This window comes from Mytilus galloprovincialis, chromosome 1 (assembly GCF_965363235.1).
Source record: "Mytilus galloprovincialis chromosome 1, xbMytGall1.hap1.1, whole genome shotgun sequence".
In the NCBI taxonomy this organism is placed as follows: Eukaryota; Metazoa; Mollusca; class Bivalvia; order Mytilida; family Mytilidae; genus Mytilus; species Mytilus galloprovincialis.
The window spans coordinates 106,172,207-106,244,295 of record NC_134838.1 but is presented as its reverse complement, the minus strand read 5'-3'; the positions used below and the strand labels follow the sequence as shown (position 1 = coordinate 106,244,295).

At 32.7% G+C, this 72,089-nt stretch overlaps 1 protein-coding gene and 3 long non-coding RNA genes across 8 annotated transcripts in view; 2 read left to right on the top strand and 2 right to left on the bottom strand.

The window, feature by feature from the left end:
• Window positions 1-8,288, bottom strand: part of LOC143049117 (uncharacterized) — a 15,897-nt gene extending 7,609 nt beyond the window's left edge. The window contains exon 1 of the long non-coding RNA XR_012970073.1: window positions 8,142-8,288. This is a non-coding gene — a long non-coding RNA (uncharacterized LOC143049117). The remainder of the gene's footprint in view (window positions 1-8,141) is intronic.
• A 215-nt stretch (window positions 8,289-8,503) lies between these two features.
• LOC143049136 (uncharacterized) lies at window positions 8,504-15,833 on the top strand. Its single transcript, XR_012970082.1, has 2 exons — window positions 8,504-9,600; window positions 10,301-15,833. It is a non-coding gene; the product is annotated as an uncharacterized LOC143049136 (long non-coding RNA).
• A 16,551-nt stretch (window positions 15,834-32,384) lies between these two features.
• On the top strand, window positions 32,385-49,779 carry LOC143049127 (uncharacterized). Its single transcript, XR_012970079.1, has 2 exons — window positions 32,385-32,816; window positions 48,506-49,779. It is a non-coding gene; the product is annotated as an uncharacterized LOC143049127 (long non-coding RNA).
• Window positions 49,780-61,577: 11,798 nt separating this feature from the next.
• LOC143049053 (uncharacterized) overlaps window positions 61,578-72,089 on the bottom strand; it is a 124,805-nt gene continuing 114,293 nt past the window's right edge. For all 5 annotated transcript variants that reach the window (XM_076222852.1, XM_076222849.1, XM_076222860.1 and 2 more), the window contains 5 exons: window positions 72,035-72,089; window positions 70,288-70,416; window positions 69,898-69,972; window positions 64,570-64,708; window positions 61,578-62,189 (listed from right to left, as the gene is read on the bottom strand). The exon at window positions 72,035-72,089 is cut by the window's right edge and continues 28 nt beyond it. In XM_076222852.1, coding sequence (XP_076078967.1) covers window positions 61,911-62,189; window positions 64,570-64,708; window positions 69,898-69,972; window positions 70,288-70,416; window positions 72,035-72,089 — 677 coding nt within the window. In that variant the 3' untranslated portion in view covers window positions 61,578-61,910. The remainder of the gene's footprint in view (window positions 62,190-64,569; window positions 64,709-69,897; window positions 69,973-70,287; window positions 70,417-72,034) is intronic.

Genomic DNA, 72,089 nt, shown 5'->3' with positions numbered 1-72,089 from the left:
CTGCCAGCTAGACATGTACACCTTACAATCATTCCATACAACAAATATAGTAGACCTATTGCATATAGTATGAGAAAAACAGACCAAAACACAAAAACTTAACTATAACCACTGAACCATGAAAATGAGGTCAAGGTCAGATGACACCTGCCAGTTGGACATGTACACCTTACAGTCCTTCCATACACCGAATATACTAGCCCTATTGCTTATAGTATCTGAGATATGGACCTGACCACCAAAACTTAACCTTGTTCACTGATCCATGAAATGAGGTCGAGGTCAAGTGAAAACTGTGTGACAGACATGAGGACCTTGCAAGGTACGCACATATCAAATATTTTCATCCTATTACTTATAATAAGAGAGAATTCAACATTACAAAAAAATGAACTTTTGGTGGTCACTGAACCATGAAAATGAGGTCAAGGACATTGGACATGTGACTGACGGAAACTTTGTAACATGAAGCATCTATATACAAAGTATGAAGCATCCAGGTCTTCCACTTTCTAAAATATAAAGCTTTTAAGAAGTGAGCTAACGCCGCCGCTGCCGCCGCCGGATCACTATCCCTATGTCGAGCTTTCTGCAACAAAAGTTGCAGGCTCGACAAAAATTTGAACAAATTTGAACCAACCGTTTTATCTGAAAAATTACACAGGTTATATAGCAGTTTGACAAACACTTATTTTGATCACTGAGAAGCTTAATATTCCTTTAACAACACAACGTAATTAAAACGTTTAGCTGATTTTACAGAGTTATCTCCCTGTAGTGTTAGGTAACACCTTAAATGGAATAGCATCCCAGTTAGGGCAACCAGTCCGGTACCCACGAATGTAGTTCTTAAAAAAATATATATAACTTTTGTTATAAATTGTGTAGTGTTATTATTTCACTAGTTCTGTTACTGAATGTAGATTTATTTGAAAGGGTAGGCTTTCTAGTTTGAAGTTCTGTAAAATTTTTGATTGATTTAAATGTAATCTCTCGTCAGTACATAGAGTAAATTGCCTGAATTCTAGCCTTTATTTTTCGCCGGAAGTAGACAGACTGACCCTGTTGTCAATGAAAACAAATTTTTGCAACGGAATGCCGGTCATGAGGCACTGAGATTGTGCTTAGACACTTCAAAATGAATGCCTAACATGAACCAGAAGTCCCAAGGTGGCTATCAAAATTATTTATTAAACAGGACCCTATGTATTCACTATGATTTTCAATGCGTTCCAATGGGGCAAATAATTGGGTCCCCGTTCCAAATGTCATATAATATTTATCAACTTCAATAGAAAATCATAGGAAAAGTACATGACCCCCCCCCCCCCCCCCCCCCCCCCCCGGAAAAAAACAACAACAACAACAACCACAAACAACAACATTAAACAACAGCAACAACAAAAAAAAAAACGATTTATAGGTTGATTAGGTTGGACAATAATATTGAAATATAATATTACTAGAGTATATCTTTTTGTCCTAGCTAAAGAACGAAATAATCGTTTCAATTATAATTATTTATCTATGAGATGAACTTCCCCCAAAAATATATGGTTCCAAACAATATATGGTTCACAATAAATCAATTACAAACCAACTAACCGTTCTTAGATTTTGCATAATTTGTTCCAAAAAGCAACATAGGAAATCCAAGTAATATTCTTTCCATTATTTTTTTTAATAGAATTAATTGCATAACAGTGTGGTCGACAGTAAAAAGTTTGTAGGTTGTAACTTGTTTGTCAACGGCTATGATTTTATGCTCACCCAGTCTGTCAGAGGCCTTCCAGTGGGGATTGAAATATTCACTTGTTACACATTCCGATACATAAAATGAAACTTTCTTTTTACAAAGCTTGAAAGGAATTTGTTTTAAATATTTATTATAATCATCACATACAACCGTGTCATTTATAAGAATAATAATGTTCAGAGATGATATTATTTAATAATAATAAAAAAAATAGGTTTATCCATTGTAAAAAAAACTATTAAGTTGATGGGGTTAATTCACAAAATATCTCATTGATTAAGAGCACAACTACTTCTACGGTGTGATCATTTAAGAATGGCCTACTTTTTATTCAATGCGTATACATGTGGGTTTTGTTTGTGAAGAGTTCTGGATAATTAAAAAATCATTTGATTTCTTTGTTTAATACCATAAAACGATTCATTCTTTCAGATATTTGTCACTTTGCCTTATTTTCAAGTCCAACACAATTTCTCACGTTTCTTACAAAACTTATATTCTTGAGATGTATTCTTTTGTTGAAAAAAAAATGTATAGATATAGATAGATATAGGAAGATGTGGTATGAGTGCCAATGAGACAACTCTCCTCCCAAGTAATAATTCATAAAAGTAAACCATTATAGGTCAAGGTACGACATGCAACACGGAGCCTTGGCTCACACCGAACAGCAAGTTATAGAGGGCCCCAAAACTACTAGTGTAAAACCATTCAAACGGGAAAACCAACGAGAAACGAAAAACACATATGAACTACATAAACAGACGACATCATGCATTGTAACTTTCAAAGCCAATTAAGTAAAAAAAATAATCTGAAAGAACGTGCGATATCATATTAGGAAAATTGATGGTCAAACCATAACAAAAAAATCAAGTAAAGAATTTTAAGTATTCAACCTTTATAGCTTGCTGTTCGGTGTGAGCCAAGACTCCGTGTTGAAGGCCATTTTTATTTATTTTCAAATTACAAAGGTTATTCCTGATTAGTATTTTTAATTATTTTATTTAGGCGTTTAGAACCTTTGGTGACCTCACAGTTTAAATTTCTATGATAAGTACGTCGTGAGCAGTGGGCATTACAGACGAACGTTCACCTAATTTCCCCCAGTCAATGAATGGTCATAGCTACACTGTTATGAATTTCATTCTATATCAGTTGAGGTTTGATCGCTTACAAGCTTGATATAAGGTTTTGTTTTAATATAATTTTATCGGATAAAACAGAATTTTCGCGTGTCATAAATTATTTATCAGGCCAATTAGAATCAATATAAATATATATGATACTGAGGGAAACTGAACGTGGTATCAAAATGTAGATATATGTATATATGTTTATTTACGTGGTAAATTTTCTTTTGTCTCATGTATTGAAGTACACAGCATGCTTTAATGTTGTCTTAAAACTAATAAAGAAAGGTAAAATTACCTGAATTACAATATTTCTGGAAAACAGGTGATAACGATGTCTGAGCTCTATTACTGGTTATCATGGTTGGGGTGATAACGATGTCTTAGCTCTATTTAATAAATACTGGTAATTGTATCCCTCTATAGAAGGATGATCCTTCTATAAAGGTATAAACACCATGCAAAGGGTTTGTTCCCAACCTGAAAATGCACATCAAATTCCAGGTAAGTTTTCATGTTCTGTTCATGTCCGTGACATTGGACAATAGGTATTTTCACAACTATAGGTGAGTTAAACATTTTATCTGACTGGACAGTATCAAAGTAATGCAGGTGTTTGTTTATTTTTACACCTTCTGCAGAAAGGGAAAAAAATGCCCATCAAAAAACAAAAAAGATTTTATCTTTCTTAAACACAAAATCCATTAAACTTTGATGTATCTAGTGGATGCTAGGACTTAAAACTCTCCAAACAGCACAGGTAAGTCTGTACACAAGTAGTTTTTGAGGTGAAAATACGGCCATCAGTGGCGGATCCAGAAATTTTCATAAGTGGAGGCCCACTGACTGACCTAAGAGGGGACCCGCTCCAGTCATGCTTCAATGATTCCCTATATAAGCAACCAAATTTTTTCCCAAAAAGGGGGGGCCGGGCCCCCTGGGCCCCCCTCTAAATTCGCCTCTGGCCATATTTGTCCATTGGTTATGATGAACCTATGGCGGAGAGCCAGTTTTTAAAACAACATTACTTCCCTTGAAAATGGACTGTTGTGAAATTAACATTTAAATATTACTGTTGATATAAATTATTAGTAAAAATGATTGTTTTACATGTCATAATATCTATTTACTTTATTGTGCTTTAATTTGTTGAAGATATTCACAGATTTTGATAATTTACAACTTATCATTTACTTATAGAGCTTTTCTATTGAACTCGCTCTTGTAAAATTAGTCCTGAGATTAATATTTGTTAAATAGCCAGTCAAGGTCGTTAATAATTTCCATTTTGATGTTGATAAAGTGCTTAATCATTTAGAGAGCCACAGTCTCCCTATAGAGACTTTATACGGTAGGATGTTTTATGAAAGAAAAGCTACCCAACACTGCTTGTTGACACTAGTCACTCTGCAGCAGAGCTTTACTTATAGAAAGCTTGATGGTCTTGCACAGACCTTACCACTAACTGTAAGATGACATTGTTATATATAGAACAAAATGTCAACCTTCAGTCTTGCTGGTCTTGCACAGACCTCACCATATTTTGTCACTTTTATGTGAGTTTTAACTTATTTACATTTGAATACTTTTATCTTTATAGTATTGTTGATATTTGCTAAATTGTAATTTATTATAATAAACTATAAAAACTTGCCAGTGTTAAGTCATACAAAAGCCAAATATGAAGGATCAGAGACTCAGGATTCCGATACCTACTCTTTACACGGTCTGGGGTAAAATATGTAAAAGTTGACACAAAAAATACGCAATGTAAAAACCCCTCCGGTTACAAACCTTAAGGTTCATCTATACACTTTAACAAAAATGGCCGTGTTTACACCATGAGATTTTCTCTCAGTGCAGACAAAAATGTGAAATTTTAAAAGATTTAAAGCATGGCAGCACCTAGAGAAATACATGTTACATCCAATTAATGTTTTAAAAGATTTAAATCCTGGCAGCACCTAGAGAAATACATGGTACATCCAATTAATGTTTTAAAAGATTTAAAGCCTGGCAGCACCTAGAGAAATACATGTTACATCCAATTAATGTTTTAAGAGATTTAAATCCTGGCAGCACCTAGAAAAATACATATTACATCCAATTAATGTTTTAAAAGATTTAAATCCTGGCAGCACCTAGAGAAATACATGTTACATTCAATTAATGTTTTAAAAGATTTAAAGCCTGGCAGCACCTAGAGAAATACATGTTACATCCAATTAATGTTTTAAAAGATTTAAAGCCTGGCAGCACCTAGAGAAATACATGTTACATCCAATTAATGTTTTAAAAGATTTAAAGCCTGGCAGCACCTAGAGAAATACATATTACATCCAATTAATGTTTTAAAAGATTTACAGCCTGGCAGCACCTAGAGAAATACATGTTACATCCAATTAATGTTTTAAAAGATTTAAAGCCTGGCAGCACCTTGAGAAATACATATTACATCCAATCAATGTTTTAAAAGATTTAAAGCCTGGCAGCACCTTGAGAAATACATATTACATCCAATCAATGTTTTAAAAGATTTAAAGCCTGGCAGCACCTAGAGAAATACATGTTACATCCAATTAATGTTTTAAAAAATTTAAAGCCTGGCAGCACCTAGAGAAGTACATGTTACATCCAATTAATGTTTTAAAAAGTCAAAACACTATAGATTTCGATGAACATTTTCTTTCCTTGCCACAGAAAATGGTGAAATAAACAAACACCTGAGTTTTCTTTGAAACAATTCACTCATTTACACTATTTAAATCACCTTTGTTGTGAGTAGATTTCTATTGTCCATTTCAATTAATATGATACAATACAATCATTACCTGAGAGGACCATCTCAAAGATTTTACGTGACTGTTTATTTTTACACTACCTGTGGCAAGGAAAGAAAATGTTTAGCAAAATCCACAAAAGTTTTTTTCATTTTAAAATAGAAAATGAATACAACTTCTATGTATCAAGGTGTGACAGAATATAAGTTCCCCATAATATTTGTTCTTTATATATATCATTTTATTCTGGTATCACCTAAGTTGGACAAAGGTATACAGAAAAACACATTAGTTTACATTACATTGAATATATGTACATTTGTTGAGGAAGCATTAAATATGAGTTTTTTTTTTACAACGGTATGATCAGTATAGCCGACAGGTTAACATCAGAGAGAATCCACTTTGTCATTTATAATTCTAATAATTGGCACAATTTTCGAAGTTTAGATTTCTGTTTTTGGTTCATAATAGCATTAAATTTTAAAACATTACAGTTCGTTAGGTATTTCTTGTCAATAAGTATTGTTCTATCTGTCAAGTGACTGCTACATTCCATTACATAGTGGTATTCGTCACCTATAGCAACTCTGCACAACGGACACTTTCTCTGTTCTCAGGGAATGTTTTGCCATCTACCATTTTCAATCGGCAGTTTATGGTTCTAAAGAACTTTTAGCATATAACAAAAGTTCCATTGGGAACTTTCCTTATATGATATTTTATCCAATGCTATAAGAAAATTTCCTTCTCAAAGGATAAAATATTACATAAGAAAAGTTCCCAATGGAACTTTTGTCATATGCTAAAAGTTCTTTGGAATATTAGCATGATTAGTATGGGCAATGTTTTATATAATAAAAGTTCCAGAAATATTTGCTATATTATAAAAGTTCCAGGAATATTTGTTATATTATAAAAGTTCCAGGAATATTTGTTATATTATAAAAGTTCTAGGAATATTTGTTACATTAAAAAAGTTCCAGGCATATTGGAATATTGGCTATATTATAAATGTTCCAGGAATAGTTATCATGGTTATTAGATAATTAAAGTTCTAGAAATATTTATTATATGGTCAAAGTTCTAGGAATGTATACTATAATATCCAAAATTATTTCTAGCTACAAATTTATGGAAGTAAATTTCCAATAATAAAGTACAGGCATTTTCATACCTTATCTAGAATAAGAGCCATCGTTTAAATATGTAAACAAAATGTATTCCTCAGACTCCATTCTTTGTATGTACTACATGTACAGGTAAATGTCATGTGAAGTGAACATTAATTAAGATGTAATCAGGTGTAAAAAATCAAATGACACTCTTTCTTTAAAGGGTCAAATATTATGAAACCATATGATGTTTTAGTTCCAAGAAAATATCTTATTAAGGTTCATATGGCTAAAATGGCCGTATTTTCACCTCAAAATTTACTCTGTGTACAGACAAACCTGTGCATCTGGAAAAGTTTTAAGGCATAGCATGAATTCAAATGCATTGTATGATTTATAAAATTCATAACTTAACTGGATTTTGCCGTGCACTTTTTTTCGTCCCTACAGAAGATAATGAAATTAACAAACAGTTGAGTTTCCCTTGATATGGTCCACTCAGGTACACAGTTTAAATCACCAATTATTGTCAGGTATCTATTGTCCATCTAATGTCCATGTCAATTAAAACGCTCACTTTAATTATTACCTGTGGGGAATTTCTCAAACCTGTTTCCCAACTTAGTTTATTTTGGCACACTCTTGAGAATTTTTTTTTTATCTTTATTCTAAAAAGTGCACTGCAAAAACTTGGTAAGTTTTTATTTTTCTTAAACATAAAACATATTTGAAATTTATTTATCTAGGGCATGCTATGCCTGATTTTTTTTTACAGATGCACAGGTTTGTCTGTACTCAGAGTAAATTTTGAGGTAAAAATACGGCCATTTTAGCCAAAGGGTCCACATGCATGAACTTTAAGGTAGAATTAATATTATGTAATTTTTGTTCCAAAGAACTTTTGTTTTCCATCATTTGTTCAAGGGGGAACAAGTATTATGCGGGACAAATATATGTTCACATCTGCACTCAGAGAAAATTTCATGGTGTAAACACAACAATTTTTGTTAAAGTGTATAGATCAGTGAACCTTAAAGGAAGCTTATCAAACCTGTTTCCCCAACTAAGTTTATTTTCGCACCTTCTGCAGGAACGAAAAAAAAAATAAACAACAAAATCCAGTTAGGTTTTAATATTCTGAATTTCAAATAAAATGTATGTTAAATTTTATTTATCTAGGTTCAGCCATGCTATAAAACTTTTCCCGATGCAAAGGTTTGTCTGTACACAGAGTGAAATTTGTAGTGAAAATACGGCCATATATTTGGGAAAAGTTTATGATGAACCTTAAAAATAATTCCATTTCTTTTGATTAATTTCAACTGGATATCAGCCTGCCTAATAAATAACAACTTACCCTTTCTGTCGTTATGTTTTTCATTGCTGTATTCTAAGTGTATATCCGATTCGCCTTTAATTGTTTATACATACATACATGTATTTGTTCCTACAGAGAATACAAAATCGATCAACCGTGAAATGGTCATTAACATTTATTTGTTGACAACAAACCACCCACGGACATGTCACGTGGACACATGTAATCTTGGGGATTAATAATTAAAAATATATGTAGAATGTATTCATACGAAATCCGGTTAGTGTCAACTTGGAGTTTTATTTTTTTAAAAGTCGTTATAACGACTTAGTATAAACACGTTGTTGCAGGTATTACTCGATTTATTTCACTTAACTTGGCGGGGTTTAACCGGTTCGCTTATCATAGACCAGTCCATCTATAAAGATTTTCCTCAAAATATTTACATGATGTATTTTAAGTGTAATCAAATCAATGAATTGTATATTTAAACTTAAATATACAATTCCTTGATGTAACAAAAGGATATTAAAAGTTTTAAGTCATACATATTATTTTATATATAAATTATATATAAATATACTAATAATTAAATGATTTGGAAAATACGTTGAAGGTATAAACAGTCGGCATGAGAATTCCGAATGCAATAAGGTTCTATCCGGGCACTCTGGTTCTAAACCTTGGTTCCATCTGGGCTGTCTGGTTCTGAACCTTGGTTCTATCCGTGTTCTTTTGTTCGAAACCATGGTAACTGGTTCAACATCCGGGTTGTTTGGTTATAGCAACCCGACTTCTTGGTTCAATCTGGGTTCTATTATAGATTATTCAAATGTTCCCGTTGAACTTGTAGAAGATAACCACAAGTATCCAAATAAAAAGATTAAGTAGGCCAAAGACGCTAAAATTGTTTTATAACATCAAACATTTCAGTATCGTCGGTAAAAAAAAGCTGTAGAGTTGGGTGCTCACTTTCGCCATATCTTTCCATGTTTTCTTCAGTTTAGATTTTAAAAACAAAACGAAATATACATTATATCAAACATCCTTTTATTTAATTCAGTCGTTGTGTTTTTATTTATTTCTCTTAACTCATTCCTTATTTCCGTTAATATTTCTAGAAGTTTTAAAACAACAAAATTAGGACCTGTCGTTCAATTGGCCAACGATATATGCATCTACCCACTTGACCAGTTGACGACTTTCATATATATTTGATTGCACATTTAAAGTTCGAATAAATTTTATTTATAATAGCTGCTTTGTAATAAAAGGATTTAAAATCTACAATTTTAAAGCCCGTTATCCATTGGGTACAAACTCGAAGATTTTAATTTGGGCAGGTGGTGGTTCACTGTTGGGTATTTAACATTTGTGTTTATTAGTTTGATCGCAACCTCGCTTTGGTCTTTTCGAAATACGTCGGCAAGATTGCAGCAGACGAAAATTGGACGAGAAAATAATCTTCTTAAAAAAGTTGAAATAACACCTGAAATAGGTTTGATAAAGGGCTATAAGTTTATTTTGATATACGATAAAGACGGATTGATATCGATTTAATCCCGATGTCTTGAAATTTTAGTTAAAAACGACATTTAAAAACATACAAAAATTTAATGTGCAAATGAATGTCGAATTTAAGTAAACGGTCACAGCCAAAAATAAATCAAACCAAGATTGTGTTAGACATTATATTTTTATGCAATTTGAAAATGTGAAGGAATTTATAACTGTTATTGCCGTACTTTAGTGATATAAGGGGTTTTCAAATCAACCAAATATTTTCACAATGAAATTTTGAAATAGCTTATTGTCAGCATATAAATTGATGCAGTCGATAACTTAGTTCATCGAAATACAGGACAAAAATGAGCAAAAAGTTGAGTGTTTCGACTCTATTTATTGACAAACTTGTAATGACAAACTTCCGGTTAACGGTGGGCATAAAAACCGGAACCGGCTTTGATAAACTCGTATGTTTCGGATTTGCACAAATGGCAAAACAATCATTTTAGTAAGTAGTAATTGATTCTTAGTTTATATATCCTGAGAATAACACGAAAGAGCAAACTATAGGCATATAATCGGAGAGAGATTTGTGAAATACGTATGTTTTTGGATATTCACTTTTAATATTTTATATATATATATAAGGTAAAGCACATGTATTTGAATGAAGATAACACATACACTTTAAGTTTCAGATCATGTATAGGAGGTCCGGCAGAAAAAGGGTGCCGACAAGCAGGGCCAATAATGGAGGCGCAGCGGCTGCTGCAAAGAAGTCGAAACAGCAACAGGAAGAGGCGACTGCTAATATTGCAGATAGATTACCTAGAACAAGTGGAACACCACCTGTACAGCTCGGCTCAAACACAGTGACAACTAATGTACTACCACACAGTCCAATAATGATCCCAGCAACACTGCCAGCAGAAACAATTTACCCTGCTCCAGGTAATACAACATTACACCAACCCCTAATTAACACAGGTTATGCCTTACCCATTGAAACGGTTAAGGCGTCAGATGACATAGCGCGAAACGTATCGCAAAATGTCAAACAAAAAGTAATAAATGGGGAATATGTAGATATGGGCAGTTTGTTAAATAATTCACAAAACATAACAGGAGTGAATCAAACACTTACATTTAATCAGGGACAGATTATATTACAACCTAAGCAACAGGATACAAGAATTAACACAATAGGTATATGGACGGATGCCTTTTTAATATATATCAGTATTTATTGTACTATACATACATCTCAGTTCCAAGAACTGTTGAAGTATATGCAAACTGTCAGGTTAGGGGCTAAACGCTATGCAGGTTTAGGATGGAAATTGTATGATGAACAGTTTAGACTACGTAGATCACAGGAGCCTGCTGGATCCTGGTCTGTCATAGACACTGAGCTATGGTTATTGTATATGCAACCAGCAGGTCCAATTAATGGGCCAGAGTTCAATATTGCACAAAAACCAACAAACAATTTTCTTAAATGCTATGCATATAATTATAATGGGACGTGCACCCAACAATATTGCACATACAAACATGCTTGTTTAAAATGCAGTGGGGTACATCCGGTTATATATTGCACTAATAGCAAAGTGACTAACTCTAATAATCCTCAGTCACCTGGGATTGTTCAGAGATTCAGATCAGCCCGGCCTCAAGCACCACAAAAAACAGCATCTAATTTTCAACCCTTTGCACCTAGGCAAATGCAAAATAACACAAGATTCCGTTCTCCTGGAGCATTTATGGGACAAAGGCAAAACCCCAGTCAAAATTAAATCTTTAAGAGAATTACTGTCAAATTATGAAAACAAAACTGATGCAGCAATGTTATTATTGGGATTTATAGAGGGGTTTAGATTAAACTATACTGGTCCAAGGATCTCGAGTTTTGCAAGCAATCTCATTTCGGCAGAAGTTCACAAAACTGAAACGAATTTAAAATTACAAAAAGAAGTGCATCTTGGTAGAATGTTGGGCCCCTTTTCAAAAATACCAATTTCAACTTTAAGAATATCTCCTATTGGGGTAGTTTCAAAAAATGACGGTGGATGGCGTCTTATAACTCACTTGTCATATCCTCTAAACTGGAGTGTGAATGATTTCATTGATCCAGAAATTTGTAAAGTAAAGTATTCTTCTTTTGATAAAGTGGTTGGGATGATCTCTGAATTAGGAAATAACGTGCTTTGCGCAAAAATGGACATTAGTCAGGCCTTTAGAATTTTATTGGTTCACCCAGCTGATTTTGACCTTCTGGGAATTTTCTTTGATGGGAAATATTATATTAATAAATGTCTGCCTGAAGGCTGTTCTATATCATGTGCCCTCTTTGAAAAATTTGCCACTTTTTTGCATAAAACAGTTGCATTGAAAGCTGGCATTGAGACTTTAGACCACTATTTGGATGACTTTTTCTTTGCTGGTGAAAGTTCAACGGATAATTGTACCATTTTGATGGACACTTTTAATGAAGTATGTAGGCAGCTAGGTGTTCCACTAGCAGAGAATAAAACAGTAGGTCCTACCACATGTATCACATTTTTAGGCCTTGAAATTGACACAGTACTTATGTTGGTTAGAATCCCCCCTGAAAAACTGGATAAACTTAAATTTATGCTTGATCAGGTCTTGTCGAAAAAGAAAATGGCACTGAAGGAACTTGAATCAATTACTGGTTTAATGGTATTTTGTTCAAGGGCTATTATATCAGCCCGTGCTTTTATTCGTCGTTTTTACGATTTGATAGCTTCAGTTAAGAATGGAAAGCCTTATTATACTGTCAGATTGAATTCAGAGGTCAAAGCAGATGCTAGAGTTTGGCTAAATTTTCTAGATCAATTCAATGGTCAGTGTTATTTTCCTGATAGATTTTGGTCGACTAATGAAAGTCTGGAATTATTCACTGATAGTGCAGGTAATGTTTTATTAGGTTGTGGAGCTTATTTTCAAGGTCACTGGGTACAATACCAGTGGCCAAGTAGTTGGGCTGATACTAGCATTTTATTGGATATAACATGTTTGGAGCTTATTCCCATCGTGCTGTCGTTCATGATATGGGGTCGTTCATTTAGAAATAAAAAGATTCTGTTGAGAATAGATAATCAGGCATTAGTAAGCATTGTGAACAAAAGAACATCAAAATCAAAGAGAGTTATGATATTGATAAGACAACTAGTTTTTCTCACTATGAACAATAACATACAATTTAGGGCACAACATATTGAGGGTGAGCATAATGCAATCGCAGATGCTCTTTCTCGATTTCAGGAACAACGTTTTATGGACTTGGTCCCGAATGCAGACAGTTCTCCAGCAGCAATCCCACAAGAATTCCTGTCGATGATTTCAGAACTGAAATGAATCATTTACTTATAAATTCATTAGCACCCAGTACACAGAAAGCATATTTGCATAGCATGGACATATTTGTTAAATTCAGAGAAAATCATGGTTTTTCTGATGTCTGGCCTATTCCGCTTGATGACTTGACATCATTCATTGTTTATATGTTTAGAAAGAAATTGTCCCACTCAACAGTATCTGGCTATATTTCAGGCTTAAGTTACTTTAATAAAATCAACAATTTAGAAGACAATACACAGACATTTGTTGTCAGAAAATTGATTGAAGGAATAAAAAGGTTGGGGGGCCCAAATCAAAAGGACACTAGATTACCCATAACGAGAGATATATTGGAAAAATTATTGAGGTCACTGGCGGTGATTTGCAAAAACGGGTATGAGACAAAACTGTTTATGGCTTCATTTTCGCTAGCCTTTCATGGTTTTATGAGAGTAGGTGAAATAACAGTTGATTGTAAAAATAAGCAGATGCATACTGTAAAATTTGAAAATATAAAGCTTTGTGATGCAAGATTAGAGGTTTTATTGACGTCATCTAAAACTGATCAGTTTGGTTCTGGAACAACAATCGTTATTTCTAAGCAGAAAAACAAAAATGTATGTCCAGTACAAATAATGGCTAATTTTATTAAAGTTCGCCCACCTTATCTGGGACCTTTATTTTGTCATTTTGATGGATCCCCCCTTACAAGATACCAGTTTTCAGCATTATTAAAAAGGTCTCTGTCAGTAATTGGTATAGAAAACAATGGATTTAAGTCCCATTCCTTTAGAATTGGCATGGCAACTACATGTGCATTAGAAGGTATTTCTGATGAACAAATTAAAGAAATGGGACGTTGGAAGTCACAGGCCTTTTTGCGTTACATTAGGATTTAAATGCCTGAACATCATATATGTACATTTATTTGTGTAAATATGTTTCTATATTTGCTTATTTTGTAATGCAGTCTTGAGCTGGCATTTAAATAATATTGTATTATGTAAATAAATGGTATGTCCTGCATCAATATAAGCAAGTAATAATTGCTTTCTAAGAATTGCAGGACATGCTACAGTTTGGATCGTTGGATCCTCGATTATTAAGCATGCCTTTGGGGAAGCCAGAGGAAGACCGGGAGGGGTAAACTTGGGGCTGCAGAGGATGGGAGTAAATATTTGGTGGCAGGGAAAATGTGGAGGTAAAGTGCTGGACATGAAACAACAAATAAGAACCATGTTAAAATATGAAGATCCGCCAACTATATTAGTTTTACATATTGGAGGCAATGATATAGGGGAAAAAAGTTCAAAAACTCTTTGTGAACTAATAAGGAAACAGTTCAGTTGGATGCGTCAACTGATGTTGGACACAGTTTTTGTCTGGTCTCAAATTATTCCGAGATCAAGTTGGCGTTACTCTGACAATATTAATGCCATGGAAAAATGTAGAATGAGGGTTAATACCTCTATAGCATCATTTTTAACCAAAACAGATGGTTGTTACCTCCGTTACCCTGATATAAAGGCTAATGAATTATTCTTAATGAAAGATGGAGTGCATTTGACGTCTTTGGGAAATAACATTTTTTTGAATACCCTCCAGGGAGGATTAGAAATGATCATCAGGAATCTTGGCATTAATTTAACCTTCCCCGACTGTAAATAGATACAACTGTTATGTTAACATTTTATATCTGACGTTTCAAGTAAGTTACTAGGAAGTAACTTGAAAGTTAATATATTAAATTGTATTTGGCACAGCTTCGCGCAGCTACACCCCCTCTTTTCAGTGGCGGTTGTCCAATCAGATCAAGTTGTTACCCTGATCTTATCGGACAATTTGGCACATTTCGCTGCGCTGGATTTAACATTCATATATTCAGTGAACAGTAATGATAGCCTCTGATTACCAGGGCTCATCAGTCAACTTCTCGTACCAGACATATTACTTAAATATATTTATATTAGTGGTTTGCCATAATTTGCGGTAGCCACATTATAATTTACATATATATTAAATACAGACATTGATAAATATATTTCAGAGCAAGATTGCCAATTTAAATACATATTATATATCATATATGTTATATTTTATTCAAGATAAAGCTGTGGCCAAATACTGCCAAAACCTTATTATCTATTTGTTATGTTTTGGGCCTCGAGGATAAAAGGATTTAAAATCTACAATTTTAAAGCCCGTTATCCATTGGGTACAAACTCGAAGATTTTAATTTGGGCAGGTGGTGGTTCACTGTTGGGTATTTAACATTTGTGTTTATTAGTTTGATCGCAACCTCGCTTTGGTCTTTTCGAAATACGTCGGCAAGATTGCAGCAGACGAAAATTGGACGAGAAAATAATCTTCTTAAAAAACCCACCACCCTCCCAATGTAAATTAATTTTGTGTTACATGTGTATTTGTTCTGAATGGAAGTAAGAAACCAGATACTGCTTTTAAGTTTATATTTCAGCTTAATTCTGCTAATGGTACTGAGATGGGAGAGTAGGAGACAACTAGTGAACACAATGTAGATGTAAAAGTGGACATTGGCAGAGCACATTTGGCACATTTCGCTGCGCTGGATTTAACATTCATATATTCAGTGAACAGTAATGATAGCCTCTGATTACCAGGGCTCATCAGTCAACTTCTCGTACCAGACATATTACTTAAATATATTTATATTAGTGGTTTGCCATAATTTGCGGTAGCCACATTATAATTTACATATATATTAAATACAGACATTGATAAATATATTTCAGAGCAAGATTGCCAATTTAAATACATATTATATATCATATATGTTATATTTTATTCAAGATAAAGCTGTGGCCAAATACTGCCAAAACCTTATTATCTATTTGTTATGTTTTGGGCCTCGAGGATAATGTCAGATTTGATAGAAATACGTGTGAAGTATATGTAAGAAAGTGACGATCAAGCGAAAATATTTATAATTGCATATTCACAACAAACTGGTTTTTTTTTCTGTATAAAGTTATTTTCATTTATGTTCTTCGTTGCATCTTTAAAACACAATTTATCAGTTGTCTTTTGAAATGCACGAACAAACATGCGACAATAACTCTAGCAACCAACACCACTGCTTTTGACATTGACACTGTCACAGAAAAGAACCTTTTTCATTATTTCTATTTACCGTTGTAAACTCTTATACTCAAAACAGATTACAAACGGAGAACGCTTTACAACGTTCTATTTAGTTATTTGGTTTAAATAGTAAATCATGGTGAATTTGTACTTGGGCGTTTACCATTTACATATGTAAATATATATGTTAGAATGTTCAGTATAATTGTCATTGGTTGGAGTTATTAGAATATAATAATTGTATCTTGAAGAGTATTTATGAAGATATGTACAAATCTAGTTTTGTTAAAACCGAATGATAAACTCAACTGGAGTTGTAATATATAAGACATACTGAACATGATATATGGTTAGCACAAAGTGTTGGAAATAGTCAATTCTTTTTTCAGGAATTTGAAAAAAAAGAATTGTTAATAATTATATACATGTAGCTGAAGGCTTGTCATTTGTTAAAAATACTTCAAAATGTAATTTGTATCAATTTAAACATGATGGAAATACTTTGCAATTTTATTTGTATCGACCATTGAACAGTTTATACCAGTCATATGTTACTAAATATGGAATCAATTCACATTCAATCAATGTAGAAACTAGAAGATACTCTAACATTTCCAGTGTTTGTGCTATGTGTGATAAAAAAGTAATCGAAGACAAATATAATTTTATATTAGAGTGTGATATATATGTAAATATTAGAAGTAAATATATTAAGATATATTATAAGTTTATCTTATATATAGAAATAAAAAAATCTATGACTACAAATGCAGATCAGGCTTATTCTAAGCTTCTTTCAGAAAGACTACACATTAAATTTTGTAAACATTCAAAATATATGTTCACTCTTATTTAGATATTGAATACTAGTACATCAATATCGAGTGAAGTAATGGAAAACAATGATAGACTCTATAAATATGCAATTTATTTTATTATTTGTCCAAGTGATTGTACAGAAAAGCACCAAGTGATTGTACAGTAAGCAAGCAAGCAATTGTACAGTCAATGACATTTACCAACATCAAGAATATTGATTTATTTAATTTTCTACTGACGATGGTTATCAAACTTTCGGAATGGTTAGACTATATATCAGGAAAAGGTTAATTGTAAAAATTGTTGTAGTGACAATGGTCTTTTTTTCATTTTTTTTTTTTAGTATGAAATTCAAAACAGTGTAGCTGTGGCCATTGATTGACCCATCAAAATCATCCATTGACTGGGACAATTTACGTGAACGTTTGTCTGTAACAACCACTGTTCATGACGTACCTACGATAGACATTTAAACTGTGGGGTCAACAAAGGTTTCTTAACGCCTTTAATTATAAAATAATTCGAAAAATTAATCAGGAATAACCTTTGTGTTTTGATTTATATAATTGATATAAATCAAAATATCGTGTTATTTCTGATTAATTTTTCGAATTACTTTATTTAGGTGTTGAGAACCTTTGGTGACCCCATAGTTTAAGTGTCTTTAAAAAGTACATAGTGAGCATTGGTCGTTACATACAAACGTTCACCTAAATTGTCCCAGTCAATGAATGATTTTAATGTGTCAATCAATGGCCACAGCTACACTGTTTTGAATTTCATACTAAATTTTATTCGCTTTTGATGGAAAATTTTGAGCAATTCACTCGGACTTCAACCATTTAAGGAAAAATGTCTTGCTGCATATGTCGTTTTGTATTTGATTGGTTTCTATATATATGTATAATGTTTTCGTCGCCAAGTCTTGAAGCAGAAACTTGATATTGAAACGTGTGCGTTAATCAAAACTTTCATTCAGCAATTTGTTGGGTTTTTTTTCGGATGTTGGCAGAGCCCCACTTGACTGTCTCCCGAATGAACAAAATATTAAATAAAAAAACCGTACAGTTCCGTTCCCACACTGTGAATATTCTATTCGTTCCATATCATACACTCAGTTCTTGTGTATATGCCATCGGGGAAAGTTGGGTGACTTGTAGGGTTGTGTAACAAGAGCCTGATTGAATGGCCTCTTGTTACTAAAACTGTGTGATGCACCTGATCACACAACGAATGAATGATCTGAATAGCAATGAGAACTCTGACACTGCAATCTAATTAAAAACCGATCTCTCATCGCTCCCGTTTCCTGATATGTCGCGTGGGAGATCTAACGAAACCCGTTTTGAGGTGAGTGACCTCGTAGGTGTGTCTTTTTCGACCAATGAAATGTAACTCATTTAAAATACGACGAAATAGTCAGTCAAAATAATTCATAAACTTTTTTGATTGGCTTATTAATAGGTCGTCAAGTCATTTGCATATCATTATGAATTCGTAACTTCTAGTTCACTCACATATGACCTCAAAGCGGGTTTCGTTAGATCTCCCACGCGACATATCAGAAAACGGACCGATGAGAGATCGGTTTTTAATTAGATTGTTTACACTGAAACTCGGGTGAAAACTTACTCTTGAGACTCTGGAACTAGTGATGAATAAATCAATAATTCAGCATGGATGATACTATTTTTTTTTAATAATACTAGTACTAATATCCATTTTTTATGGAGATATTATAAAGCACAAAAATGTCAGTATTCCTTATTAAGAAGGGATATAGTTACGATACTGTTGTCAGGTCATTAAAAGAGGGACGAAAGATACCAGAGGGACAGGCAAAGATTGCATATTTTGGCGTTAATATTGATTCACTTATAGGGTCTTTGCATCGGAACTAAACACATTTATTTGAAAACCAGTTGTTGGCATGACACGGGTTATGTTCTTCTCATATATGTCATGATGGTATGATACGAAACCCCTAACTGGAAGGATTGTGTCTGATATTCATATGATGAAGACATAATCTTTAAATCAGTTTAATTGAAGTCTGGAGCTGCCATGACAGTTAACTGCTAGTAGTCTGTTGTTATTTATGTATTATTGTCATTTTTTTAATTTTCTTTGGTTACATCTTCTGACATCAGACTCGAAATTCTCTTGAACTGAATTTTAATGTGCGCATTGTTATGCGTTTTCTTTTCTACATTGACTAGCGGTATAAGAGGAGGTTTGAGATCTCATAAACATGTTTAACCCCGCCGCATTTTTGCGCCTGTCCCAAGTCAGGAGCCTCTGGCCTTTGTTAGTCTTGTATTAATTTTAATTATAGTTTCTTGTGTACAATTTGGAGTTTAGTATGGCGTTCATTATCAGTGAACTAGTATATATATTTGCTTAGGGGGCAGCTTTCAGGTGTTGGAATTTCTCGCTGCATTGAAGACCTGTTGGTGAACTTCTGCTGTTGTCTTTTCTATGGTCGGGTTGTTGTCTCTTTGGCACATTCCCATGTCCATTCTCAATTTTAATAATTTTATTACAGATGGACTGTGTTCAGTGTTAAGTTCTACATGTTCTAAGTTTCTTCATAAAACTAAGATTTATGATAATCCAAATTGTACATTTTGTAATAGAGAAATTGAAGCATTAGAACATTTATTTTGGGAATGTGAACATACACAATTATTATCAGAACAGATTGAAAATTGGTTTTTGACCAATGAAATTAGTGTACTTTTTACAAAAGAAGTTTGAAGTTTTTTTTGTTTGGTAACATTGCAAAAATATCAAAAGGCAATGTTTTTGATAGATTACTAAGTTAAGTACAAAAATCTCTCTCGATCGATCGATAGATCGAAAGATGGATTGATTAGATAATATCTATAGATTCATATATTATAAATTGCTATTATATTTGTAAATTGGAAGTTATAAATGATTAAAAAAAAAAGAAAAAAAAAGAAAAAAAAGTTTTTTAAAATACAACTGACATATAAGGATCGTAATAGTGCTATGTGGATAAATTTATCAGTTTTCAAGAGCAAAACTGACAGCGCGTCATCCCTACAATGGCTTCCATTTCTACGATTGTGAAAATGAACTGGCGTAATGGGTAGAACTGGCGTAATGGGGAGATAATTTGGACGAAGTAGAATCCTGACTGTTCTGTACTGTAATACGTAATATTCTTTGGCGACTAATGCAAAAAATAAGAAGATGTGGTAAGATAACCAATGAGACAAATATCCACTAGAGATCAAATACATAGAAGTTAACAACTGTAAGCTACCGTATGGGCTTCAACAATGAGCGAAATCAATACATTATATGCTTCAGTCTGCAATGCGTTAAATACTTCAAAATAGGTACTTGGCCCATTGTCATTTTTCGTTGATTTCTTTAGTATATAGAATAAAGGAGATAGCGTTCATACCCGTTTCTTGAAAACATACAAAATAATTTGTGGTCTTTTACTTCTTTTAAAAACGTTTCATTGGGGCACGACCATTTGATTTTCTACGAGAAAGGATGATTTTGAAAATTGATAACTTCGGCTGGTTAGAACTAAAACAAATAACTTTGCACAAGACTGGATGAAAATGAATATTATGCAATGGTATACAGACGTTACATGTAATAAACGTGTAATAAAATATAACGTGTTTTTTTTTTGCAGTTTAACCTTTATGAAGTACTAAAACTGTCGTAGATTTGTTCAAAATCTTTAATTTTTTATTTCTCTTTCAGGCATTTATTTTTTTTTTTAAATCATTATTTTTGTTTCATTCTCATGTATACTATTTGTACGACTGTTTCTTTTGTGTTCCAATAACAGTATTTTGAGAAACATCAATATTGTTCATTTTTTCTAGAATGTTTGGACTTGTTCGGCAGGAGCCCCTTGAGTCTCTTTACATTTGCGAACAATCTTTTGAAAAATGACCATATCCGCCACAGGTGAAACATTTTCTTCCAATTGGTTGCTCTTTATATTTCATGGTTATCAATTAAGCCATTATATATAATTAACTGGGAAATTCTTCGTGTTTCTTTGAATTTATTTTTGCACTTTTATCTTTACGTAGTACTAAAACTTTCGTAGATTATTTCAAAATCTTAATTTTTGCAGTTTACGGTATTTGTTATCATGTATTTGGTTGTGGTAGATATCGGAAGATACATGTATAGTATGAGTACCAATGGGACAACTCTCCATCCAAGTTATAATTTATAAAAGTAAACCATTATAGGTCAAGGTACGGCCTTCACCATGGAGCCTTGGCTCACACCGAACAGCAAGCTATAAAGGGTCCCCAAAAAAATACTAGTGTAAAACCATTTAAACGGGAAAAATAACAGTCTAATCTATATAAAAACGAGAAACGAGAAACACGTATGAACTACATAAACAGACGACAACTACTGTACATCAGATAATATTCCTGACTTATATATAATGTTGTATTTGTAATTCTAATCGGATATTGTTTAATGTCTTACCGTTTGTAGTTGTAGTTCTATTTTTTTTTTATACCCCCGCTTTGAAAAAAAGGAGGGTATACTGTTTTACCTCTGTTTGTCCATCCATCCGTCAGTCCGTTAGTCCGTTCGTCCCATATTTTTCGTCACAATTTTCTCAGGAACTACAGTACAAGGATTTCTGAAATATGGTTTTCAGGGTTCATATAAGTCTGCTATACCGTGTAATGCGTTTTCAGATTCATCACTCGACAACTTCCTGTTTACCGAACACTTTTTAACACATGATAGCCAAATTGAAAATTTTCGTCACATTTTTCTCAGGCACTACAATACAAGGATTTCTGAAATTTGGTTTCAGAGTTTATATAAGTCTGCTGTACCGTCTGATGCGTTTTCAGATTCATCACTCGACAACTTCACAATTCTTTATTAATAGTCTTGCAATTGTTATAAAATACATCAAATACGATAATTTCAATCCTATTCTTGAACTACATTTTGTATATAAAAAATTTAGAAATTTACCTATGACGTCACTTTTGTGGCGCCGATCAAGTCGTGTGATAGACAATGCGGGGTTCTGTTGTGCTGTATTTATGTGCTGCCCTATGTTGTTTTACGTGTTCGTTTTTATTCAGTGGCTAGTCAGCACTTCGGTGTTGACATGAATACAAATTATATGGTCATTTTTTTTTTTATAGGTTTACTGTTTGCAAAAGTATGAATTATTGTAAATACTACAAAGGATTTAATTATCCCAGACATAGATAACCTTATCCGTATTTGGCACTACATTTTTGAATTTCGGGTCATCAAAGCTCTTTAGCTTTATAGCTGTTTGGCTTTCTGACTATCTTGATCTGAGCTTCACTGATGAGTATTATGTAGATGAAATGCACCTGTAACGTATAATAAATTATAAGCCTGGCATATTTGATAACTATTAGCATGTTGAAATGTATTATTGCATTGTTTATATGTGTATTTCTCTGTCTTGAATGTTCTTGCATTTATTTATACTGTATTCTTATCATGTAATATTGCCCTTTTAGTGTTATATTTAACATTGTAATGAAAGTGCGAGGTTTGGTTAGCCACAAAACCAGGTTCAACCAACCATTTTTTTTCTTAAAATGTCCTATACCAAGTCAGGAAAATGGTATTTGTTATCTTATAGTTCATTTCTCTGCAGTGTGTGTTACATTGTCATTCGTTTTGTTTTTGTGTTGCACTAAAGTGTTTTTGTTGTTTCGTTGTTTTCCTTTTATAGTTGGTGTGTTTAACTTGGTTTAAGCTTGTAACCCGGATTTGTTTTCTCTCAATCGATTTATGACTTAAGCAACAGCAGTATACTACTGTTGCTTTTATTTTCTACCTCTCAATCCCTGTAAAATCTTTACATTCAATATATATTACATTTTCTACTTGACAGTAACAGAATACATTCCCCCTTCTATACAAGGGCTCCTTCAAGGGTTTTTAGATAGCGATAAAACCGTGTTTAATCTACCATTTTCTACATAAGGTAATGCCTCTTCTAGGTCTAGAATATGACAGTTGTTTTCAATTAGTTTGATGTTTGATTTTGCCATTTGATAAGGGACTTTTCGATTTGAATTTTCCTTGGAGTTCAGTATTTTTGTTATTTGACTTATTTCTTTAAAATGTTTTTTTTTCCAGATTAAAGGGACTGCAGTTTTAGATTTGTTTGTTTGAATTTATCGGAACATTTCAAATAGTCTAGCACTCTCTACTTCAACAGATAATACACCTTTTGATATGCAGTGGGAATGGTTTTACACTAGTAATTTTTGGGGCCCTTTATTGCTTGCTGTTCGGTGTGAAGCTAGGCTCCGTATTGAGGACCGTACCTTGACCTATAATGGTTAACTTTTGTGGATTGTGACTTGGATGGAGGGTTGTCTCATTGGCACGCATACCACATCTTCCTATATATGAGTACCCGTATGAACCTTAATTTTTTGTAGCTGCCTAAACCATTTATAGCGATGATACTATCTAAACCTTATAAATTCTATATAATTTTGTCTTTGTTGATGGAGATACATGTTCCAACTTGTTTACAGCATACTACTCGCTTCAAGTAAAAAAAAAGTGATATACACATGCTTTTGTGTTAGAATTATTTTTTAACAAAATATCGACAGTAATATATATGACCTGGTCTAGTGATGTGACGCAGCATCATTCTTACATTATATTAATTGGTTTGCCATGAAAATCTGTGAAAATTAATAAACGTCGATATACAAAGTGCTGCAATGAAACACTGTCCTTTGTAAAATTTATCATGTGATTCTTTTTGTTGAATCATTTATTACATACTGTTTGATTCTATTTGCCTGGTCAGTTTAATGTTCAACAATACAAACAAAATCTAAAAAGAAACCAATTATATTTCAAACCACGAAATAAATTATATCTCCCAAGGTTAATCCTTTTGGTAAATACTTTATCACAATGTTTTCTTTATATTGAAAGTATTCCATCTATTCCCACTAATTATTATAGGTTAGACAATACTTGGTCATGTGTTATGAAGATTTAAGCCCAAGGCGAATGTTTAAATCTTCATAAAACATGACCAAGTATTGTCTGACCAATTTAGAACATGTTCACACTTTCGAGTGACCTTACAAAACTATCCTTTGCCATTGTAATATTCAAACCTAAATAAGAGTATAGTTTTTGTAATGAACTAAATATAAAACATAGGTAATGATCATTTCAATGGATGAAATGAGATAGCACTGACGTAGTTTGTGAAGGATTAATTGTTTTTAAATTCTCCCTCATGAATTCGTCCGAATTCAAAACATTTCTATACTAAATACATGGCTAAATAAGAGACAAGTCATAATTTAGGTTTGTTTGCTCGCAGTAACTTTCTTATTTTCTCAGTGAAACAACATTTAATATCTTGTGAACATTTTACAATTTACAAAAATATACCACAATTCCATCTATATACATTCACAATGTCCTCTAAATACATATCAATACAAACATAACTGTAATATATTATGCAGAGCTTAACGTTAACTTCTTCTATCAAAGTTACTCGAGCACATCGATAATAATCAAACGTAATCAGGACTTATAAAACCCCACCTCGAAATATTCGTGCAGAAAACAACAGTAACATCAGACCACTTCTGATTTACATACTAGCCAAACTTGTACCACAAGTCTAAAGATAGAAATAGAATAGGGAAATTCCAAATATAACGGAATAGAAATAAATTTCTTCTGCTTCAGGTAAAATTTAATATATACATTGTAGATTCTATCTTAAGATTTTTTTTATTTTAAAAAGTAACACAATGTTATATAAACCCTCTTTTTGAAATTAGATTTCTGTACGAATACTTGAATTCAGACCATTCAACATTAAATGTTTACCTTTTATTGATAAAAAGTAAAATCACAAAAATACTGAACTCAGAGGAAAATCAATTCGGAAAGTCTATTATCACATGGCAATATCAAATAACAAAACGCATTAAAAACGAATGGACAAGAACTGTCATATTCCTGACTTGGTACAGGCATTTTCAAATGTAGAAAATGGTGGATTGAACCTGGTTTTATAGCTAGCTAAACCTTTCACTTGTATGACAGTCGCATCAAATTCCATTATATTGTCACCGATGCGTGAACAAAACAAACCCACACAATAGGTAAAAAGGTAAAAAAAATAAGGGTACAGCAGTCAACATTGTGTTATCATCTAAATCACTATAAAAACAACAAATGTAACGAAGAAGCACAAAAAGGCATACATCAAATTTAACATCTTCATTTTGTTTATATTATACGATTTAATTTATCTATGTAAAATGCACCCATAAAGGATGGAGGGTTTTAAATTTAAATGTATTGTGTTTCTCCGAAAACAATCCTTTGCTTTATATATCAGCAGTCTGGCATTGTGTTTTTTTTTAAGGAAAAAGAAAATAATTCCCTCAAATGTAAGAACCTGTGGTTTATTCCTTGAATGCCAACATCCTTTGATCTACCGACAATTTACCAATTTATGTTGGCATTCGAGGAATAGGTGTAAGTAGTTATCACAACAAAATTGCATGCTTATCAAAACAATCATACTAATTAAACAGATAGGTAAATTGCAGGTAGCTTAATCTAATTCCTGTTTGTCAAGTTGTTGAAAATCATTTGTTGCTGTTACTAATTGAACAGATATGGATTCCAGTGGCGTAGCTAGGTCATTTTCAAGTGTACGCCCGAACCTCGGTCAGGTTCTGAAGGCCCTTTTGGATCCAGGCCAATGTAGATGAGCGGTTGCTTAGCCTCCGGAAGTTTTAAAGTTATCGAGAATGACATACCATTCCTGTCATTGAAAACTCATATCAATAACAACATTCTTTAGATTCAAAATGGTTCCTTTTTTATGTTTAATCTATTCATTGTTTATTTAGAATCGTAAATGAACATGAAATTATTTATTTTTTGAGTTGTTCAGGTGCAATATTAAAGTGTGTAAATAGAACCGTGGTTCTCGACTGAAATTTCTCCCCGCGAAAAGTTTATTCATTTATCAGTCCATTACAGGATTTAAACAAAAGAAATATTTTCATTTAATTTCTGCACAAGTTTCATGACAAAATATGGAGGTTTATTAATTTATCATGTAAATTAACTCGACATCATATATAGATACCAGGATGGAAATTTATTCTTGCGCTATACGCGTTTTCCTCCAAGAAAGTTTCATTAACTTTGAACACGGTTTTACAAATAATTTATATGTACCAAATTTTAACCTCAGAGTGTAAATACTTCAAGAAATTCCTTTTAAAAATCCATGAATTACGGGAAAATTTATCATATATAATTTCGTCATGATGCGCTGGATACTCTTTTGACCATAAAAAGTTTTTGTCCAGCTATCGTAAAATCATACGATTGACAGAAAATGAACAAATATAAAAATATGACACCAATTTTGTCATTTTTATTCTAAATTACAACCAATTGAAGAAAGACTTAGAAGGTTGATGTACTGTTAACCAATTCTTTTAATAATATCTAGATGAAAATATTTTGTTTTACCAAATTCAAGTGTACGCCCGGGCGTTTTGACGTAAACGTAGCTACGCGCATGGATTCCTGTAAAATGAAACTTTGAAAAGTGTAGCATCACAGGGTCAACATAATATAAAAAAGAAGATGTGGTATGATTAACCATATAATTTAAAATGACATGGAATTAAATAAATCTTTTATGTCCTTTTTTTAGATTGAAATAATTGTATTTAACTAAAATTTCTTCAATATTTCTAATACATTTTTATGTCTTATGTTAATTAACATTTTAATTACCAATATATCTTTTTTTTAGTAAAAAGTTTTAATTTTATTATTTTTTAATTTTTTTTTTTTTTATTTTAAAATTCATAATAATTCTAACCCTAAAACCTACAATTTTCATATAAAAAGTGATATAATGTTGCAATTCTATCAAGTTCACTAATTGTTTTTAACAGTTAAATACTTGTAAAAACACCTATTGTTATTATATAAACATCTATTGAAATATTTTTGTTGGCATTCAAGGAATAGGTAACATGTAAAATGTTGGCATTCAAGGAAGACACCGAACTTGTAAGGGTTTAGTCACGTTTCTCCAACATTTGATAATTAGACTAAAACAACATAAAGGATTAGGGGGTCCTCATAAGGACTTGCAGCGTGATAATTACCTGTAATTCACCTTTATCAGGTCTTAACTGAAATATTGTAAAAAGGGATATTTTTAAAAAATATTTATATCAAAACATTAACAAACCATATATTTTTGGTCGAGTATAACCCGAAACGGTTACGTAATTATTTTCATCCGTATTTGATTACCAAAATTAAAAAGGTTATTTAACAAAAAAATCCTTAAATAAACAAGGGAAATTCTAATCAAACTGTAAATTTCATAAAAAATTATGAAGAAATAATCTCGAAATTATTTTTTTTTATTAGAAGTAACATGAAAAATCGAAATGTTCACTATATATCAACTGTACCTCATTTTAGTAATTTACTAGAACACACCCGTATATCGCGGGTCCGTGACTGAATTAAAGTATATAACTATGCGCAAGACTTATTTTAGTATTAGTATTGTCATCTGATAAAGTCATGCTGATTATAAGATACACAGTTTTTTCTGCTTTCAAATCTTTCTGTTTGAACCCGTCGAACTGGAACTTATCAATTATTGATAATATTAATTATTTGCAAAACAAAAGGTCCTGGAATGGAGTATTTTTTTATCAACAGCATTGTCCTATATTAGTTATAAATATTGAATTCTTTGATTCGCTGTTTTACGTCATGCCCGTTAACAAATTGAAAACTGTATCTATAGTCCTATACACTTTATTTTAGTCCAGATTTTTAGTATTCGTATTGTTATCTTAGAAAGTCTAACTGATTAAAATACTACAATAGGTAACCATTTGACAATTAAGTAGTGTCAACCCTGTGATTATGACCCGTGTAATACTATATTTGAATACACCGTTTGGTGGTGCGCCTGTCAGATGCGGAACGTACAGATAAGATAATCGGTAACAGGTGAATATACTATTGGTATCGGTATCGGACTCGACCCGGAACTTCTTAATTATTGGCAATATTAATTACGTGGAAAACAAAAGGGCCTGGAGTGGTGTAATTTTAATCTACACCTTTGTACTATATTAGTTATATATAAAGTTGAATTTTTTGATTCGTCGTTTTTACGTGATGACGGCTGACAAATTGGACCTCGTAATTTTAGTATTATAGATTCTATTACTTGATATATTTTTGTATTTGTGTTACATGTAGATGTTAAAATCTAAACCGATGCAAAACAGCCAAGTTTTATTTATGTAAAAAGTCACGAAAAGCGGTTGTCTTCTAGTGCGAAGAACCATATATCTACCTAGTCGTTCTGTCTGTATATCACTAAAGCCGAAGCCAGTTTTCGTGGTATGCTGTCTTAGCAGATGAAATAGTCAGTCGTATATCTGTCCACTTTTTCAACGAAAACGGAGCTGATACAAATTGGGTACATCACGTTGCGTCGTGATCTATATAGTGTTTAACTGTGGGAACTGGCTTGGTGAATATTGTGCACTACTAGTATTTTCGATTTGTTACTTAAGCTTTGGACAATTAATGCAAGTTGCCTAAGAATTTTGAATAAACTGTATCGGTGATAATAAGCTGCGTTTTGTACTTTTATATAAGATTAATGACTCACGATATATAAACTCTTAATAGCTATCAAAATATAAAATGATAATTTTTATTCAAGATCGCAACATTGTAATCTATAATACATTATTATGAAAAATAGAGAACAAAATTATGAAAAAAAGCAAAAAAAAAAAATGCTTCCGGCCGTACGGTAACGGATACTGGATGTGTAGTGATTGATAATTTAGTCTTAGATTATTTGTTGCTTGTTTATGTATGTTTTGTACAGTTTTTTATCGTTCTGTTGCACCAATGTCTCAAGATAAGGGGAGTGTTGGAGCATGCAATTCGGTGGTTGTCGTTGCTGTGTAATATGTTCGTTTTTTGTTCATAAATTAGGCCGTTTGATTTCTCGTTTGAATTGTTAAACATTTGTTTTCTCGGGTCCTTTTAAAGCTGACTATGCGGTATGACTTTGCTCATTGTTGAAGGCCGTACGGTGATCTATATTTGTTAATGTATGTGTCATTTGGTCTCTTGTGAATAGTTGTTTCATTGGCAATCATACCACATCTTCTTTTTTATGTATAATTGTTTACTTCTGTTTCATTTGGTCTCTTGTAGAGGTATATAAATTAAATAAATATTTTATTTATCCTTACCATTTTTTTTTGTGTATTCTTACTATATATGTGTACCATAGAAAATGCATGAAATTTTGCAAATTTCAAAATGTTTTTATTTTAATCTTTGCTCTATCATCTTTAATCAGTAGGCTATTTTCCCAAGAAAAATGCCTTAGGGGATTGTACACTTCGGTAGTGCAGCTATTCAGCTGTTCACTTTCATAATTAACTGACAATGAAAAGTCATTCATGTATAGCATTTCATAGTGCATGGAAAACCATGTACTATGATAATTAGAGGGCAAAAAATGACTTTTCATTGGACGCGAAGGGGCGAGTATGTTCTAACATGCAATAAAAGAAATACTAAAAGGAACTGTTGGAATTAAACGATCTTTTCATATTCGACAACTTCAAAGATCAATTAATATCACAATTTTACAAAGTGTTCCCTGGGGGCTCTAATCCGATTTAAGCCTCGGTCACACCTTACCGGATAGCTCGAACGGACGCCAAACGGATAACTTTTTTTCAATCCGTTCATGTCCGTTAGACGTCCGTTCTTATCCGTTAGACGTCCGTCCATATCCGTTGCATGTCCGTTAAGCGTACGTTTTATCCGTCGGCGTCCGTTCTGTCCGGTGGAAAATTTTGAGCATGTTCAAAACTTTGAACGGACGTCCAACGGATAAAATGTCCGTTGAACGTCCGTTAGGCGTCCGTTTTGTACGGTACTCGTCCGTTTCGTTTCCGTTTTGTATCCGTTACGTGTCCGTTATACATCCGTTGGAGGTCTTGAAGATAAATTCACCAACGGACTTCTACCGGACGTTTAACGGATAAAACGGATGTTGAACGGATGAGAAACAGACTTCTACCGGACGTATAACGGATAAAACGGATGATGAACGGATCTGAAACGGATAAATGCAAATTGAAAATTTCGCGTCAGAAATGCCAATTATTGGTATGTCAGATTTCTTAAGGTTCATGAATTCTTATTATTCATAATTGATCTTAGAGTATAGGCACGTCTTCACAATCAAGCAGTTCTTATTCAGGCCAGACACTGCCCTTTGGTGGAATTTTGAAGAATAAACCAAAACCAGTTACACAGAAACCTTTTGAATATATATGCGATTTACGTGTATTATTATTGTCGCCTTTGATTTTTTCGTATATCTTGTTCATCCGTTTTATCCGGTACGCTTCCGTTAGGTGTCCGTTTTATGCGGTACTCGTCCGTTGGATGTACGTTCGACATCCGTTTTGTCCGGTACGTGTCCGTTTCTCGTACGTTGCATATCCGGTGTGTGTCCGTTATGCATCCGTTACACGTCCGTTTTATTCGGTCATTACATCAACGGACTCCCAACGGATAACAATTTTGTCAACGGACAACTTTTATTTTCATCCGTTAGGCGTCCGTTCGTGCTATCCGGTAAGGTGTGACCGAGGCTTTATGTTTTAAAGAAATTACATAAGCCTGAATGAATTAAATCAAATGAGAAATCAAATCAAATATTTTATTATAGTCTCACCTCTCTACATGTACAATACAGACATGAATTCATTATATATATACAACATGTTTTAATTAAAAGTACAATACAATCTTTAAAACATCGAGAGCCACTCTCAAAGGAGTTACTTAAAAATGGTTAAATCGATAAAAATACAAATCACTTTTTATCTATATATTTAAAAACATCCTTCCTTTGAATTAAAATAAAATGGCAGATTTTGGCAGAATAAAAGCACATCATTTCATTTGTAAATAAAAATATATTTTTTTCATTATCATTTAAGTCTAAAATAAACACAATTAAAAGAAACTGCTCCAATAAAAACCTCTTGTCTTGCATGTGAATATAAAGGGCATTTGAGTAAAATATGTTTCTCATCTTCAATGATTTTCTGTTGCATACATGAATCATTAAGACAACATCTATTTTCACATAAAACCTCTTCATATCTTAGTATTTATGTTCCGGACCATATGAGTATTTGGACCATACGCGTATGGTCATGGCCATATGGGTATATACTCATATGATCCGACCATATGCGTATGGTCGGACCGTACGCGTATGGTCGGGGTTATTAAGAGGTACATTTATGCTTACCTCTTTATATAAACCTTCTAGTTGTCACGTCATTAAAAAGACAGTTACCAAAGGTCATTTTTTTTCATTAAAAATTAGTAATAACAAGATTAACAAAATAAAATAAGCAGTTTCACACAGTAAATTTCATCACTAGTCAAAACTATAATAAACACAATTTTTTTTTCATTACCGATATGTTATTACGAGTGAATGGCAAAATGTCGACCTGGGAAGATAACTTTCAAAAATATCTTAATGAACTGTTACACAAGAAGTGAACTGTTTTAATATATATAACCTGACGTAAAACTCGACAGGAGTAAGGGAGTCTAATTGCTTACTTTTGAAACTTAATATAATTAGCATGAATGACGTCACTGGCAAAGGACACTAGTTTATTTTTTAAAATTCTCTGGTGATATGATGTACTTCAGTCATGTTACGATATTGGAGATCTAGAACTTTTTCACCGTAGACACATCGGAATGACCCAGGACCCAAGAAAAGCTATGGTATCGTGTGGACGTAAATGTCACCCTACGCATCCATACAAGAATACGAATACAATTAGCGATGAAAACTAACTTTGGCATCAATATCTAATGTTATTTGAATGGTAAATAATACAATTGCATGTAGCAATCATTGTTATTTATAAAGTTTTCTCATGCATATTATTGAAAAATGTACCTATATGGTCCAAATACTCATATGGTCCGGCCCGTTTATAACCAAACGCGTATATACTCATATGGTCCGACCATACGCGTATGGTCGGACCATATGAGTATACGAATATGGTCATGACCATACGCGTATGGTCCAAATACTCATATGGTCCGGAACATTTATACACAATTGAATTGACACGAATAAACATAACAAATAACTGTTACAATCAATTTGTTTGATATTGTTCACTGACAAAGATTAAAATATTTGTAGAAAGCTAATTTACTAATCTGATTATAATATTTAAATCATATACTTATGAAAATGGTAAATTGTCACTAATTGACTAACAGAGTAAACATGTCACTCAATAACCAAACTGAGAATTAAATTGCATATCAAAGCATGTTGATTTAAGTGCTGTATATGAAGCGTAAATATAAACGAAAATATAAACTAAAATGAATTATAAAAAACAAATAATTAAAGTCTAAAATATCATTATTGAGAATTTTATATTAAATTCCAAAATAATAAACGAAGCTGCCTTTTCCCTGGTCGCATATCCGTTTGGTAACACTGGTAGGTGATTAGAAATCAAATAATTATAACGGCAATCATCCTTATCACACACATCTTTAAATAGACTGTTCTTATGCAAATTAAAACGTAAGCTCCGCCCGATCTGTTTGAAATACAATTGGTAATAGCCATCGTAAATAAACCGTCAGTGTTTTTTTTTTTCGGGTTGGTGGATGTTTGGTCATATTAATAGCGGAAACACACCAAAAAAGGTTTGTTGAATAATTAGTATTTGCATTTATGGAATAGTATTTCGTTGTTTTGTCATGAAATAGAAGTTCTTATTATATAGATCCGAGTGGAAGAAATATTTTGACATGCACAAAGCTCAATTGGTCTGGTTATCACACAAAGAACCGTAATCACTGGGCTTTTTTTTAAACGTTATTGACTACGGAGAATAATTGTAACATAAGCTATTGTCTCCAATGAAATATTGTCCTGGACAATAATTCATTATGAAATAGTGACCTTGTCCATGAAATTTTGTCACCTCCTTCTGGACAATATTTCACTATGAAATTCTGTTCATGACAATACTTCTCTATGAAATACTGGCTTTAAAATTTTTTTTTTCAAATTTGCATATATACATTACAAATGGTTATATAGATTAAAGAATTGTGTAACTCTGTATCTGTATCTGTATGTATACGTTGAAGACACCAATTCTGGCTTTTACTCAACGGGAGAGAGAGAGACACCATTGGCGGTGTTGGAGAGCAGCCTTGAAGATCTCAACTGTATCTACGCATACAACACGGTCTTCCAGTTGGTTCCAGTGCAGTATGCTCTTGACAAAGAAAGAGTTCTTATATGGATCGGTGTTGCTAGGAATAGTTTCTAGTGTCTTAGAATTGTTTCTCACTGAATTTGTCACTATATTGGCACATACAAAATTGTCAAATGTTTTAGGTTTGATTTTCCTCTTAGGTTTACTTTTAACGAGAAAATCGTCGGGATTAATAGCTGGGACCAACCCCTTAACCACTTTGTACAGAAACACCAGCCGTTGACTTGTTTTTCTCGTTTGTGGGTTGTCTAGTTCTAACTCGGCTAGCATTTTGGTGACCGACCCCTCTTCTCTAGACCTATAGTCGCCTGTTATGAATCTAGCTGCTCTGCGTTGTATTCGTTTATGTAACGTATATGTTTCATTGTATTACATTATAATATACAAATATAAGTAATGCACTGACAATCACTTATTTTGTAAATTTATACACAGGCCATGTCACAGAAAAAAAATCCTACCATGTATACCTTCTTTAACATGAATATATGTTAATAACCTCCCCTTCATGAGACAAAATTCAATGACAATCTGTCTATGAAATATTGTCTCAATAATCACAAAATATAACCAAAATATAACCTCCCTTTAACAGGACAAAATTTCGTAGTATTCATCTGTGAAATGTTGTCTCAATTCACACAAATATAACCTCCCTTTAACAAGTCACAATTCCATAGTATTCATCTATGAAATATTGTCTGTATAGAGATAGAGACAAAATTTCACTATGTAAATCTGTCCTTCGCTGGACATTTTCCATAGACGAGGACAATATTTCATGATACATAGTTATGAAATTTTGTCTTGTGGTACAATATGTCATAGGACAATATTTGGCTTTACATTATGACCACTAGTTAGATAAACGAATAGTTTGCCTATATTATAAATGTTATATAAAATTAAGAAATTATAGAGAATTCACCAATTTTATAGCTTTAAAATAGTGTAATAAAATCCACTTTATCTTCATATTTACTGTTGTCCTTATCATGTTGAAACTTGGATTCTCTTATTGACCGTATTTTAAAACAAATTGTGGTTGATTTTATTTAGTTGAATTCCCCTTTCTTTGTGAACTTTTTACAACCATCACTATATATATATCTAGTTAGGTTTTAAGAAATACATTATTTTTTTTTTGTTATACCAAAGAGGTCTTTAAACATCAAAAGTAAGTAGTGTGGTTCTCTTGGCATCTTTAAGAAAAATACGCAAGAAGTGGGGGTTTTTGTTGTTGTAAAAAGAGGGTCTGTCTAGTTTATCTTAATATATTGATGAAAGTAATTGTAATTTTATTGTTACCAAATAATCGAATACACAATTGCACGATTGTTTTATTGAAAAAAAAAATGTTTACATAATCTGAAAAAATAAATTAAACTACTGTTTTTTTCTTGTCGAAATACATGATATTCTAAAAACAAATCATATGTCACTGGCTAGTTATTAATTTTCTCCATTTTATAAACTAACTAAAGGTCCATCTCCGTGATTGGTCATGCTTCAAATATCTGTCCCTAGACCTTACTCGCAATCTTTTATCACTTTATAACTTTATTCAAATTTTATTCAACTTCAACTTTTATTTGTACACGCAGAAACAATACGTGTAACAAGAGGAATACAATATTTACATATATAAAAACAATACAAAACAATGGTGAGTATAACAAAGGAAAACACATAAAATATACATTTTTAAACAATAATTTTACAAAATGTTCTTAAGTGTACTAATAAAAAAGTGTTACATTATTTAAAACTTTTACATTACTTAGTGACAATAAGCCTATCATTTTTTTGATAACATGGATATCTTGTGAAGTAAATAGGAATAGTATCGAATTCATAACAGTGTGGCTATGGACATTGATTGCCACACTTTAATATCCCATTGACTGGGACAGATATATAGGTGAACGATCGTCTATAACGCCCATTGCTCACGACGTCCTTAATATAAACATTTAAACCGTGGGGTCACCAAAGGTTCTCAACGCCTATATAAAATAATTCGAAATACTAACTTCAGGAATTTGTGTTTTGATTTATATTGATTAATTAAACGTCCTTTACTTGTGTTTTTGTTATGTTTCGACAATCAATTTTCATAATAAGATATCGCAAAGCCATGTTCTTTCAGAAAAAAGAATGACTTACTGAATGCATGTATTGATTGATTATCTTTTTCGGATTTAACAATTTCGATTGTCGAGTTATGTTATATTTTAACTTTTATCTGGTCTAATTTTATTTTAGAACGAATGCATAATCCACTTTCAAAAGTTGTGCAAATACGAAACATAAAGACAAAATATACTTCTGCCCTGTCTTTTTCGTACTTGAAAGTTATTGGATAGTAAGAAAGCTATTTGGATTAAACCTTGTGAAATTTGCATGCATTTACGTTATTGTATTGGCAAAATGTATCATTTGGTGTATATAGGAAACTTAAACCGTTCTGCTATACTGCTACTATACTTGTGAAAAACACTTGGCAACAGTCAGAAACGCATTCATCTTTTCTATATAAAAAAAATCGACCCAATTTACATAGAAATGGACGTTTTCGTGCATTTGTGATCGCAAATAAAATATGTTCCGGACCTTATGAGTATTTGGACCATACGTGTATGGTTGGACCATATTAGTATACCCTTATGGTCATGATATATGCGTATGGTCCAAATACTCATTTGGTCCGGAACACATACATGATATTCTGTGCGTTGTCGGTCGTCTATTAATTTTTTTCTTTTGTTGATGGATTTGACGTCTTTCTGTGAGTGATTATTTGTTCATGACTTAAAACTTACTTGCAAATAATTTAAAAACAAGACTTGATTTATAAAAATGTCCAAACAAATCATGATTTTTTTTAAACATACATCACATCCATTGCAAAAGGCTAAAATTCGCCAGGTCTTTAATTTCAACTAAGTGAGTTGACTAAATTGATGTTGCGGACCATTTTCCAATTTCCATGCAGTATCCCTATTTTTTTTCTCGCTCATCTTTTATGTTTGTTTTTTTTCATCCCAAGACCTCTTGGAGCTTTCATTCTATAAAGTGTGTATTTTGCTAATGGTCGAAGGCCATACGGGGACCTATAGCTTGATAACGCCTGTTGGTCCCTGGAAAGAATGTGTCTGATTGTCTATCACACTTCATATTCTTATTTTAACATGCAGTTATATCTATGATAAGAATGAAAACTGAATTGTCATTGAGACAAAAACCCAACCAAAGAGCAAAAAAAAAAAAAAAAAGCCCAAGGCAACATGTAGATCTTTCGTATCAAGGGAATTGCTATAAATATATTTATTTCAGGTTAATAGTATTAGGCCATACTCAAGTTATAAAATAGATCTTGTCAACTTTTGCAACCAGCTTCTATGTTTCTATAATGCACTGTTCATCTTTTTTGGGCTTCGACTTTTCCATTGGACAGACAATTTTGTTTTCGACTGTTTTAAAAAGATGCATTTTTTTACAAAATCATACAAGTAAGGAGTCTCTGGCCTTTGGTAGTGTTGTATGTTAATTAATGTTTGTTTATTTATTTGTTTAGGAAATAAGTATGACGTACATTTTCACTGAACTAGGACACTTTTTATAATAGTTTTTCGATATCGCTCGGGCAAAAATAATCACGAATATAATGCCTACCCATGCATTGAAAAAAAAACGGGTATAAACTACACAGTGCAGCTTCAAACAAGAATACAAGATTTATTGATTTTCAAAATGCGACCAAAATTAAAAATTTGCTCGCAGCGGGAAAAATTCAACAGTTTGATTTTCATTGAAATAAAATAATTGTTATGATTTACACGCCGTTACTTTTTCCAATATAAATATTCGAACTATTTTGTTTGTTGTTTCCTTTATAAATTTACATCATTTTTAAAAAGACCACGCGTCTTCGATATTTAGAAGACTATAAAAGCGATGTTCATTATCTTTCTTCTGCTGTAAGTTTAATTTAGTTATTTTGTGTCATAATTGCCATCTCGTATGTTTTAAATTTGAATAAAGAAGATTCAGGTTGTCTTATACGTCAATGATACACACAAAAAAACACGATAACAAATAAAATAAGGTGCAACATTCATTCTCCATGAAAAGAATACATCACATGGATGTAATTTTTGTAAGAAAAATACCAATTTCGTGAGAAGTTGTGTGTTGGACTTGAAGAGCCAAGGCAAACTGACAAATATCTGAATGAACGAATCGATTTATGGTATATATAAAAAAAAAAGCCCACATGGTTAGCATTGAATAAATACAAGGCCACTCTTAAATGATCACAACGTAGAAGTTTTTGTTCTCTTAATCAATAAGATATTTTCTGAAATAACGCGGGTCCCTATTAACTTAAAAGTTTTTTTGGTTTTTTTTACCATGAATAAACTTTTTTTTTTTATTATTATTTATTGATATCAGCTCTGGACATTAATATTCTGAAAAGTGAAACTGTTGTAAGTGATGGTATAACAATTATTTAAAATAAATTCCTTAAATGATTTGTGAAAAGAAAGTTTCATTTTATGTATCAGAATTTGTAACAAATGATTATTTAAATCCCCACTTGAAGGCCTCAGACAGACTGAGTGAGCATAAAATCATCGCCCACGACAAACAAGTTAAAGGTAAACTTTTCAGTACAATTACTAATAAACGTTTTACTGTCGTCCACACTGTTATGAATTTCGTTCTATGTGTGTTTCGTATTTTTACGACTGTCGGAAACTGACACTCAAAAAGGTAATGAAATTCAGTGCCAATTCCTATATGACATAAGTGGCATATTCTTTCTCCTTTTGGAATGTTTGTCCACCTTCCTGTTTCTATGGGTACTTTTAAATTACAACACCTCAATTTTGTTAATAATTGTCGTTCTCTTTGAAATAATTTTAGAAGGTAGTTTTCCAGATTAAATTCTAATTTAAATTGACCATAAAATATTCCTCTTGAAGAATTTTTTATTTGGCTATACCATTTTTGGATGAACTGATCAACGAGCCTTTGCTTTACAGTAACTTTTAATTGGACTGAATTAACTGGAAATGTATGTGTCCATACATAACTGAGTCCCGTGTTATCAAAAATAGACTTTAAATGATATATCCACTTAAAACTAGTATTGCCTGAATCGTGATTGACTAGGCTTATGCACTACTCTATAAAGAACACTGGTTAATTTGTTTTGTTTGGCAATAAGTTTATTCCAAAAGCAGACCATTTTTAAATTAATAGCTATCTCAATTGGAGTTCTGCCAAGTTCTCCATAAGACATGAAATTAAGCGTAGTGGTTCTTATCTTAAGTATATTTTTGCAAAATTGTAGGTAAATTTTTTCTATCATCTGAATGTTTTCAAACCCCCACACCTCGCACCCATAAGTCAGGATAGGAAGTATGAGGGTGTCGAATAAGCTAATCTGTAAATCAACAGGTAATGATTTATTGCGTATTTTTCTGTATAAACTGAATAGACTGAGTGCTTTTTGCGCTTGCTCGATTAATTTTTTCTTAGCTTTAACAAAAGAACCATTGTAACTTAAAATTACTCCTAAATAAGAGTAAGAGTCTTCTATATCTAGATTATTACCAAAAAGTTTAAAACTTGGGTTATGTTTGGATTTTCTCTTGCAAAAAGTTACAACTTTCGTTTTATTCAAGTTCACTTTGAACTTCCATTTAGTACAATAGGCTTCAAAGATATCCAAAGCGTTTTGTAAAGACTCCGGTGTTTCTGCAAGAATTATGGTGTCATCAGCATAAAGCAATGCAAATATTTTGACATACATATCAAGATTATCAAAACATAAACTTTTAACTTTTTGTAAGCTACAATTATTATTTTGGATAAAAAAAATCTTCTGGTCATTTAAATATATTGCAAAAAGGAAAGGAGACATATTTTCTCCTTGTCTTACTCATATGTCGCACATAAAGAATGCAGAACATTCTTGACTGCTTTTTACACAAGATTTCACAATATCATATAAACTATGCAGTTTTTATGCCCGAACGTAGCGTTTTCTAGTGTACCCATGTCCGTGCGACCCGTCAAATCAAATAACATGTAATATGGACTGGTTGAAATATTTTTCAATCCTAACGGTGCATACTCATAAATTCTTTTTGAAAAATCGACGAAAATATAACTGATTTGATATTTTCATTTATTTATTTGCCTTCGTAAACAGTTTTGTTTTTTAAAAAAAAAAACGTAATCGGTAAATTCTAATCGTGAAAGAACAACTCGGGTACACCTTTTTACATCCAGGCGTGCTTAAGTTGCACTTTTTTCTTCTTATTAAGCAAAATGATTTTAGCATCTATCTAAAGATTAGATTATTTACACACACACACACACAAACTTGGGGATAACTGTTTTGAAACACAATTAATTCACATTTATATTCAACCAAACAGATCAGACCGAAATCCATACTTTGTAAGTTTCAAAACAGAGAAGGTAACTTTGTTTGAAAACAAATAATCACTGCTACTATATCTTTTAACGCAAATGCAAGTCTTACTTGTATCATTATACAATTTTAATTGATTGGATTTGCTGAAACTAAACAAGAAATGCAATCCTATTTTCAGAAAGAAACAAGAAAATTAATTCGAAACACAATTCACGATTTATTTCTCCTAACTTTCGATGAAAACAAAGTATTTTCTTAACTTTTTACAAATAAATTATTTCAGAAATTAACAAAATAAACAATTTAACCCAGCACATGTCAGAATACTCGATCTTGTGGTTCTGTGGTTGTCATTGGTTCATCTTTATCATATTTGTTGTTTTTCATAAATGGTTTCGTTATGAGTTAGGCCGTTAGTTTTCTTGTTGAATCCTTCCACATATTTAATGTCGGTGCTTTTTATAGCCGACTATAAGGTACGAGTTTTCGTTGTTGAAGGCCATAGGATAGCATGTAATTTCTTACATACACTTACGATGGATAGTTATCTTATTTGTTATCATACCACATCTCCACTATTTTTATTAGATAAAAAACCAGCACCAACAAAAGGTGAATGGTAGGTTTATTTTATTGAACTTCCAAAATTTCACCCCAATAACAAATTATAAGACAACTGCCGTTAGTAGTATAACGATATATGAATGTATTTAGGATAATATGGTTGAAAAAAACTTTTTGTACTAAGTCGAATAGCGGTACGCAACGACAACTTCTGAACGGAATTAAGGGCGTATATTTAATAATATTTGATAAGTAGTTTATTTTGTATATTTGTAAGCCTGTGAAGCTTTGATATCGACAAAATATTGTCACTTGATATTATCTAAACAGTGATAAATTTCCTCTTAAAATTACAATATATTGCAAGACGCCGTACAGTCAAAAGTTGTTAATTTGCAATTCGCCGTACAACGTCATGCAATTCGCCGTACAATAAACAAACAATGTTTTTGTTCATATTCTTTAAAACATTTTTTTGACAACAAATTTCAGTAAATATGATGCCACAATGTAATAATCTTAAAACGTGTCTGGAAAAATTATAAAAAACAGTTCAATATCTTGAGAATGGGGCGACAGAGGACGATCGACCCCGAAATTTTCCGGTACTAAGTGGCAAGTTTTGGAGTATAATACATTTTGTACTTATCGGCGTAATAATTTAAAGAATAATATATCAGAAAATCATTTCTTAAAGTCATATGAAACCTCAAATTAAAAAAAAATATGCATATGTTTTTTTAAAACTATATGGATAGTTTTTTATTATACAACTTATGTACATATACTTTTTTCTGAGGAAAATTCTTTAATTTGTCCACATTTAGAAGAAGTTTACTTATTTTTAATTGCTTGCTGCCAGGAAGCAATTCGCCGACACATTTCCCGTATGCATAGTGACCTAAGCGTGACCCTCCTCGTAAAAATCCGGTGATAGCAATACGCATGAATCTGTCATTAAAATAAACAATTACCTGATTGTATATGTTAAACACGTGCTAAATACCCATGCTTTTGTTGATTATTTACTATAAGGTGACAATGGTAAACTTCGGCTTCAAACCACGGCATTTAAGGGGGTAGACCTTGGTTCAGGGAGATAACTCTTTAAATCAGTTAAGCGTTTGTAAAAGTCAAGTTCATCAATGTATTTTAAGCATTCACCTGAAGCAGATTGAAAATAATCTATGTAACCTAGAAGCTTAGAATATATTTTTGAAAATGGTTGACACAAACGTACTAATGATTTTAAGAGTTATTTCCCTTAACCTAGGTCTACCTCCTTAATGAGTTTCCATATTTGTTAAATCATAACGGACAGATAGAAAAAAAAATGACGATTATAGTACGATATATTTGCGTCAAAAATGAAAAAATCGTGCACAGAGCCCTAAGTTTGTGATATATACATGCGTTGGTTCAAGAATTAGATGAACAGTATTTTTCACCAGTCACTCGTTTCTTATGACTTTAAGCGACACATTCATCAAATGAGTGGAAATGCTTTAAATTGAATGAATTCTTAACTTGTTTACTTTTTTTTCTATTTCTCTCCGCTCCGTTATAGTGCCTAACAAGATTTTGTCAGGTAGGCGAAATTGACCTTAAAACGATCGTATTGACTTTTTTGCTCCAAAAATAGGTAGGTCGGACAAATTTTGACTTTATTTAATGAGTTCTTTAGTTTGGGATTAATTGTAATTAGCATGTTCCTATGAGACTGAAAAATGTTTTTTTTTGTATGATAAATAATAATTTTACCTGGCGTAGCGGTGTGTAAAGTGTATTTCGGCATTTCTCTCCGAAAAATGAATTCTTAATTGGAATAAAACGTCTTATTTGTAAACGTTTTGTGTTTTTCTCCGCAATTGACTATTAAAAAATAATCTATCTACTGTGTATTTTGAAAAATTTGTGAAAATAGGAGAATTGGCAATTCTTACCTTTCATACCTATTATCTCATTTATAAAACATAACATGGACTCATCCAGTGTCAAGTTTGAAGGTCATTTTAGTTACTGTCACATTCATGCACGTTCTGATTTAATCAATAGTCATGTATGAAAAGCACAAACAGTTTGAAGGTAAACTAATAATAACTTAACCCAATCAAATTGCGTAATATTCAATAACAATGACCGGTCCACATTATAATGAGTGATAGGGGTAAACTGGGTAGGGAGAAAATGTAAGATATTCAAAATTTATTTTTTTGCATAACGAACAAAAATTTGTCAATTAAAATTTTTGCTATAATTACATAAACATGTCGTTCTGTATTGGTACAGTTTTTGAATCTTTCATTTATGTATTTAAGGCCACACAAAGTTTGGGCTTCAAAAGTCCACATAATTATTGACTTTATACAGAAAATTTGTCCTTTTAAAATATAAAATGTTTCCAAAACAATACGTTACTACAAAGTAAAATCATTTCTAAAAACACTGCCAAAATTTTCATTTCGATTGGTATAGAAGTAATGTCATAAAGTGCGTTGAAATAAACAGTGGTATAGCAAACATCGAATTCCCTCACACAATCACCCAATTTCCGGTGGCGATGATACACAGTGATGAATGTGTAGATAATCTATCAAGGACAGTCAATACTGGACAAACCAGTTCTTACCTGAGAGGGAGCATCTCAAAGTTATATCCCAACTTAGTTTATTTTTACACCATCTACAGGAAGGAAAAAATTATACACTACAGTCAAATAAGACCTCAGATTGATACTCGTTGCTTCTGTTTTTTTTATTTGTTTTTTTTTTACAATTATTGCTGCTTCCATAGGATTACCTGTTGTTGTGTATTTTACTGTGGTTAATGTTTATAACATGATCGGGTTTGAACAAATAATCCCCCCACCATTGCATCGCATCACAAACTTTAAAGGTATTCAATATAAAATATAAGGAGATGTGGTATGATGGCCATTGAGACAACTCTCCACTAGAGACCAACTGACACAGAAAATAAAAACTATATGTTACCGTACGACCTTCAACAATGAGTAAAGCCCTTACCATCGAGTCAGCTCTACAATTCCGGAAATGACAAATGTACAACAATTGAAACGAAAAATATAACGGCCTGATTTATGTAAAAAATAATTCTGCCAAACAAAATATAATATATAGAAACAAACGACAACCACTGCATTATTACATGCAGGCTCATGACGAGAGACAGACCAGCACATAATGTGGAGGGGTTAAACTAATTTGAAGACGCGCGAACCCTTCCCGAAACTTGGTCAGTGTGTGCCAGTACATAAGCTATAAAATCAAGCATTAGCTCCATCATCTTTCCTTCCATCAACCATCACAAGAGGTGTATTAATATTTGTACCCATTACACTTGCCTGGCATAGACACAGGTCTGTGCAAGAAAGGTTCTGCTCAAAGCAAACATGTTTAACCCCGCCTAATTTTTTCGCTTGTGGCAAGTCAGGAGCATCTGGCTTTGTTAATCTTGTATGATTTTTAACTTTAGTTCATCTATATGTTTTACTTAACCGGCTCAATTGAAGATTCTTTTGCATAAATACTGACTTGAAAAACTGTCCATGCCTTTTAATGAAATGTGTTTTTTTCCAGCTATTGTTTCTGTATTCAAATCAATGTTATCACCACCTTCTTGAACAATCCCCCAAACATTTGCAACCTGGGAAACATTATACGGAAAGTACACACCATCTTGAATTCGCTCATTTTCATGGTTGTCAATACTTGTTAGACAGCGTCGCACTTCACTATACTAAGCACAAAATCCATTGACATTTAATGTTTCAACGAAGTATTTTGAACCAAACTCATGATACATTTGTAAATCTAATCCTAAATGAGAAGGAGTAAAACTGTGTTTGGCAACATAAACAATTGACTCAACAATCGCCAAGCATTTACACAATTTATCTGGTGCATGCTTTTACTGAGAATAGACTTGGATGTATGTAGTATTATACAGTTACCATGAAATGAATTCAGTGCTCCAGATAAGAATTCACAAATTGGGGTTTTTACCCACCCTTTTTGTATGTAATTCGGCGATAAAGTTTTTTAATTGCATTATCAATTCCAATTCACCCCTGAAGCAAATATCAAATTGGGTTTTTTCACCACCAAGCTCCTTAATGTATTGGGTTTTTCATCAACATAACATTGAATATTTAGGCATGTTATAATCACATCATATCAACACCAGATGTTTTTCCATCTTAAATATGTTTCTTTCTTTGTATATGGGCTAGCTGTTTTATTTGGTTTATTTACTGACGAGCAATTGAACATATAATTTGTGTCCTGTTTGAAACGTTCTTCCAGTTTTATATTTTCTCACAACTTATATAACTGCAGCTGGTGTCACTAGTTGGACAGTAACTAATTAACTTTCTAGATCGGATCATCCCATATGATATGTGGCTAAGTGTTTAGATTTGTATGTAAAATATATGAAATTTAGGTGCTGTAAGAAAGTTTTGCAAGTCCTTTCACCTTTTTGCCAGATCTACTTTTTAATAAAAATAATAAGTAATTCCAAGATTTAAGATATACCACAAAACCTTGACCAGGTTTATAGGGTGGTTTAATGATGGAGACCAAATTCAACTTAAATTTACAAATAATTCTGCAACATCAAATAAATAATTGAAAATGTTATACTCCCGATTATACTGCACTTGCCAATAAGACAACTATATTAAGCATACAGAACAATTAGACCAAAACAAAGAAAGTGTCAAGCTGCATTTACCTCAAAAACGGATATGTGTATTCGATCACTCATCAACTAAATGAAAAAAAGACTATATAAACTAAAATCATACTTGAATGTTTTTGTTTAGTTCAATAACATAAATCTGGGTTAAGTTGTTCCTTATAAGAACTTTTGGTTTCCGATGCTTTCCAACTACATATCATGTCGTAATTGATTTGGCCTTTCAATTTTTCCAACGTGCCGTGCGTTCGATGGAAGCTTCCCTAAAAACACTAGCCGAGTCTTGTTTTCATTTCAACTTTCCCTCAGCTATCAAAAAGAAGCTGAAAACATGCTTCTGTTCAATATTTTACCAGACATCTGAGTTTCTATAGAAATCAATGCGTGTAGACTGCAGTATACACGTAAAATATTTTAACTTAGTCTAAGAATCAGTAAGAAGGAAAGATATATATTTATCAAGTAACGTTGTCGTGAGGAATGTTTTTTTTAACACCTTTAAATCGTAGTCAAAAGTTAATATAAAATTAGTAAAAGCAGTTTCGTGACCTGAGGTTTCTGCTTCCAGGGGCTCAATTTTTTTTCTTCATTTTTGGCAATTTATTTTTTGGTTTTTGTAATACAACCAGAGAGATAAAGTGCTTGAAGCTTAAAAGATGGACGAGAAACTATTTCAACTTTCAAACTATCGTCATTCCTTTCTGTCACGGTTAACACATTTTTAATTACACTCATCTGATTCAAATAAAGCTCACTTAAGGATGTATTCTTCTGACATTTTATTTCATTCGTATGTTATGGAGTTTTATACTATGTTGTCAATTTTCATTGAACTAGAACAATTATTTATTTAGGGACCAGCTGAGGCCCACCTCCGCGTGTGGGATTTTCTCGCTGCTTTGAAAACCCATTGGTGGCCATCCGCTGTTATTTGGTGTTTGGTAGGGTTGTTGTCTCTACGATATATTCCCAATTTGCATTTTCAATTTTGTTTTCAGGCAAAACAACTAATTATAACTTTCATCATTGCATATCGGAGTTTAAAATGTGTCTGTCCTCAGTGTTCATTTTAAGTTATACTAGCAGAGTTTGTTTAAGGTTCACCATCATCTACATATCATATACAAGACAAACATCGACAAAATTATTGTATAGTTTAAGACTACTATTAAACACACCCGCGAAATCGCTGGCATTCAGAGCGTGGTTGAAAGTATGTAAAGTGTTGTAGGAAGATTTAATGACTTGAGAATTTCAGGAATAGGTATTTGGGGACAGGAAAATGTCTTTTTTATTCCTTCTTCTTTATTTCAAAAATTCCCATTTTTTTTCTATTAATTACAGTATGAACATCTATTTAGTATATTATGAACATGCAAGTCAGGAGCCTGTAAATAGTGGTTGTCGTTTGTTAACGTGTTACATTTTTGTTTTTCGTTCATATTTTGAACATAAATAAGGCCGTTAGTTTTCTTGTTTGAATTGTTTTACACTGTAATTTCGGGGCCTTTTATAGCTGATTATGTGGTATTGGCTTTACTCATTGTTGAAGGCCATTCGGTGACCTATAGTTGTTAATTTCTGTGTCATTTTTGTCTCTTGTGGAGAACTGTCTTTTTGGCAATCCTACCACATCTTCTTTTTTTTGTAATCAATGAAATTTTGTAAAAGATTTAATGACTGGAAAATTTCAGAAAAGGTATCAAAAGTCAAAGGTACCTTGGAACAGGACACTTGTTTTCTAGCCCGGTTCATCCTTTTTTTCCCAAAATTCCCCCTTTTTTATCTTCTGTTAATTTTAATAATACATGGATAATTTTAGTGCTTAAATGTACATTATGTACATTCATTACTATAAATTGCATATTTGTTTTTCGTTTATATTTTGTACATATAGATAAGGACGTTAGTTTTCTCGTTTTAATTGTTTTACACGGTCAATTCGGGGCCTTTTATAGCTGACTATGGGGTATGGGCTTTGCTCATTGTTGAGGGTCGTACGGTGACCTATAGTTGTTAAGTTCTTTGTCAGTTTTGTCTCTTGTGGAGAGCTGTCTCTTTGGCAAACATACCACATCTTCTTTTATTGAAATCAATAAATTTTTGTAAAAGATTTAATGAATTTCAGAAAAGGTATCAAAAGTCATAGGTACATTGGAACATGACAGTTGTTTTTCTATCCCGACTCCTCCTTTTTCCCCAAAAAATTCCCCTTTGGTTTCTATAAATTCTAATAACACATGGATAATTTTAGCGCTCATCTGTATAGTATGTACATTGGCCTTTTTAACTTTTTTAGATTCGAGCGTCACTGATTAGTCTTTTGTAGACGAAACGCGCGTCTGGCGTATATACAAAATTTTGTCCTGGTATCTATGATGAGTTTATTTACAACCACTGGGTCGATGCCACTGCTGGTGGAGATTTATTTCCCCGAGGGTATCACCAGCCCAGTAGTCAGCACTTTTTTGTGCTGACATGAATTATCATTGATATGGTTATATTTATAAATTACCTGTCTACAAAATTTTAAAATTTTTGAAACACTAAGACTTTTCTACCTCAGGCATAGATTACCTTAGCTGTATTTGGCAAAACCTTTAGTAATTTTGGTCCTCATTGAGTCTTTTATAGACGAAACGCGCGTCTGGCGGATATACAAAATTTTGTCCTGGTATCTATGATGAGTTTATTCATTACTATAAATAAAGTGTATTTGTTTTTTTTTACTTTCAATTCTCACTTTACTAATCGGGCCAGCGGTCATTTATATATTATACAGACTCTATATCAATTAATCAACTCTGTGACCGCCGTGGATAGTTAACTTGAAAATGATATCAGATAGAAAATACTCTTTATTCGTAGTAAATGTATGTTCAAAGTATAAAGAAAACGCAAACCGGAAGTCTAATCTGACCTACAATTTCGTCCAATGTCTGAATAATATCCGGACGCTTTTTCTCGTTTTTCTCCCAAAATAACTCAATCTGAATAATCACATGAATGGATGACAAATGCGAATATGCCATGTACCTATAGGACATAGAGGCATGATGATTGATTTATTGTTGAAAGAAGAGAAGCGACACACAAAATGAGGTCTTCTCGTTTAATAGTATAGAAACACGGCAATACGTGCCAACTCCTTCTGATGAAGCTAAAAGAAGGAGTGACACTATGTCTATCAATTGGTAAATATGTGTAATAAAGTTACTAGATGCTCCGGATACATATGCTGCAAAAAAGCAATTAAACAAATACAATTTTTATTTTGAAATATAGAAAACATGGATAAATGTAAGGTTCCTGAGAAAATGTTAAACACGATGTTATTCATTAACAATTTATATTTGTTTATCTCTTGTTTGCAGGATAGAACTTTTACAGTTGTTCTGGCACTAGGAAAATGGGAACTTTGATCCAATATTCGAAATTCGTTTTAATTATTATTTTCATTTTTGTACTCACCATCCTGCTTTACACCAGAGTCAGATCTAGCGGAGAAGTGGTAGATGCTATCTCTGTTCATTCTGATCTGACGACTAGCCATAACAATTTGTATTTTTCGACATACTTAAATGAAATAAAAAATACAAGACTAATTTGTGGCGAATTATGTGATACAACACGTAAAGGAACTCCAGGAAAGTTTTTTGATAAAATTACAGCAACTATAAATTGTGAAGCTTTATTTAAAAACAAATATGTGGATTCATCTCATGGACTTGCGCATGCTCCAAGAAAAATACCTTCTACCTTATTGAATGATTATACCATGAATGGAAAAATGAAAGTACACACGGCTTATTTTAATCAACAATATCTTGGTAGTACCGCAAGGACACCTATTTGGACAAAATCTTTACTCAATGAGTACGTAGCGCTAGCAAAAGAAGGAAAACTATTTGGTACTTACGGAATACCAGAAACAAACGCACTAAGGGACGGTCTACAGCATGCACCAGGAGTGAAAGGAGGGCGTGTCCTAGTCATCGGATCTGAAAAACCATGGGTTGAAGCATGCTTGATTGAGATAGGAGCAAAAAGTATTGTTACACTTGAATATGGAAAGATTAAATCCGAACATGAGCAGATTACAACGATGGTTCCCTCGGAATATAGAAGACAATTTTTAGATAATACATTAGGATTATTTGACGCAGTTGTATCGTTTAGTTCTATAGAACATTCCGGATTAGGAAGGTATGGAGATGCTTTAAATCCATGGGGAGATTTAATAGTAGTTGCAAGGGCTTGGTGTGTAACAAAAACAAATGGATCCCTAGTACTTGGTGTTCTTTATGACATAAATAACGATTACATTACATTCAATGCACATAGATGTTACGGTAGAAAAAGATACCCATACCTGACAACAAATTGGAATCAACATTATTTGGGGAAAGGACTACAAAGGGTTCATGTGTTCACCAAATAAAAGTATTTGATATATTAAATCTATATGCAGATAGTATCTTTGATATGGTCCCTATAGAAATAGAGGAAGATTTCAGACTAGATTGCAGTAATCAATGCATTGATATATTCCAACTGCATTTCATGGTTCAGTGAATAATTAACATAACACATGAAAAATAAGACTTGTGTAAAAAGCTTGCGTTGCGAAATAAATAGTTACGACCCCCTTGTTGTTTTCAATTTATAAAGTTTACGAAACCTTGCAAACGTTAAATACATAAAAGTAAACATTAATCATAGAACCATTCTACAGAATCCAACGAAATACAACTGTTTAGAAGTCCCGCAATGATAAATGAAAGTTTGCCTGTGTCTAAAATAATTACAAACGGTATAGCACATCCTTATTTTACCGTGATGTTGTGTACCGATCCAGTTAATTTAATTATGATCCGGGTAAACTTATCGATCCTCTGAACAAACTTATTGTGCAGGTAACTTATTCAACCTTGTAATTATTTATTTGAATATTGTTACTATCGGTATAATAATTGAATTTGTTATCAAGTAACCAAAACCAAAACTTGATATTATTGTTATACCCGCATATGTTATTCAAGTCGAAAAACAACTGAGAAAGACGAAAAGACAAACAAAGTATACAAAAAGACAAACAACAATATACAAAATAGATAAAGGAAGATGTGGTGTGAGTGCCAATGAGACAACTCTCCATCCAAATAACAATTTATAAAAGTAAACCATTATAGGTCAATGTACGGCCTTTAACACGGAGCCTTGACTCACACCGAACAACAAGCGACAAAGGGCCCAAAAATTACTTGTGTAAAACCATTCAAACGGAAAAACCAATGGTCTAATCTATATAAAAAACAAGAGTTTACACGCTGAAATGTCTCGCCTTCTATACTAATCATTGATATTATGTTGATAGTTCTAAGTATAAAACTTAAAGATTTATTACAACTGTCACATAAACTTAACATTAACCAAGATAACTAAACAAAGACCAATAAACCATGAAAATGAGGTCAAGGTCAGACAAACCATGCCAGGCAGACATACAGCATTCGTCTCAACTCGGCCGATTCCGTACCCTCATAGAAGGAGAGTAGCGGATTCTACCGAGGATTGCCGAATGACATATACAGCTAACAATGCTTCTATACAACATATATAGTTGATCCATTACTTATAGTTAAAGAAAAAACACAAAAACTTAACAATGTGCAATGAACCGTGAAAATGAGGTCACGGTCAAATAAAACCTGCACGACTGACATAAAGATCATAAATATTTCCATACACCAAATATAGTTGACCTATGGCATATAGTATTAGATAAAAAGACCAAAACTCAAAAACTTAACTTTGACCACTGAACCATGAAAATGAGGTCACGGTCACATGAAATCTGCCCGCTAGACATGTATACCTTACAATCATTCCATACAACAAATATAGTAGACCTATTGCATATAGTATGAGAAAAACAGACCAAAACACAAAAATTTAACTATAACCACTGAACCATGAAAATGAGGTCAAGGTCAGATGACACCTGCCAGTTGGACATGTACACCTTACAGTCCTTCCATACACCGAATATACTAGCCCTATTGCTTATAGTATCTGAGATATGGACTTGACCACCAAAACTTAACCTTGTTCACTGATCCATGAAATGAGGTCGAGGTCAAGTGAAAACTGTCTGACAGACATAAGGACCTTGCAAGGTACGCACATATCAAATATAGTTATCCTATTACTTATAATAACAGAGAATTCACCATTACAAAAAAAATGAACTTTTTTTTCAAGTGGTTACTGAACCATGAAAATGAGGTCAAGGACATTGGACATGTGACTGACGGAAACTTCGTAACATGAAGCATCTATATACAAAGTATGAAGCACCCAGGTCTTTCATATAAAACTTTTAAGAAGTGAGCTAACGCCGCCGCCGCCGCCGCCGGATCACTATCCCTATGTCGAGCTTTCTGCAAAAAAAAAGTTGCAGGCTCGACAACGAGAAACACGGAATACATTACATAAACAAACGACAACTACTGTACATCAGATTCCTGACTTAAACGTTTTAATGGTACCAAAATTCTCCCTTTTTCTGAAACAATAGTATAACATCACAACATGAAAAATATACGATAAAATATCAATTGGAAGGCCAAACGCAATCAAAAAACGTAAATAAACACTCTTATGAACGAATAAATTTGATCTACGATACCTGAATGCAAATATACTGAGCCAAAAAAGTTTTGCAACACAAATGTGAAATTTTATTACAAAATCATAGCAACATATAATTTTGTAATAACAAAATGGAATTATGACAAGTCAGAAGCAACATGAATGTTTATCACTCACATTCATGAGGATTTTCTTTATATGGAGCGCGGGAGGGTCAAAATGCGAAAATGAGTATAGTGTTATTCAAAATCAATTTCTCAGCCATGCCTTAAGTGTACCAATGAAAGATTGGCAGGCACACCAGCAGCTGCCCTTAGTCAATGCACTACTTTTGTGGCCGGAAAAAAAATGTCACGTGTTGACATAAAGCGAAGGTACCGCCTCCCTTGACAATAGTTTTTTTTGGTCTACGAGATATCGACCTATCCTGTGCAGTTGCAATTTGTCGATATCTGTTTGTTAGTCTCTTAACTGTTGCCTTATGCACATTAAATCGAGCCACGATGTCAGTAACACTCATTCCGGCATCAACCATTCCAAGAGCTTTCTGACGGTCATTTTCGGGGAGGCCTGGTTGACGCCCAATGCAATTTTTCCAAAGGTGTATGTGTTTTTCTTACCAATGGTGTGTTGCTGAACGTTAGTGAAAAAGGAAATTTTTAATATCGTTTTAAAAGTACAGGTACAGAAGGTAAAACATCAATTGCACGTGCAAAGCTGAAATGGCGCGAAATCAATCGCCATGAAAAAAGTACGACTGTTTTAAATTACAGGTAACACTAAGGATTATATCAATGTTTAAATAATTCTTTTCCAGAAAGAACAAACATTTTTTTTTAAAGTGTTGCTAAACTTTTTTGGCTCAGTATACATAGTTATTAAAATATAAGGGACAAACATTCAAAGCCAAAAAAGCAAACAAACAAGTCCAAACAAAGCCATGGCAAGACACCACCGAGAAATATATACACTCAGGTAAATGAAAAATAACTTTGTCGTTTTAGGTAAACTTCTTCTGTGTATCTAAAATTTTCCAATAATTAGGAATACCAAGAAAGATCTGTCATATAAATACCTAATTTAACACTACATACATATGGGATGAATATCAACAATAAAACTATACAATTAGAGCCGGATAAAACTTCCCTGTACAGATTTAGGAGAATAATATTGATGTTCATACAAATGTAGTACAAAGAAGTGAAAATTAGTAGATATTCCAAATAATCAAAACTGGAAAAAAGACGAGATCCATATTAATATAAAATAACAAAAAAGCATTACAAATAGCATCAACAAGAAAGTACGATTTGAGATAGAGTACCCGCAGTTACTGACAGCTAGTTAAAAGCCCAAAACAATAATAAAAAATCATGCATCAGAGACTAAGACTGTTTAACAGGAACGCAACCTTAAACTATGCTGATTTCATGTGCTCAAGAAATATAAGCAGAACTTTCACATCCCGACTTTGGGTCTTTTGTGAATTTGTTAGTTGTATTTGTGCTTTTTATCTATATCTAAACTATATGGATATGTATTGCACCATTACATTTGATTCGTAACAGTACTAAAACAAGCCTATAATTAATTGAGTACAATTGGTGCCAAAAGGAAGGCATTGAACTTGCTGATACATGTTAAAAATCGAATTGTACTTACAAGTTGACAAGGAAAACATTTATAATTTGCATATTTCATACGACAAAAATAACATCATTTGTGTCTTGTAATGTCTTTTTTTGACGTTTGAATGCAACTGTGTGTGTACATATCATTGACATTTTTCACAATACAACGCATGTTAACTATAACGCTGCCAAACTATGACAAGCCATGTGACTTATTTGGTATCTGGACTGATATGCATAAAACTACTTGAGTTAAGATTTGTTCCGAACGGATGGATTTTTCTACATGTCCTTCGATGAAATAGTACCACGATATATCGGCCTAGGAAAATACAACTACTAGTATACAAAGCAAAGTTAAAGTCATAATAAACGATTGACCGGTGAAAAATAATATTATTCCAATTCTTGAACCAATGCATACAAACATCTAAAACTTAGTCTTCTGTGCACGATTTTATCATTTTTTTCGCATAAATTTCGTATTATCGTCAATGTTTTTTTCAATTGGCCAGTGTTGTTGTGAAATATGGCAGGTATTTTGAAGCCGAAGTTTAACGATTATCACCTGTTTGTCAACAATCAACAAAAAACGCATGGATATTGAGAACGTGCTTAACATGTACAATCAGATAATAATGTTTTTGAAGAACATCCATGCGTATTGCGATCACCGGGTTTTTACGAGATGGGTCACACGGAGGTCACTTTGCATACTGAAAATATGTAGGAAGCAATTAAAATAAATTTCTTCTTGATATGAACAAATTAATTTAAAAGAATTTTCTTCAGAAAAAAGTATATGTACATAAGTTTTATAATGAAAACTATCCATTGAGTTATAAAAAAACCATAATATGCATTATTTTTTTTGATTTGAGGTTTTTTATGACTTTAATTTAAGCTTTTGTATAATTTTAGAAATTTGTAAAGGCATCACATCTATCCTTTATAAAGATAAAATGGATAAAAACACGTATGTTAAATCAACAGTTATTATCATGAGCATAGCAGTGGTATTTTTTATTTTTCAGTTCGAAGTATTTAAAAACAAACTGAAGTGGGATACAGAAAGCTCATTTTTTTCGAAGAGAACAAATACTTCATGGGTTTTCTTAGGAGATTCATGGATGAAACGACTATTTGAATCTATAATAAAAACAAAGAGATCTTGCAAAAGCGTCCATTGGGCCCCTTTTACCATATTTGGGTCAGACAAAACGCAAGAAATGGACAAAACCATCTAAAACAGAAGGACCTCATATGTATGGATTGAATCCACCATTTTGAACGGATTGTCACGGATGCAACAGTGAATTTTATGACTGTAGTAAACAATTTTTTGAATATATTTCAGTTGAATTAGCACTTTTTCTTAAGTAGTCAGTGAACCATGTTCGTCATCCATTTCAGTTCATTTTCTACACACCAACCTTCATCATATAAACCTCGTAGCAAACAGAGTGTTGAGTTAGATTGGGGTCAAATAATATTGCGTGAAATGTAGAGGCAAATATAGGATCTTCAACAATACACAAAGAATCACATGATATGTCAAGCTTTTTTATATATATAGATAGCTAGTGAATCTATTTAACACAGCCTATCAAAGATCTGCAATTAACGCCAATTCTTCTTCTTCATATATTAACATAACATATAATGAAGGTCGGCCACTAACAAGGTTCCTAACTAAGGGACATGCAGTTGGATTTTCATTTCTTTTCTTCTTCAAAAGAATGATTTTTTTAAATTCTATAGGAAGCTGGTGTAAATAAAATATTGTTTCATTCCTGCGATGTAATAATGTCAGTTAACCAATTATGAACGTCGTATATACAATTATTATACATCAGTGTGTTTTTTCTATATAAAAAGTAATGAAATAGTTGTGCTATTTCATTCCACAGAACCCTTTGCCAGTCAATAGTTTCAAAGACTATTACACCGGTTAATAGTTTCATAATCATCTTTCCCGTACTTTTCATGCTTATTTTTCATTGGACGATAATGATGTCATTGACTACTCTGCTTGGTTACGTATGCTTTGCAACGTCAAACTCCCGCTAATATTGTAAACGGTGGAATCTGTTTGTGTTGATTGTAATTTCACTTATAAGAAGCAATTATAAAAAAGAAAAAAAAAATCTTCACTGGGAATTTTTTAAAGATCTAAAATATAGTACCTTATTCTTAATATGGGTTCGCTCTCCGTATATAAAAAGTGAATTTGCGTTTGGTGTATTTTAGCTAGAATTTTTTTTAAGCACAGAAAGTTTAACATAAGTATTTCTTGTCTTGATTGAAATTAATGAAATATTTATTAATACAAAACGAATTATAAAAAAAAGTATAGTTCATCATGTGCATATAAAGTTATGTGACATTTTTGTTTTCTTTCAGATGATATATATATACACTTTTAGAAAATTATTTATTTGGTATATATATAAAATACTTAATGGCTGTGTTGTTCAGTATAATAAAACACCTAATGACTGGGTGTGCGGGTAATAGCAAGTTTGTTGTCCCTTCGCATACCAACTATTGCTTTCGGCTTTGCCTCGAGCAATAGTTGGTACCTCAGGGACAACAAACTTGCTATTACCCTCACACCCAGTCAATAGGTGTATATTGCTAAATCGTTGTAATAATTGCGCATGAATGTATTAAGAGTTGACTATTTGTTTTTGAATAAGCTATTTATACCGTTTAGTTCTATTCTAAGTTGACCATTCATTTTTAACTGAATTATTTAGGCCTGTTTTTTGCGACTCCACCAAAAATAGTTTTTGCCTTTTAATTACCTATTGCTTTATGAGAATAAACTGTTGATTAATTATTTGCTTGATGTGTCGGTCATTTACGCCACTTTAAACATCATTGTGCTATTTCGTGGCGGTCTTTCTTGGTGGAGGAAGCCAAAAGGCCCAGAGAGAACCAACGCCCTTTGGCAGGAAAACTTGACAATCCTTGTCTATCAATCAAGATTGGGGTCCAGAACACTTTTCACGTGCGAAATTGGAACCCACATCCACAGTGTTAACAACAAGGTCAAGGTCAGATGACACCTGCCAGAAAGACATGTACACCTTACAATCATTCCATACACCAAATATAGTAGACCTATTGCATACAGTATAAGAAAAACAGACCAAAACACAAAAACTTAACTATAACAACTGAACCATGAAAATGAGGTTAAGGTTAGATGACACCTGCCATTTAGACATGTACACCTTACAGTCCTTTAATATACCAAATATACTAGACCTATTGCTTATAGTATCTGAGATATGGACTTGACCACCAAAACTTAACCTTGTTCACTGATCCATGAAATGAGTTCGAGGTCAAGAGAAAACTGTCTAACGGACATGAGGATCTTGCAAGGTACGCACATACCAAATATAGTTACCCTATTACTTATGATGAGAGAAAATTTAACATAACAAAAAATCTTAATGTAGTCACTGAACCACGAAAATAATGCCAAGGACATAAGACATGTGACTGACGGAAACTTCACAACATGAGACATCTATATACAAAGTATGAAGCATTCATGTCTTCCACCTTCTAAAATATAAATCTTTTAAGAAGTAAGAAAACGTCACCGCCGGATCACTATACCTATGTTGACCTTTCTGCGACAAAAGTCGCAGGCTCGACAAAAAAACGTGTGTGTATCCTCTCCGTCTGCTTGGATTGCTATTTAAGACTCGTCTAAAAAATCCATAACATTTTTGTTCGTTGAATGAGCAAAGGGAAAGAAAAGATGTTAGATTATGCATGAACAATCTTTTCTTGTTTAATTTTATTTCATCTATTGAATGGTTTGAAATATAGAATCACATTTTGTTTCCAAAATGATTTATAATCGAACATACCCTTATTAGTTAAATAACCTAGGCTAAAGGGTTACATACCTGGAAATTTATTCAAGTTGTACCATTTAATTTTTCTCAGACGATTCTACATGCAATATTTATCAAACGAAAAACACACATGATCCATGAACATGCATGTATATGTATAAATACCATTCAAGGACAAACATAAATATCATGTCAATAACACTATAATAAAGACGTTCGTATTCATTGCTTTAAACAGTTGTCTGTATTGAAGATAGTTTTCTAGTAATTATTCTACTGTTCATAAAAAGTTCTTCAAAAGAGTAGATGGTCAGTTTGATTTGAAACGTTTGTATGCAGATTATTGGATACAACACGGGGAAAATGATAAGAAAACCATTACAAAAAAAATCTTTAAACTGATATACTCTGAGGATTCATTATTAATATTTAAGGTGTATTTAAAAGTCAAATTAACTGTCAATTCCTGGGAAATAATGGGCGTCGGCCTTAAACGGGCCTCCGCTCCATTATTTCCCATAAATGGACAGTTATTTAGCACAGGCACTTGTTTCTGTCAATGTAGGGTTTACTATCCATACCAGTACAAAAAAACACAAAAAAAACACAAGGTAGCTAACGGAAATTTTCAATGTGTTCGCTTCAACCAATATTTTTTAATTTTCCTTGATTTTTTCACAAATAAAAGTACACCAGTCTGTCGGTAATTGATTTATCTTTACAATGAAACAACTTTCACGTACCTTGAGAATACCCCTCAAACAGAATAACACACTTGAGATGAGAATTATTGACCTTTTTCCAGACCATTGAATTTGTAAGGACTTAACTTCCGGTAAACTTAGGAAGTTAATATAACTGTGCAATCCAATTGGTTTAATTCATCTGGTTACCTGTTTATTTATACTAGTTACCAGTAACCAGAAAAATGTTACCAATGGGATTACGTAACACAGTCTATTAACTTCCTAAGTTAACCGGAAGTTAAGTCCTTACAAATTCCTTACAGACTGGTGTACTTTTATTTGTGAAAAAATCAAGGGAAATTAAAAAATATTGGTTGAAGCGAACACATTGAAAATTTCCGTTAGTTACCTTGTGTTTTTTTTGTACTGGTATGGATAGTAAACCCCACATTGACAGAAACAAGTGCCTGTGTTATTTAGTCTTTCTCTATAACATCAATTCAGTATTGTTCAGGATCCTTCCGATAATTCAGTAAGATGTTGATGTGTACAGGTGAATAACAACTACTGCACGGTCTGAACATAGACTCAACAGATCTCAATTATTTGCAAGCGAATTGTCTGAACAGTACTGAATTTACCGCAGTGTATAAGATTGACTGAAATACTGTCATAATTTCAAAAGTTCATAATTTATTGTTATGTCTTTTAAGAACTCTTACGATTAAAATGACCGTTTCAGATCAATATTGGTTTACTAGTGCATTGGATTATGACCTAGAGACAGGGCCTCGAAATAGTCATCAAACTGTTATGTACTGACAGTAATGCAACTTTATAGAAAATATCGTTGATCTATCACAAGTAGTTCCTATCATACTAGCTTTAGCAGAGAACTTGACATTGAAAATTGCTTATTAAATTGAAAGTCGCTGGACCATGACTTAGGGAGCTGGGCCTCGATATAGTTGTCAAACTGATACGTAATGATAGTAATGCAACTACTACAGATACAGTTAAGTCGGCCTCATATCTTGACTTACATCTAAAAATTGACAATGAGGGTCGGTTGAAAACTTTACGACAAAAGAGATGATTTCAGCTTTCCAATTGTGAACTTTCCATTTCTAAGTAGCAACATTCCAGCAGCACCTGCATACGGGGTATATATCTCCAAATTGATACGATATTCCCGTGATTGCATTTCCTATCATGATTTTCTTGATAGAGGGTTGCTGCTCACAAGGAAGCTATTAAACAAAGAGTTCCAAATGGTGAAGTTGAAATCATCCCATCGTAAATTTTACGGACGCCATCACGAGTTGGTTGACCGTTATGGAATAACCGTATCACAAATGATATCGGATATAATCCTTACGTCGTAACTACAATCCCCTTCCCTTTCCTGAATGTGACCTACCGAATTAGACTATTTACCGGATTTGTTATCACATAAGCAACACGACGGGTGCCGCATGTGGAGCAGGATCTGCTTACCCTTCCGGAGCACCTGAGATCATCCCTAGTTTTTTGGTGGGGTTCGTGTTGTTTATTCTTTAGTTTTCTATGTTGTGTCGTGTGTGCTGTTGTTTGTTTGTCTTTTTCATTTTTAGTCATGGCTTTGTCAGTTTGTTTTAGATTTATGAGTTTGACTGTCCCTTTGGTATCTTTCGTCCCTCTTTTAAAGAAAATATCAGAAATATTCAGCGCCGGAAAAGCAACACTTATATCTCGCCTTCCGAGACTTTCGTCGCAGGCGAGATAAAATATCTAAAATCGTCGAAGATCAATTTTACAAAAGGAAGATTTAGTTAATGAAAAATTACGAACTTTAAATTTCCAAGCAAAATGTATCAATTATATTTTGTCAAAAACCGAAACAAAGCCTTCTTTTGTAAGGGATGTCTTTCGCGTTCTTTATGACGGATTAACCAACGAAATGCATTAACTGCACAAATTACACTTCGATCCTCCATTTTTACATAGAATACATGTAATAAATGTCAGCTAAAAGAAGCAGTCTATCTTAAATTTATTCTGTTTGACATTTTATTTATTTTATACCATTATGCAAGCTGAATATGTATAAAATGATCGTCATTGTTTTACTTTTTTATTGGTAAGGAGGTCTTCTTCATTCTCTTCTTTATATAAGGAAAACATCAACTGGTTGATGATTACTTTCTGGCGCATGCCTGGTTTAACAATATTGTAAAAGATTAAAAATATATTTTTAATTTCATAATATTTTTTTCAATTTCTATATATTCAAATGTATAAGTATAAGTAATATTTTTCAATTTTTATTTCTAATTTTTGATATAAGATAAAAACAAGGTACCAAACGGTACCAAAACCCGAAACCATCACGATGATCCTCCAAATTAATAGCAAAAATTCATGTTTTCAAAACCAAGTATAATAAACAGTGTCTATGTGGACAAGTACATAAGACTTTGTAGGAAAAAAATAATACCAATTTGATTCCGGTATATTTGTAAATAATTCAATTCCTGAACAAAACCTTACACATATTAAAAACTATAAAAATATAGATGTGAGACAAGGTCGATAATTTTAAATGCAAATAGAACTATATTCCCTCTTCCTTTACAAAGTATCCTTTTGATCAAAAGGTTTTTTAAACAAAATCTTTTGTTATAACTATGACACAAGGGGTCAGGTAAGTCGAGCACTCTAATTCTTTATTTATTTTTTGTCATGAATCAAACAAAACAATAGTAATGATACAAAAAAGAATTTTTGAAATTTAGCGACAAGTAATGTCTGTAAAATGCATGCTCGTGTAGGTTTAAGCTAAATGCATTAATAAAAATAAATCAATTTGCATTTTGTTACCACTTTCCTGAACTCTTGAATTTTTGTTTTATTATCAGATGAAAACAACACAATGTACATTTAGCAACCAGGAATGTATACATACGTTATGAGCTCTTTTACGAACAAGGACATTCACATTATTTACTTCATTTAAACACTTAACATATGATGTAGGATCGGTTATTTCAACCTGGAAATCATGGTTACGAAAACAAATCAATAACTTCCATTTCTATTAACAGGTAGCATTATATGATAATGTGATTATATTCGGTAAATTGAAGGACTTTCTTGCTACATAAAAGTAAAACTGCATGGTTTACATATAATAGATTTTTTTTTCTTTTTATTAGTTGATATGATCGAAAATGTATAAGAATAAGAAAAATTGAGATGCAATTAAATTTATTAACAAAAACCGGATTATTAAATAGATCGCTCCATTTTGGTTTGAGATTTTCTACCCCAGGTATAGATTATCTTAACTTCATTTAACAAAACTTTTCTGAATTTTTGGTTCTCAATGCTCTTTAACTTTGTACTTTATTCATCCATCTTAACTTTTTTGTTCGAGCGTTACTGGTGAGGCTTTTGAAGACGAAACGCGCGTCTAGCCTGGTATCTATTATGAGTTTATTGTTAGACTAGAGGTTCTTTATATTTATAATGTTGATGTAAAAACAAAAGGGGAATGAGGAGCATAAGACTCGCAACCTGGTTCTGGTTGTTTTTTCTAAAAAAGAAAAACGATAATAATTGTACAAAACCATTTTTTGCATCACATAAATTACAAAATAAATTTCAATCCCTCTTTTCTCTATAGTACCAAGTAGTGTTATTCTACAGGAAACACAATATCATCAATAAATATATTCCAGCTACACATCAGTAAATTCATTTTAATTAGACATATCCATTCGTGTTGCTCCGATGTGTTCTCCAAACTTAAACACCTTTTATAGTGGAATGGTTGTTGCTATGTCAAATCCAATTCTCCGATGCGTTCTCCAAACTAAAACCCCTTTTATAGTGGAAAGGTTGTTGAAATGTTAAATCCGATGTTCATCATTTATTTCAGTTCCTTTTCTACACATCAACCTTCATCATATGAATCTCGTAGCAAGAAGAGTGTTGAGTAAGATTGTGAACAAATAAATTTTTCCAAAATGGATTTCTATGGTACCAAAAAATCCTAAATCCTATATCATATAATGATTTCAATTGCGATAGATACGACACAGCAGGATACGCATGAAATTCAATAAGGAGCTGTGTAACATCTTTAAAATATCCTTGCTTGATCATAACTGGAATACTGACCCATTCAGAGCCTTCAATATCCATTTTAATTATATTCATTTTTCTCTGAAAAAGAAATAGTTACCACTAAAATAGATAAGGATAAATACAATAAAAGCAACAGTAGTATACTGCTGTTCAATAGTCATAAATCGATTCAGCGAAAACAAATCCGGGTCAAATATACGTTTAAGTATAGGTGTCATACCACCAATTACTCCCTCAAATTTAGAACGTATGTGAAAGTAGGCTAATCGGACAAAAAAATAGTGCATTTGATGTCATTGTTTACTTAAACCAACCAACAAATTGGCAGAAATGAAACTGTTGGTGAAAGAGAAATATATTAAGACCATTTTGAGCTAAAATTTACTTGTTTATGAGTTTGCATTCAAAATTGAGGATTAATGCACTCCAGAGTATACTAATATAAGATTTCCAGAAAAACAGGGGTTATTTTTAGTGGTACCTCTATTCGGAAGACCTTTTCTTTTTTATATGATTTTAAACATCTGTTGAAAATTGGCATGTAGAAAGCTGATACATGTACGATTCAGGATATACCTGGTTTCTATGAAATTAAACTTAAGGTAAAATATATAGAAAGCTGTGAAAATTGTAAAATTTGGTTGAACAGATAGGGACTTTTAATTGGTGGTATGACACCTATATACATGAAATTGAATATTAGAGTTTGAGTAATTCATTGAACATTAATTTGACAGCTTATACCCATTAAACATTCTCGTCATAGTTTTACTTTTTTTAAAGGCAAGGAGGTACCAAAAACTCGAAACCTCCAACTAATTCGCTAAAATTCAAAATTTTACAGATACAAGAAGCAGTATATAGGAATGCACAAGCACATATAACTTCGAAGAATTTTTTTAAAAATTCTATACCGGGATATTTGTTAATAATTTACCAGAACAAACGCTAACAAAAAAATAGGAATTATAAAAAAACATCGATGTAAGACTAGGTCAATAATCTTACTGTCAAAATGAAATGAAACATTATATAACCTCAAATACATTTCTAGGAGAATGTCACTGGTTAAAAGCGAACACGTGAAGATCGTTAAATTTAATATGTGGTCAGTGGGCGTGTTTTTTTTTTAAAAGAATTGAATGCTTCTTTTTGTAACTTTATTGGGGTGTAAAAGCGTTGACCGAAGTACATTTTGTATGAAGTGCGGAAGCGCTTCATTCTAAAAATGTGCGCACGGTCAACGCTTTTACAACCCTATGAAATTGAAATAACAAAAAGAAGCATTTACTACTTATAATTACATTTTTAGCTAGGATCATGAAAACACGATATTTTACGTTTTTATTTAATTTACCTGTGCACTTTATTGTGGAACCTCGTATCATCATGAATGATAAATTTTATTGTGTAATGAAGTTGGTTAAGGAATAACGCGATATTGCAGTGTAGCCAATCAGAATAACGTATTATAATGAAACATACATCTAATGTAATTATATAAATAAAAAACTCGGCTTGTAGTAGTGTTACGTTCCATATAAAAATAACATGGCTTAGAAGAAAAATCTGAGATGTTTCGACCTAGCACAGATGAAAAAAATTATGATAAACGATAGAAAAAAGATATAGAAAACACATTAAAAGGTAACAATTTGTTATTATTGGTATTTCTTCTTGTAAATAGGCTCTCAATATTGAATACGTGATCACTAAAATAAGCCAATAGTCTAAATTCCACATATTAATGTAGTCGGTAAGATAAACTCGTAACACAGGGTGCAAATGACTTTTAAATACGATATTTACGGCGTAACTAAATTACATATGGGGCTCCAGTTCGCTCGCACTCAGCTCATTTGGAATTTACTGGTCCGTATATATCGTATTAGGTCACTAGCACACTGTGTACTAATACTGTACTGCTCTTTCTTAAAATAGTATTATTTTGACAAAAGGATTTTTAATTGATATACTTGTAACCATGACACAAGGGACCAAGTTAATCGAGTTCATTAATTATTTCTTTTCTATATAAATAGCTTTGATAAAACAGGAATAGTGCCATTATCTCAAATTTTCCTGATGCAGCAACACTTTCAGAAGATGTTTCATAGTTATGGATTTTGAATATAATCTTAATTTTGTCTCTTTTCTGTCACCACTTCTTTTGTATGGCAGTATGAATCGCAGTACTATCTCATCTTTGTCTGATTTAATCGCAAGAACCTGAACTTTTTGCCGTGAAATGATAACACGTCTTGAAAAATGTTGATATGACTTTATATAGTAATTTGTCGGAATTATGTGCCACATAAGTCGGAATTGTGTGCCACATAACAGCAAAACTGGATATATATATAATTGACAATTGGGTAAATTAAAGAAAGAGCCTTCAAAAAATTGAAATAAGCATTCCGTAAAAAGATCAGGACATCAGTACAAAACTTATACTTACATTTTCATGACCAAGAGCTTTACTTATATTTTGGAATGTTGACATCTTAAATTTTTTACGTCTTGTATATTCAACTTCTCCAATACCGACATCGTGGAACCATGCCTTTTCAGTTCTTTTCCTTGATTTCATTTTCATGCTTAAATACAAAAAAAGTATCGAAAATAAATAATAGAAAAGAGGAACTGCGATCAAAGCTCACAAAAAAATGCAACCGTGTCTTTCAAGTTTCATGATTTGTAAAACTAAAAAAAACCTACAGGATGAGGGAATGACTCGCTGGGTCAGATTTTAACGTGCTTGTTCACAAAGTAACAGTGCACAAGAAAACGTGTCACCCTACCAGAACACAATAATTATCCGATCTGATCATTTACTCTTAATCCTTTAAGACGCGTATTTAGCGAGTAGCAACAAAGCTCCAACCGCCAATATAGATAAGAAGATGTAGTATGAGTGCCAATAAAACAAATCTCCATCCAAGTGACGATGTATAAAAAGTTAACACGGATCCTTGGCCCACACCGAACAGCAACCTCTAACAAGGCGACAACCAGGTCTGAATAACAGGCTCCTAACTAATTAGGACAGGTGCATAAAAAATGCAAAGGGTTCAAATGTTAAAACAATTAACCTTAACGCCAACCTTCACCTTAACAGTAGTGATACATTATAACATAAAAAGACACACCTAAACAAATATTAATTAAAAAAGCTTAACTAATCGAAAAAACATTTTAAAACAAGAATGTGTCCATAGTACACGGATGTCCCACTCGCACTATCATTTTCTGTGTTTAGTGGAACGTGAAATTTGGGTAAAAACTCTTTAATTTGGCATTTCAATTAGAAAGATCATATCACAGGCAACATGTATACTAAGTTTCTAGTTGATTGGACTTCAATTCAACTTCATCTAAACCTACCTTGACCAAAAACTTTAACCTGAAATTTGCACTATCATTTTCTATGTTTAGTGAACCGTGAAATTGGGGTCAAAACACTAATTTGGAATTAAAATTAGAAAGATCATATCATAGGGCAGAGGTGTACTGAGTTTCAAGTTGATTGGACTCTTCATCAAAAACTACCTTGACCAAAAACTTTAACCTGAAGTGGGACGAACGGACGGAAAGACAGACGGAAGGACGAACAGACTAGAAAACATAATGCCCCTTTACTATCGTAGTAGGGCATAAGCCCCTCTACTATCGTAGTAGGGGCATAATATCGTAGGTGGGGCATAAAAAAAACACAAATAAACATACACTGAACGAATAAGCTTGAAGCATGAACCAATAAAAATATAATATTAAAACATAGTTGCATATATCATATAGACGTTGCAGGTAATAAAATGGTGTTCTTAATCTTTATGTAGATTCCTCCAGCCTTGGAGCATCCCTTAACGGATTAGTTAAAATGTTTAACGGATTAGTTTTTAAAATGTTAACGTATTCACAAAAAGTAAAATCACAAAAATACCAATCTAATTAAAATTAAATCCTTGAATTTGCTCATGTTCTGATATGTCGCGAATAATATCGTAGGTGGGGCATAACAAAAAAAATAAACATACACTGAACGAATCGGCGCGGGACGTTTGCGCTTTTTCATAGGACATTTGCGCTTTTTTTTTTGGACACTTGCGCTATAAATCATAGGACATTTGCGCTTTTTAAAAATGGAAATTTGCGCTTTTTACATAGGACATTTGCGCTTTTGCAATAGTTGGTTTTAGGATAAAGGAGGACAACCTCTTTTATCCGGGCTTGGGACCGGCAGGTTTGACCTCGTAGAGTTAAAAGTTTAAAACTCATTGCTTAGCACATTTCTTAGCACATTGAAATACGTTAAAAAGTTTATATACAGCTAAAACTAGTAAAAGAAAACATTCTTAAGACATGTTAACACGTACAGTAGCAACAGGTCAGTTTTTTGCTTGATATCTGAAGCCCAAGGATCGAAAAAAAAAGCTCTTGTTATCTGTTCTGACTGGTATTTTTCCAATATTTCAAATAAATAATCATGTTTCTCAATTATAGGGTGCATGTCCATCAATATAACAAATCGTACTGTAATTAACCGACTGTTGTTAAATGGTACTCTTAGAAAAAAATATTATTTGCAGAATGAGTGAGTAGAATTGTTCATTAAAGTGGGAAGGATTCTGCACCATTTGTCATGATAATGAAAAATATAAGTTGAATTCATCTACGTAATATTTTTTCTCCTTAAAATTACAGGTGGACAACGATAGGTAAAAAGCGCAAATGTCAGGTCAATTGAATATAGGTGATTCAAATTTAAAGCGCAAATGTCTAATCGTTTTACAGGAAAAAAAGCGCAAACGTCCTGTGCCCGAACGAATAAGTTTGAAGCATGAACCAATAAAAATATAATTTTAAAACGTAGGTGCCTATATCATATAGACGTTGCAGGTAGTAAAATGGCGTTCTTCTTCTTTATGTAGATCCCTCCAGCCTTGGAGCATACCCAGCTAGCTGTGTTTCCTTAACGGACTAGTTAAAATGTTTAACGGATTAGTTTTTTTATAATGTTAACGTATTCACAATTAGTAAAATCACAAAAATACCAATCTAATTAAAATTAAATCCTTTAATTGCTCATGTTCTGATATGTCGCGCGCCTTGATGCGCAACATATCAGAACATGCAGGAGCAATTAAAGGATTTAATTTTAATTAGATTGCAAAATTCTGAGCTACGAGTAAAATTCAAAACGGAAAGTCCCTAATCAAATGACAAACTCAAATGATAAAACACATCAAACAAATGGACAAGAACTGTCATATTCCTGACTCGGTACATGCGTTTTAAAATGTAGAAAATGGTAGATGGAACCTGGTTTTATAGAGTTAAACCTCTCACTTGTATGATAGTCGCACCCAATCTCATCATATTTACAACGATGCGTAAACAAAACAGCCAAATAGGTAAAATTGTCAAAATAGTGGTACAGCAGTCATCTGATTCAGCGTGTCACAGTCGCAATCAGAACAAAAACAAACAAATATTGAATAAAGAAGCAAGTTATTCCAAATTTAAAATGTTGAAAAGTATCATCTACCGGAACGTTGCATGTGCAAAATTTGTTTACAGAAATGTACATATCATATACACGGATAACCCATACGTTCCCCAGGATGTAGGTTCGATGATTAAAGCCAATGTCTAGTTTAATAAAATCAATGAACTAGTTTGGCGGTTGAATTATTTTGATACAGTTTACGTGTAGTCATTCATATGACAGCCTAGTAGGGTAATCCTAAAAAATTATGCATTTCGAAGATGTTACAGATGATATTTTCTAGATAATGTTGACATCTCCATTAATAAGCAATGATATATTTTTGCGTTATAAAAGTTAGTTCTACATTGTACTCAGATTTAAAAGTCTAGCTATACGCACAATCAGGGTTATATATATTACAGGTAAGCAAGCAGATATAAATGCTTCAGATAGTTAAGCATATAGATCACACTTAAGTTTTTAACAGCAACTATTTTGCTATTTATAATATATATTACATAGACACTAGATAGTAAATATTGGCATTGGTGTGTTAATGGGGAGCTGTGTAACCCAGGTAAGCGTAATATCTCGGTGGATAATCTCTTTGTCAATTTCATGCATATTCTGGACATGTTTTCAATCTTTTGAAGTATTTCTGGGTTGTTTGGTATAATGTCCAGATTTGCAGAGTTCTGACAGTCTACTATACGTGTACATATTGGAATACGGTTACTGAAGTGAATTGTCCATTTGTTTCAGATATAAATATACTCAATATAAAGTTTTTGATTATAATGCGTTAAATAAAATAACGTATACCGGTAAATTTAAATATAATAATTTTGTTGTTAGAAGTACGGAAGTAATTATTTTTTACAAAATTAATAAAATTGTTGTTCAGAGTACGAGAACAGAAGTGAAAATATATCGTCATACTGAATACTTTAATATCAAAGGTGGTACATATAAAAAATTAGTGAGACACCAAATATTACTGCATAACATTGAGGCAATGCGCAAATACAACATTTTTTCTGAACGTACACTTTGTACTGCCAAAGTCTCGTCTTGCTGCTAATTCTTTGCTAGACGGAGTTTTAGACGTTCTGTAATAAAGGTGCTACATATAAGCTACAAGAATGTACAAGCTGAAATGTGTCGCTTGATTTACTTATCTTGTCTGAATTCAAGTTAAAGACCTACAAGATAAAAGTTTTCTAAACTGATAACAGAAACTTAACATTTTCAATGATCCATGAAAATGAAGTCACGGTCAAATGAGCCATACCATACGGATATATGAAAAAAGAAGATGTGGTATGACTGCCAATGAGACAACTCTCCACAAGATATCAAAATTATACAAAAAATAACAACTATAGGTCACCGTACGGCCTTCAACAATTAGCAATACCCATACCGCATCCAGCTATAAAAGGCCCCGAAATGACAATGTAAAACAATTCAAACGAGAAAACTAACGGCCTAATTTATATATAAAAATGAACGAAAAACAAATATATTGGAAACACATAAACAAACGACAACCACTGAATTACCGGCTCAATGACTTGGGACAGGCACATTCATAGAGAATGTGGTGGGGTTAGACATGTTAGTGGGATCCCAACCCTCCCCTAACCTGGGACAGTGGTATAACAGTACAACATAAGAACGAACTATTAAACATCAGTTGAAAAAGGCTCAACTTTTCCGATAAAATAAAAATACAACAGGATGTGGGCGGGTACTTGTACATTCCAACAGCAAAAAGACACTAGATACAGATCTGAGAGTACATCTTACAAACATTCCATTGATCAAAGATAGGTACGCTATTGATTATTCCATCTGAGAAACGGACCAATCTTTAAAAACTTACTACTGACAAATGAACAATGGAAATGAGGTCAGGTGAAAGGAACCCTGACAGGAAGACTGGCACATTTTTTAATTACTCAATGCACAAAATATATAGTTCATCTTTGACTTAAAGTTTCTAATAAACGACGAAATAAAAACCACAAACCATGGAACTAGTTGACATATAATTGTTTATAGAGTATCTTATAAACGAAAACCTAATATTGACTACCAATCCAAAGTCAAAGTCAGGCGAACGCTATCTGACAAACAGTAAAGTAACAGATAAGAAATTCACATGACAAAAGAAGAAATATACAGGCCGTCACTTCTCAATGGAATTGAGAGCGAAGATAATTAACATATAGACATACGAAAACTACGTACTATAAAGCATCTGTGTACAAGTAATTCGTTAATAATACGTACCTTGGATCGAAACCATGCACTTCACAACCATATATTTTCGTAATGTCATCATCGAAAACGAAATCATTTCCTATCCTGAAATAGTAAAAAATGAATTATTGTGTATCCTAACTGGTACAGATTTCGTAGAATTCAATTTGCGATACGATATGACGTGCTAACCGTGTTAAACAGTTATTGTTATTAACATTCAATAAATGGTTATATTATTAATTTTGATTTTATTGAACCATAAAATTCGTTTTTGACTCTTCACGTTGAATAATCCGCTCTGGCATCTTTCGCCCCTCTTTTATTGAGAAAGCTTGCACGGTTTCTGCATCAAATTCATTATTATGCACTACTGCGGTATTTCTTGGATTGTAATTAACAAAATTCAACATTACTCACCCAAAGTCGTATACAAGGCAATTTACTGGTGGTCTATATTTAACATCATGACAAACGTTCCATCCACCATCTTTAAGTATTCCAGGACGTATAACTTGGGTACAGTGGATCTGGAGTGATGTTAAGTATCTAATACATAAAGAATCAGGATTTTATATCAGATTAAAAATGCAAAAAAGAAAGATATCATGATTTCGGTTTAATTATTATTATTATTATATTTAAAAAAAACACTATTTACATCTACATTTGAGACAATCTTGCTAAATTTTGATTCACAAAATTGAATCTGATTTTACTTAATGTCTAAAATATCATAAATTATGATTATGTTGTGCATTACGTTTCTTAATTGTAATATGTTGCGGTGCGCTCGAGAGCGTACTTTTGCAAAGTTAAAAATATAACATTGGAGAGCATGAACAGAACAACAGGTAAACGTTGCAAGAGGAAATTGCAACATAAGCTTGATGTCAACTAAATAAGTTCATGAGCGAGTGCTGTTGTTAATTTGCAAGTGTAAAGTAACGCGCTAAAAATTAAGTCTATGAAAAAGTAAAATACAGAAAAAGACAAAGAAAAGAAAAAAAAAGAATATTCTACTTATGGTGCTGTCGATTAATTTGAAAATATTCCTGTTCTATTTTTGTAAAATTCCACAACAAAGGTTTAAAAAATGTATTCAGGTTTTAAAATCAATAACTCAGACTATACCTAAATGTTGACAGAAAGATAACTGTTCATTCATCAATAAAATGCGCAAAAATTGGGGGATAATCCACTGGTTCCAATGTAAAAATCTATATATATTTACTGCCAGTGCTGCTGAAATCAATTAAGCTACTGTTACTTTTGTGCAATCAGTTAAAACAAAAATTTGTAAGGGTTCCGCGGAACCCAGTGTCTTGCCTACTTTTGCTGTTTATCACACACTAAAACCAAATGATAAAAAAAAACCAATAAAACTATTCCTCTCGATGCTATCTTTTGATTGTCAGAAGCCGTTCTGTCCAAGTTTGGTAAAAATCCAGGATAGTTTAAGAATCTTAAAAATGTTTTAAACACTTTAACTGCAGACTGTATGTAATGTTAACTGGAAGAAAAACTAAGTCCATCTATAAGTAAAATACAGAAAAAATGGAATTTTATTTTTACAAAATTTACTTCTGGATACTATCTTATGATCATAGACCAGCTTCTGACCAGGTTTGGTACAATTCCATGATAGTTTAAGAATGTTATTAAAATTTTATCCGCAGAGTGAATGTAATGTTTCCTGGCAGAAAAAATGTAAGTCCAGTCCATTTACAAGTAAAATAAGGAAATAATGGAATTTTATTTTTACAAAATCTACTTCTGGATACTATCTTATGAACCAGAGGCGGATTTAGGGGGGGGGGGGTGCACAGGGGGCCCACTCCCCCCTTTTTGGGAAAAAATTGGGTTGCTTATATAGGGAATAACTGAAGCGTGACTGGAGCGCGCGCCCCCCCCCTTTTAGGCAGTCAGTGGGCCCCCACGTGTGAAAATTTCTAGATCCGCCAGTGTGAACATAAATAAGCTTCTGGTCAAATTTGGTAGAAATCCAGGATAGTTCAAGAAAGTTATTAAAATTTCAAAAACTTTTACCACAGAGTGAATATTTGTGGACGCCGACGACGCCGACGACGCCGACGGAATGTAGGATCGCTATGTCTCGCTTTTTCGACTAAAGGCTCGACAATAAAAAGAACATAAGTAGAAATACCTTGTGTACAAGTCCTGAATTGTAGCATTATCATATGTAATAAGTGTAGACTCAT